Source organism: Denticeps clupeoides, chromosome 15, assembly GCF_900700375.1.
Source record: "Denticeps clupeoides chromosome 15, fDenClu1.1, whole genome shotgun sequence".
NCBI classification, from domain to species: domain Eukaryota; kingdom Metazoa; phylum Chordata; class Actinopteri; order Clupeiformes; family Denticipitidae; genus Denticeps; species Denticeps clupeoides.
In genome coordinates, this window is record NC_041721.1 from 15053380 (window position 1) to 15125468 (window position 72089).

The following is a 72089-nucleotide window of genomic DNA, read 5'->3' on the forward strand; positions in this document are numbered from 1 at the left end:
GTTTTTTTTTGGTCCTGATTCTTTTGGACCACCTCCCTGGCATCGTAGTAAATGCATGTGTTTTCTGGAAAGCCTGGTGCTTCTTGGAAATTAATCCCATTTTAATCCCAGAACTCTGGAAATAAAGGAAGTCACCTGGGACATGGATGTCTTGTGTAGACAGCTTTATCTCTGCAGATTTTCAGAATGCTGCTGATAAAGATACTTAATGATAGAGAGGTTCTGTGTTTTTTAACCTTCTGTGCACTTGTGATTTTAATGTCTTGGACATTGATCAAGGTAGCGATAATTTAAATGGAGAATGGAGATGGGTGGGTTTGCCTGGCTGAACTGTGAAAAAAAATGAGTCAGTTACATAAAGGGCAGAGACAGCTTCTCTGGGCTCCGTCCCCCAGCATCCATATATTTTATTTAAGTAATGGCTTCCAGACTGCCTCAACAACCAAGGTCTGTGAGAGAAAAATGCAAGTGGGAGAAAAAGAACTTGAAATGCCTTTTCCTCACTCAAGCCTGAATATTTTTCATCAGTGTCCCATAATCATTTTATGATCATCAGTGATTTAAAAAAATTGATGCATTAACATACACTGACTGCATGACTTCTGCTTCATTAAAAGTTGGTTATTAATATCTGCAATTTGGTGGTATGCATAATTATTATAATAATTAACTATATAATTAACTATATCACTTCATTTTTCATCAGCCCTTTGTATAAATTTGTGAAATAAAATGCCTCATTTGACAACTGTCCAGTGCAGGCCAATATAAAACAAGTTATTTGATACATTCTCTATTAGTAATCATCCATTAGCTCTAATCAATTGACAATTGTTTGCCATTGGTAGGGAATACAAGGTTGAGTGACAAATAATCTGATTTTATGTGATTTTGTGACAATAAATTGACAGGAAAATGTAGAAAGTTAAATGTATCTTAAATATGCACTGTATTGTATATATATAGTATATTGTGGTATTGCAGCACGTGATTCACTGTCTGAGCTGCTCCGTACCCAACCCCCCTGTGTAGATGCCTGCTGATATGTCCTAGCATTCCTCAACTTATCCCCAGGCTTCTGACATGACTGCTGCACGGACATGGAGCTTGTCAGTCGAAATTGCAACAAAGTTCACATCAGAGGCTTTACTTGTCAGCTTTCGACAGTCAAGTTTTTTTTTTTTTTGTCATTCTGTCATCATGTTTCATAATTGTGGATATATTTGTTTTAAGCATTAACTATTGAGATCGGTTTTCTCTTCATGATATGTGAACCTCCTTGTACTCTGTCGCTACAGTTTTAATGTAAAGGTCAAGGTTTATTTAATGCCAGAGTAGTGCTTATTTTGCAAAGCCAACTGCCCAATGAGGGGACAACATGGAAATATATGTTTAAACCAGAAATGATAATGAATGACATTAAATGACATATTAAAAAAAAAAACATTATTGTGAAAAAGACATGTATTGCCATTTTTATCAATGTTAAGCATTTAATAATGTTACATACAGACTGGTGAGTTGCTGAAATGTCTAGGGTTGTGATAACATCTCTTTTTTTTAAACACAGTGAGTAGAGGTCTTGTCAAAATTCCAAGGGTACAATTTCACTTGACTTCACACAAAAATGTGATCCTGGTGACCTCCAGCATAACCTCTGATCCTGGGATGACAAGTGATCTCACCTGAAAAATCAACAGGTAATGGATGTCGGGCCCTTGGATTAAGTCGATTTCTTAAAACCAAGCCCTGTGCAACTCATTTAGAAGTAAGGCCAGTGTTTAGGAATTCATAGGAAATTCAATATAAAAAAAAACTTGGAATAAAGTCTGAATCTAGCGAATATAAAATGTTTTTGGAAAGGCATTCTCCCTGAGGCCTTCTCCTTATCCTCATCTTATCTACAGGCAAACAAAAGAAATCAGTTAATTGATACTAACCAAACCCATATGTGACTCAGTGTGTTGGTGTTCAGCCTCAGGCGGGTCCTTGCAAGTTCTCTCATCATCTCTGCCTCATTCCAGATCTCCCTGGAGACCTACGATGGCCGGGACAGCGCAGTCTGCAATGGGTGATGTTAAAAGGAGTTCAGTGTTCCGATTTGAACAGAATACTGCCTAGGATGGAACTATAGGAGGCCTGGAGGCTCTTGTACATTTGCTATGAGACCCTAATCGACAAAGGAGCATTTTTTTGTTCCAGAAAATGATCTGAAGCCAGGTCGTTCCAGGAGAACCGGTGAAAGATAGCAAGGTCAAGAATCACTGCAACTATCCGATGGATTAGCGAGCAATGCTGGGATACGAACCCAGGCCTGCAGAAGCCATGGCCAGATGTAGGCTCTGATTTACGGACAGACAGAGGGAACATTCTTGTGGAAGCGCACTGGAGATGATGAGTCACTGGCTGACTTGAGCGCCGCGAAGAGTGATACAGGCAGCAGCCTCCGAGTGAAAAACGACTGTGCTAGCAGGGGAGTGCAAAGTGAATTTCAGTCTGGCCATCGTTTTAGGAGCACATCATTTTACAGGCATCACATCATCATCAGGAAGATCATATAAGGGGACATGCATATACATTATTTCATGAAACAACAACCTATTTTATTGTTGAAATATCGGTTCCTTTCATATTCAGTTGCAAACGTCACAAGTTAGCCCTAGCACAGGGAATTTACAACTTTTTAGAACTTTTCGAACACATTATTAAGTGAAAACAGGGTAAAGTTAAATTGATTGCAAATATCAATCTATGGTTTTCCTGGAACATGGATTTTGGAGCGAGATTGTAACTGTGGGGAACTTGCAGGACAAGGACAGTCTTTATGGAGCTCAGCTTCTTTGACCATCAGCCAGACCTTTAGTGAGAAACAGAGAGGAACATGGAAAAAAGGAATGTAATGGAGAGAGAAGGAGATGAGATGAGACAGAAAGTGGTGTCAGGAGAGGCCAGGAGAAGAAGATCTTAAAACATCACCTCATTTTTTGCCCCCAGGTTTAAGCACCTGTGCCAGCAACTCCACGCTTTTACTTAACCGGAGAGACCTGGGTACCGTGAGACTCCAAGAACCTAAAGAACCACAGTTGGAACAGGAGACAGACCAGGCAGAACATGGAATAAAGTTTAAGAGCCAACCATAAATGCTGTAGTTGTCGCTGTTGTTGTTTTTTTGCAAATTAATACAGACAGACAAACACACAAACCTTCTGAATACGTTAGACCCTTCATATATACACACATTTGCTCTGGGTTTTGGGAAATGGAATAATTGGTAGGGAACAAAGGAAAACAGACTTTTGTTCCGGCACCTATGTGACACTTTTTCATCAACAAATACAATAGTCTACTTTAAATACAAGACAATTGACAAACTCATTTCATAATGAAAAGAAACACAATCACTGTTTTAGTGAATATTATACACTGGTTATAAATATGTTACAAAAGGTTTGATTCCATTAAATTCCATTAAAATTGCTGTAATGAATCAGACAGGCAGTATAGATAGAGTTTTCTTCCAGCGCTCTCTGGAATCTGACTGGACCAGACTTCTGCCACTGTTTTCCAGCCACTGCTGGCTTCTCACATCTCTCAGTTTACTGTGTCCTGTTCCGCTAAAGGAGCCATGGACAACTTTTCTTGCCAGCAGTATGGCCCAAATTAAAGGATTGTGAAACAGTGGCTCCTATTTTTGTTAGCAAGATACCGCTGGGATGTTCCACTGCCGGTGGATAGGACTGAGGCCCATGCTCTCTGGACAGATAGATAGAAGGGAGTAATCCCAGTCAGATCAATCTCCATCAGCTTTTAACACAAACAAGGACCAGTCCAAACATGAGTTTTTCAACCATCGTTAGAGCCATAGAGCATTCGTTATACGTTTGCCAAATATGATGTTATGAGAAACTGAGAGTACACAAGACATGTCAGTAAAACTGATACTTAATACAGAAAATGTTAAAAGGGCAGTCTTAATGTGATCCAATGTAAAACAAAGGCCAGAGACTTGACATGTCCAGCCATCATGACAGCACTATTTAACATATAAAATATATAATATATATTACTATATATTTATGTATATAATAAAGCTTTATTATATAATAAGCTAATTGCTCTATGTACATTTTACAGCCCTGTACAATTTACTCCACATAATGATGTATGTGATAAATAAAGACTTTCAAATCTTAAAATGTGTATTCACTAGTATGCAAATCTGCAAGTCTTGATGTGCTTATAATCATGTTTGCTTTGTTAGCGGATGCAGTCCCAAGATGATTATAACAGGACCATCAGTGAAGGGTAGTACAGACCAAAAAAAAAAGGGAGAACTCAGGATCTTGTGCACAGTGTTGCCAGACTGGACAGATTTTAATTTTATATTTTGGTAAAAACTTCCTTGTTCAGAATAAGCATAGTAACCTAATTTTCGTTTAAGTATATTTGTCAGGGGTTTTGCCCTTGGAGGGTGACCTGGTCTTTGTTTCAAGTAAATCCCCCTCTTTTGAAAGTTGTCCATTTCCTGTTCATCCTCTTCGTCCTCTTCCTGTCTGCACCGATCATCTGTTCCTGACAGAATGACCCAACCAAGTTTGGACACAGCTGACCTGCTCCCACCGCCACCTTCTTGTCCGATTCCAGCGAAGCACCTCAGGTGATTGCCAGTTCCATGCTATGGGCCATGCTACGTACCTGGTTTTCCACTGGTGTGACAGAACCTTGATGGCCCATGCAAGCTACCGTGAGGTCGAGGAGCTCTGTCACAGGTGATTCCTGATGCAAGGAGTACTGGCAGACTCGTGCGGCAGGACCTCAATGGCCTGCGTAAAGCTACCATGAGGTTGGGGAGATATGTTGCACGGTCCTGGTGTTCCCAGCGATACCCAAGATGAGGAGATGCAGACTGCCAAGCAGGAGAAGTTGGACTTGTGTTTAGTCCTTGTTGGGTCATTGAACGTTTGTCCTTGTATTCCATGGTCCTGCATGATTAGCACAGACTTTATGTATAATATAAACTTTCACTGTACAAATAAGCAAATAAATAGTCCTAGAACAGCAAAATAAAACAGTGAATGTGAGTTGTAAAAAATATATACAATAAAGATATATTTGGGTTGTGCCACAGCCGGGGCGGGGTGCGAGGGGACATAACAGGAAAGAGGGACTGATCCATAGGAACCGAAGACTGATGCATAGGGACCACCTGACGGACCACTGGTAGTCCACTTGTCCATCCCGGACAGCAGATTGCAGTTGCAAGGGCAGGATGGTTCTTGTAGGCCATGCAGGTGGGGCAGGTGACCACTGCAGGAGGGTATGGGGGTCCCCCGGGGGTGGCGGCTAAGTCAGGTGCCCCTGGAGGACATCTTTGCACAGCATCCACCAGACCGGCGCCAGGATGCAGGGCTCCTGCACATGGGATCCGCGACACCAGTGTAGGATCATAGTCCAAAGACATGTGACACCGATGCTAGTTAAACTAGTTGGTTAACCACCTGACTGGCTAAAAAATGCTTTTGCTGCATTGTCTATTTTTATCTAGTATGACCTTAGGATGGTCAAATTAGCATAAACTGGTTGAGCTAATTTTTTGCACAATTTGCAGTTCATGAATGACAAACTCCAGCTGCAATTCCTTCACAATTAATTTTGAATTAAAGAGCCGAAGAAAAGTCTCCCACCAGACACATTGTCTAGACTCTCCTCCCCCTAGCACACTCCTTCGACCAACAAACTGCTCTCCAATAAAACATGGGATCCACAAACAAAGCCACTATGGCATCGCAAATTAACCGTCCTTCCTGCTCTGCATTATGCATTTACACAGGAACTTTGCCAAGTCCATAGACCTGCCAGTTACTAATGTATTTGTTCCACCAACTGAATGCTGAATGAGCTATAGCCAAGTTCAATGTTGATTTTATGAAATTTTTTGTAAAAGTCTTGCCCTTTAAATTGATTGGCTTGGTATCTGAGGATAGGTTCCCAACACCAATGTGCTATTGTGCGATTTGGCTACTGTTTATACAGCACTGTCATCCATTCAGACCATGTGTCAGAATGTACTGTTTGGACAGAATCATCTTTCCTATGAGAAGGAAACAGCAGTCTTGTTAAAACACAAGACTCAAATGAGGTTTAAAACGTTTACCCCTGAGCCCCTTGCAGCCTGCACTGTATGTAAGAGTGAATCCATTTGATATAAATTTAATTCACCTTCATGAAGCATGTTTACTTTCTGGCAATATGTGATTGTATAATCGTATGAAATTGCATTATTGTTTGATTTAGATGAACATGGGTTGGGTTGCATAGTACTGTATTCAGACCATGGCAAAATTGAATGATTTTTCATTACAACTGTTTATTTATTGGCAAAAGTTGCACTATAGACTTTTAGCATTCCGTTTTCTGATTTGCCTTGTTTACTTTAAGTTTGATCACCAATCTGTGAAGCTCACTGAGTCTATTACTTTCAGCAAAGTTTGAGAAATTGTAATATTGCCCACAATTAGCTAGATCTCAAATAAAATCTAAAATAAATAATGATAATACATTTTGTTTAAAGCACCTTTAAATATTGCCAAGGACACTGCACAACCACCGTCCCCACACACTGCTCTCCGGGTGCCTGTCATGGCTGCCCACTGCTCACCAAGGATGATGGTTAAAAGCAGAGGACACATTTCATTGTGTCACTGTGTGCTGTGCTGCAGTGTGTTACAATGACAATCACTTCACATCCACTTCACTTTCATTTACGTAATCATTAAAGCAAGAATAAATACTAAATTAATGCTCTGTACACTTCAGTCAGAGACATGCATGACCCATATGATGAATCAGATAGTGGATGCAATTAAAAGGCATAAGAGAGGGCTAATCTGTGGCATATGTGGAGAGAAGGGTGTGGGTTGATTGGTGGGGGGTCACAGACTAGATAAGAAGGAGTCAGGTCATTTAGGGATTTAAAAAAACAAGCAACTATATGAATTGAAGCCCTTAATAAACCCTTAAATTGTGGCTATCCATATCAACAACTTCATTATTATGGCTGGCAGGGTTTTTTCGTCTGTGAAAGACCGCACAAGCAACCAGCATTGACTCAGCAAGGGGAAACTTATACATTCTGGCTTCCTGGAACAAATGAGACTAAAATGTGACCCAACTCTACAAAGCATTAATTATGCTGCTCCCCGGTGACACATATATTCATTGCCTGACAATAGTTAATGAACAAGTACACAAGCATAAGAGTAAAAGCTGCATAGGATTTTTAAAATGCAAACCTAACTTTTGGATGCACTGCAGACCAGTCAATTGAAGGTCTGTTTAAATAATCAGTATTTAACTCCTGCAAGATGACAATTTTATTTTGACAGTGTGGGCCTGCAGTCTAGGTTGTGAACAAAGAGTTTCATTTTTGCAAGGCAACTCTTGTTCCATACCACCTTCAGCTTCCTCACGATGACTCATGGATCTCATTTTAAGCCTGGTATAGAGGAAAGACCCATTAATGAGAAGGGTCAATCACAAAAAAACTCTTAACTGGCTCCCGCTCCAAAAGCTGGGTGATTTCCTTTGGACCTATTGGTTAGTTTCCCAGCAATAAGAAGATGTCCTCAGGACCGTTCCCCTCTTTTCCTTTAATGGGTTTTCAAGATGCCCAGCTACCTTTGCTCCACATGAGGTTTCTTGCATGTTCTCCTTTTAGAAGGACAAATGGAACATGATTTAACTCCTCATCACCTTGCCCACACTGTTTGCTCACAGCATGGGCACTCAAGCCTTCCATGAATTTCTTAAATTCATGCACAGTTGAATGTTTTCACATAAATCTCTCAGAGACTATAAAAAACTATCATTAGTGCAATAATTTTTTCATCCTGCTATCAGGCATGAAAATATATCATTACTTTCAAAGACAAACTAAAATCTTTCTTTCAATGACATCAAATACCTGAGCAAATCAAGCCCATGCGGAATGATGGAGAAGTTGACTGTAGATTTGTATACATGTTAGGTTGTCACATTTAATGTTGCACTCATTGGCATTGTGGGTAAAAATGTAGAAGCAAAACTAAACTGAAGCAATTAAAACCAATGCATCCTGTGGAATGAATGTTGTTTAAAAGTCTTATGTTCAGCAGTTTTCTGGCAGTAGATCCGGCGGAAGGGTAAAAGTAGCCCACAGAGGAACACAACGTAGACTACAGTCAGGTAATTGATTTAACATTCCGCCTGAAGCGAGCTCCCAGATGAGCATTCTCAACATCGAAGGATTCAGGTATTCAAAACCGACAAGTTACCATGACTCAGAAGGGTGATTTAGATTCTCCACTCAGTACCAAGGAATAAAACTGAGCCGTGTCACTTTCTTTTTTTAATTTTCACAGTCTGTGGAAACTGATGATGAAGTACCTTTCATAAACTGTTGCCAGCCCTTGCAATAGCCCATGGCTTTCAAGCATAAGTTTTTTAGTGGCAGACACAGGCAAATAGTAGTCCATTTTGCTTAACTTTAACTTTTTTTTTTTTCCAAAAGTACCCTAAATTGTAGTGTATTTTCTTACTGGGTATTTCAAAACGGCACGCATAAAAAAAACATCATGTTAATGTTGTGGTACGGGCACTGAATCTCATTCTCCTCCATAAGAGAGCGTCTGAAGACCTCTTAGAGGTCAGAAATTTTTTACATTTTTGTGCCACTACTTTACAAAGCATAGGGCCCCTCTGCCCAACTATATGAATGTTATAATTATGTGTGGGAAAATCTAAATTATAGTCTAAAAAGACAGATGCTGGAAATGTGAAGTGGAAATCTTGCAACACTGCCATTTGTTGCAGCTGGATTTGAAAAAAGATAGAAAAAGTTGAAACATTGAATTTGTACAATTACGTTTGACTGGTTCTCATAAAACTTTAGCATCTGTCAGACCAGGACTAAATTGTGAAAGTGTCTGTGACTGTCCTGCTTGACTGAGTGCACTAATGATACTGCTAATATGGCGATATTGTATTTTCCATTCAACTTGAGCTGATAGACAGGGAGGATAAGGAAAGTTTCCTTTTTTTCTGGCAGAAGAACTTCAACTTAGACTCCAGGAACGTTTGTCTGGGACACTGCACCTATGTTTTCATCTTCCTGTGAGGGATAAGCATAAGTGAAGTCATTGCTACGGGACCAGGTTGTGCCAGATGTTTTCAGCGCCACCAGAGGAAGCCAAAGCTTCAAGCTGTTGGCAAGCAAAACTGTTGCCTGTTCAACACCATCACCATCAACTCCCAAAGACATCAGGAGGCGCCTGACAAAGCTATGGGCAGAGACCACATATTCAAATCTCATGTGTTCCCTACCACCATTAGAAAAATGGCAGAATGGTGATATAATACGAACACAAAGTAAGAATTTTCCTGCTTTTCATTACTGTCATGGTTATAAAAAAAATAGTGGCTAATAAACAGATATAATAAGTACTTACTGAACAACAGCCTGATCTCCAGCTGCCTATTTGGAGCCAATCCACAGATCTACAGAAAGTTTTATACAAATTGTGCAACGGCTCCCTAAAGCAGATCCATGAAACTCCATTTAAAATCTTTAAAATAACCTTATGAGATAAGGCTCATCTTATGTCATGACTAGTTCAGTGGATACAAGTTTTTTTCTCTCATCTCTACCTCCTGTGGAGGCTGAGGAAAGTCAATCTCCGACCACCCATTCTCATCACCTATAGAGGGACTATTGAGAGCATTCTGACCAACTGCATCACTGTCTGGTTTGGGAACTTCACAAGACTCTTCAGCCTATAGTGAGGACAGTTTAGAATATAATCGGAGTCTCTCTTCCCTCCATAACGGACATGCTGCATCAGGTAAGCCACCAGCATTGTGAAGGACTCTATACACCCCTCACATACACTCTTCACCCTCCTACCATCCAGAAAAAGGTACCAAACTTTCGGGTTCTCACTGCCAGATTATGCAACAGTCTCATCTCACAGGTCATCAAACAGCTAAACACTAAGAGACTTTCCACTCTGAACTGATAAAGACATTCTATCTCATATGTTCAGAACATATCTGAACATTACATTTATTATCACGTTTCTATTACAACATTATTTGCATATCACAACAGCAGCATTTGCACATTGTTACTCTGCACCTTCATAACTTTCACTGGTTTTTAGCACAGTCTGTATTATTATTCTGTTATTCTTGTACTGCTTGTCTTGCACTGCCTGTGTCCCATGTTTGCACTTTATGTAGCCGGTTTGTCTGTCGCACACATGCACTTTATGTCAGTATGTAACTTTATTTAAATGTTACAAGTAGCACCAGGTTCCGGTGAAACATTGTTTCATTTCACTATGTACAAACATGTCTAACATGTAACTTAAACTTGAAAAAGAAATAAATAAAATTGTGATTAGTTATTTCTACCAAACACAACCTCCATGCAAGGCACATTTCATGTGTGGTTAACATTAACAGAACCTAGGGGATTGCACAATCTCTCATCTCTGTAAAAAGATATGCTCAGTAAAGGACAGATCCATTTGGACAGCTAACTGTAAAGATGTAACTCCAAAGCTCTAGTTAACTTCCCAGTCAGTGTCATGGCACCAGTACAGGACCCGAATGTGAGCATATGTGGGAAGAAACGATGAACCTCTGTGTGATTGAATGCAAGGAGGCATGTAAGTATCCTCCAGTTTAATATGCGGATGAGAGCCGCAACACCCCACAGATGTTGATGTTTGCAGAGGAAAGAGATGAGACATGAGGAGACACACAGGATAAGTCTTACTTTGGTTTGTGTAATTGTTGCTGTGTAGGTTGGCAAAAAAGCAATCAATGACTGAGTGGTTGGCAGTGGCCATTTTGCCAATTTATGGGAGTCACGTTACCTCATCTCCATGTTGCTCCCGGTCACGTGGATGGAATTCACTTGCTTGAATTCATTCTGTTTACACTTGATTTTCTGGTGACAAATATTTTTGCATCATTCAGTCAAATTGAGGCATGTATTTTTTAACTGAAACATGGCTGTCACAGCAACATGGTGGACACATTCCCATGACTTGTCACAAACAGGGGCTTCAATACATGGAACACAAATACACACCAATACTGGACATATATATTAAGCACCAGACATGGACGTGGTACAAAAGGCAAACATTTATTCCCAGGGATGTTTCCCCTGTCCTGTTCACCATGTATTAACCCCTGTTTTGTCCTGTCATGCTGGTTTGACAGTCCTTTGTCCTCGCCATGTCCAGCCATCATTACAGATCTCCTTCCTCGCCATGTCAAACAAGCATAACAGTTGGTGCTAGAATTAATTTTATTTCTGGAAAATAGCAAACATATATTTTTGTGTTGCATGTAATTATTTAGGATACATTACTCTGGAACAATGTTACAACAAATTGTTTTAATGTACATTTTCTTGGATTTTAAAACCCTCCAATGGGCATAACCTGCCTTCTATTCTTTTGTTCTCTTGCGTTCACAGGCATATGTAATACTATTTGGACTCTGCAACATTTGAAGATGAAAACAACATATATTGCTCTCATTCATCGATGCAGTGTAACATATGACATTGAAAGGAGAAATGGGAAAATCTCTGGGAAAGAAAGAGCACTGCGTGAGTAATCTGCCATCTGCACCGCATTCATATGAAACCAGATGAAACGTCCCTGCAGGTGTTTTCCATCCCTCTGTTTGTGCATAGTCCCACCCTGGTGCAAAGCTACAGAGGCGGATCTTATTATTTCTAAAATGCTTGTCTGCATTTGTTTGCCTTATTTCATGTTGAATCATTGTTGGTTTCTCAAAAGCAATGTGTAGAACTTTGGCACCAGACTGATGTTCTCTCTGTCCTGTGATGTTGATGTTGGCGCTGGCTACAGTGCTTTTTGAAACTGAGTCAAGTTTAGTTAATGCTGTTAGCCTCAAACCAACCATGGAACAACTGGAGCAGCTGTAGGAACTGGCATTGGACAATGATCACAGCGGTGTGCGTATGGAGCCCTGCAATCCATTTCCTAAACATACTTACAGGTCAGTGTAAAGCAAGGAAAACCAGGGGATCCAGACAAGAAACATGAGGACCCTGCAGAACAACATACAGGCTGGGAATCTCCTAGGTCTCCAGGTCTCCTAGTCATGCTGTTCCATTCTACAGGCATAATTTATGACATTATGTGAAAATGTTGAATGTCAACGCCCTCATTAGGTAATCAAATATAATAGACAAACCACTTGAAAGTATGAAAGTAGAACAGAAAGAAAGTAAATATGCAATCGGGGCAGTGGTGGCCTAGCGGTTAAGGAAGGTTGCCGGCTCAAATCCTCATCTGCCGAGGTGCCACTGAGGTGCCACTGAGCACCGTTCCCACACACTGTTCCCCAGGCGCCAGTCATGACTGCCCACTGCTTACCAAGGGTGATGGTTAAAAGCAGAGGACACATTTGGTTGTGTCACCTTGTGCTGTGCTGCAGTGTTTCACAATGACAATCACTTTCACTTTCATTTAAGTTATCTAAATAACTAAATATTTAAGAACTTATTGATAATGTGAAGACAGTTCTGATATCATGATAAGTAGCACTTGTACCACAAGCACTGAATAGCACTGAATAGCTGCACCACAAGCACTGAAAAATTCATTTTTGACGGTCCCTCATTGATGGTGATGATGCATGTATTGACTATTGATGCATGTATTGGCAGATAATCTTATCCAGAATGACATGTGTAACAATTTGGAGTCTCTAAAATAAGGCATGCAGATATATTTAGATGTATAGTATAGACTGACAGTGCCAATCCAAATACTTTTCATTTCTTCATTCAACAATAATGTTTGTATCAGCTTAAAGGAATACTGCTTTTCTTTCACTTTTTTGCATTTTGCCACCTTTTCATATTAGATTTTCTGCACCTGATACATGAAGCTGATAAAACCATCATCAACTTGTTGCTTGTGATGTTAAGCAGTTTCTACTGACCAAATAGCTGCTAGAACACCAATAATAAGTGTAAAGACGTTGTTCGACACTCTTTCAACCCTACCCAAGTGTGTTCTGGACTCTGGTGAGCAAGGGGATCTGCTGCAGGACATTAATGAAGAATTTGCTTAATTTGCTTAATGGCTTAATCCCTTCCACACTTTCCATGTGTCATGATGCTTATGCTTGCAGGCTTGTTAAAAGGTGTTAAACGAGTTAGAACTATTGCTTTTTAAGCGAACACATATAGGGGCATTCTGGTGAAAGCCTGGTGCTTATCTTCTCAATAGTAAGGTTTGAGGACAAATTACCGTAGATTATGTATACTGTGAATACTGAGAAATGACGTAAAGAAAGTGCACTTTAAGGGTTTAAAAGGCTTTGTAACGGCGGGGTGTAATTAGACGATAACCACAGCAGCACAAGAGGTCGCAATCAAAAGCCCCCAGTCAAGGGGAAAAAGCGAACAGACTTTTATTAGCTGTAATAAAATACCTGTCTACCATGCTGCCAAGTGGCACATTTTGCACTAAACGCATATCGTGTGTGTTTCCATGAGGATGTCAGGCTTCCAGGAGGCACTGCAGTTGATCATGAGGAAAATTCTTTGCTTTGTTTATTTCACATCGTTCCAGGGATCCAGGAAAGGTGAAAAGGGAAATGAACAAATGGAAACACTCTTAAGATGCTGGGGAGGGCATTATGCTGAAAGTTAAAAAAAATATTAAGAAATTGGCAAACAAACATGAAACCGGTAAGTGGGGGCTTTTGCAAGGGGAGGGTGTGAGAGTGAATTCGAGGAAAGCCGCAGGGAGGTGGTCTGCTCAGGTCAGCCTGGATCTTGCTGCGCCTCACCAGCCTTTTCCTATCGGGTTCAGCTCAGGACTCAGTGCCAGGGTGATGGATGGAGCTGCAGTCCTTCATCCACGCTGTCTACAACGTCACCAGGCCCGGTTTATGTTGTAGCAACAGATTTGTTTGACATGGGAACATTTGCTTTAAAAAAAAGAGAGAGAGAGAGATTTGCCCCAAATAATTTATTACCCTCACAAGTTTTTCCTTTAATACCCTCCATCTTTTGAAGGAAAAACTTGCTTATGAACTCTGGCATGGAATTTTAGGAGGTACAGAATTATTAATGGATTGTTCCATATGTCTTTATATAAGATGATATTTTTGTTTCTAATTACAATATGGACCTTATGGTTATTGTATTAAGATCTGAAGGGTGATTTTGCCGCAAGATCGATGACAGTGACTGTGAAGTTCCTCTTCTTCCACTTTGCCTAAATGATTATTCAGAACCCAGCAAATGGTTTCTACAGATGCTTTGATGGACGTTGTGTTTTAAATTTTTTACTTTGACATAACTGGGCTGAGTTATTTGTGAAATGACTCACAATCCACCTTTTGTGCCAAATATTACCATGAATGTGCATGGCTGTGTCACCACTGCTACCATTTACCTGTCACTAATCACAAATCAACCATCAACCTAATAATTTTAACCTTCTTTAACAGTTGCTTCAGAAGTTACGTTTCGAGCCCTACTTTGAAAGAGCCATAAAATACATGGTGCTTGGTACATGATGGTTTCATTATGGCTACAGAAATAAACAGATATTGTCTCCCTTTTTGGACTTCTATCACCCTGAAGGTAAATCATTATTTTTAAGTTTAAAATGAGAGGAGCCAAAAGATCCGGTCACCAACCCACCACAGGGCACACACACACACTCGTTCCCTCACACACCAACACAGACAGTGATATAGAGTTGCAAATCCACCTAGTGCACATGCCTTTGTACAACATAAGGAAACCGGTGAACCCAGAGAAAATCTGCACCAGGACCGCAAACTCCACACACACACACACACACACACACAGTCCGAGTCGGGATTCGAAATCATGACCTTGTGAGGCCACGTTGCCAAATGCTGAGCCACTCCACGGCTCTGTAACATTACAGTATCTTTTGGGACTTCTTCCTCAGTGTCCTAATGATCTACCTCCCAATGAAACCTCTTTCAAATAGTTTATATTGACGTGGATACAATATCACCTCAGTGAAGAAATGAAAGATTAAATTCATATTAAATGAATCCTATTTCCACATATTTGCAGAATGCAGACGTTTCTGACTGACTTAACAAAAGAAGATGTGTTGGGGTGTGCTCTTATTCTACACATTACTTCTAAAGAATCCATGATGTTTTTTTTGTAGACACTGATGCTCTACCACAGCTGAAAAGTTTCTTTCTGAAGAGTTATTTTCTGTATGCTCACCGGCGGCCTGTAGTATTTCTTCACCAAAGCCATCGGTCACCACGACCTGAGCTGCCTGGTGAATCCGCTGTGAATTTAGGGTCCTGTGGAGAAGTTGTGCCGCGTTACGTAACATCGAGGACCCCTGTGTGTTGCACGGTCGTGGAAAAACTTAGCAAGGTCTGATATCTGTTTTCCACACGGTACGCTGCCAAGCCTAGTGCCTCACATTACCCCACAAATGAGCATACCTCATCAAACCAAGTAGAAAATGATCTCCAGAGGAAACTACAGGCATTGCAGTGAAACTTTATGTGTATTATCATTACGATAAGAAATAAGCACAATATGAACATAGCATGGAGTTAATTTATACATTGACATCACGTGACAGTCAATGTTAAAATCTAAGGTGAGTATGGCCTTGATTAGCTAAATCTGACACATTTTCTCCTTACTGGGTGCTTATTAGAGTGCTTATTTGCTGTGACTGTTGGCTTGGGCTTCTTGTCCTTGCTGTGATTTTGGAAAACAGACAGCCATCAAATTAGCTCTAAATGTCACAGCATGGAACCAACATGCAGCAGCACACTGCCCTGTGTGTTTTTTTTTTTCTTTTTTTTGCGTGATTCCATGATTAAGAGCGTTATAAAAGCTCTAACCCAACTGAACCAGGTCCAGTAAAAACTTCCTGGGAGTCCCAGCAAACACTCAAAAGGAAGCCTTCTCACTTTTTCACACTTAGGTCACCATGTTCAATGAGCGTTTGCCAAGCTGCTCCTCGCACCTCTCTAACAACAGTCCTCTGGGTCTGGCCAGGTCTGAAATGTGGCAAGTTACGTGGCAGTAATTTCAGGAGCAGTCATTAATGATCAGACATGATTAATGGCATGAAACGAAGCACCACTGCAGTGAGGATAGGAGCGGAATACGACGGTGACCGATTCTGAAATTTAAAATCATATGTCATTTTTCTGTTGCGTTTGTGACAGTTTGTGCAGTGCCCCAGAAGACACAGGAATTTCCCCCTTTTCCACATGGAAAAGCAAGGTCATGAAAGACGATATACCGGTGGAACATGTCTCATTAACTCTGCCGCCGTTTTCATGGGCCATGTGGCATTGGTATGGATGAGTTTTTTTTTTTTTGTTCGTTTTTTTTTTTGCTTTGAAAGGCCAGAGGTTAGAAAACAACTTCAGACCCGTTCTTATCACTGGTGTCTACTGCTGTAGGTTTAAACAACTCACAGGTTTAAAGAATTCACATGGATACATAATTATAGAAAGTGTAAAAGGATATAATAATCTGAATATCATCCTAATTTCAAATTAGACAAAATTCTGTTTGTTATATTGCATGAGTTGCATATAGAGCATTCCATCCATTTTCCAGTTTACATGGATAGACTTCTGTAAGATACCATAAATTCCTTTAAATCCAACTATCAAGAAAGAACTATTAGATAAGACTGACGTTATGAAGTCCACCACATGTCTGTTCTTATGCTTCCCCCTTGTGGAAAGTGCTGTGAACCTCTGCAACTCAAATCTGGAATAAAACCTGTTCGAAACACACCTACAAATAGTGCAAGACTGGCAGTTTATTTTATATGATACCGATCAGACATGCAAAGGTCAAAGGCACTTCATTATATGAAATATCATAAACTTTCAACAACAAAGACAAAGTCTTGCACTGTCTTGAAGAGGATGAGCAGTAGCCTTTTCAGGCGTTGCGTTGTAAACTGTGACATGCACCCATCCACAGAGCCTTCTTTCAATTCTGGGTTGCAGGGTCGCATTTGAGGAGTTCTGGTTGTGGCTGACAAAATATTCTAAATGATATAATATTATTACTTTTTGGTAGTAACTGGTCCTTCTAGTCCAGTCAGAGTATGAACTGTCCACAAAATGTTGGAGTAAGAATCCCGGGCATTATGAAGGGAAGAAGCATGAAGTGCACGGTCGAACAGCTTACAGGTCACATGGTCCAAAGTCACAGCTAATAACACAACAATACTATGCGACTAAAAGCCAAGGGCTTTTATCTGCTTCTGGGCTTGGAGGTACTAAACTCTCTGCAATCAGCATTGCGGAAAAAAAATACTTTGCAATACGATTAGTAAAAGTTGCTACCCGCTATGGATAAGAACCCCCTTCATGAGATGATGCAGCTATTCCTAGGAACGCCAGGATAACAAAACCTGTGATCCAGCAAATCTCCTTTACCTAGAATTAAACGGCTGTTCTATTCTTATAGCTGGTTGGTTTGCAATTGAACAGGTCAGGTCTTTGGCTGATGCGATATTTGGTTGGCAATCCGTGCCAAAAAATATATATATGGGTAAATGAATGGAAAAGATAATTATTCAGCTTTGAACCAAAGCTATGAGCATAAGTATCCAGTGAATGTGCGTCTCACTAGATCAAAACCAGAGTAGTGCACTGGGTCAGAGCACAAGGATGTTATCAAATTGGATTTGCCTTCATCTTGTTAGTTTCACTGCCAAGTCGAACAAGACTTCCTTAAAACCCTTAAAGTCACTGGTAGGAATATGTCAAAATCAATTGCACTGACAATAACCGTTTCAAAAACAAGTTCGAGAATAAATATTCCAAATAACAAATAGTCTTTAGCTAGATGGCTTTTTGTTATGTTTTAGAAACTTCAAGCCAAGAAGCTTGATCGACCGCAGGCTTCTGCTGTCTGCGGATGCAGTGGCACTCAGGCACCGCTAGAGGCGCCCCTGCGGTTCGCCCCTGGTGGTGGAGTCGGCGCGGACCGCTCCAACATGCGGGTGTCATTACTGTGGTTATGTCGGTTGAATGAAATATAACGCGTATGACTGTGGGGGTCATTTCGGAGACAGAAAAGAGAGAGAGAGAGAGAGGGGGGAAAAGAAGGGAGACGTCGGAAGAAGTCACCGGATTCCCGTTACCGACTCGCGACGGTGAATAACAGACTCTGACTCATACGATTCGGCTGAGGAAGAAGTTCGGTCGAAGTGCGAGAGAAGGAGAGAGACAAGACCGGGCGTTTTTTTTTTTTGTTTGTTGTTATTTTTTTTAACACTTTGTAAATTATAATATGAAAAAGGACCAGACCGAGACACTGGGTTTTGCTCCTCAAAAAGACATCGTCTACAACAAACTCCTTCCCTACGCAGACAGACTAGACGGCGAGTCCAATGACATCTTGGCGAAAATAAAATGCAACTTGGGTCGGGCAGTCCAGCTCAGGGAGCTGTGGCCCGGGGTCTTGTTCTGGACGAGGAAACTCTCCACGTAAGTACGGCGCCGCCGCCGCGGAGCGTTCGTGCCGTCTCGTCGGGGAGAAGTATTCTAGCGGGCCAAGTTTACGTCGGAGGCTACGGCTAAAGCACCAGGCCCCCATTCCCGGACTAGCCGGGGGAACCGAGCCTCGGCCGTTCCTTCCGGCCTTAAAAATGTCATGCCGACCAGCCAACGCGCCGGCTAACCGGACCGGTGAAGACGGGAATGTTGTTAGCAAAGCCGCTTCTGCCGACTAGCTGGCTAACTAGCCGGCTAGCCGGGACCGCAAGGCCGTGGTCCGGTCTGCGGCTGGCTGGCTGGCTGGCTAGTTACGTCGCGTTAGCGTCGTTTAACTCAACCGTCAATTAAGGCAAAAGATGTTCATTTAGACCGTCATGCTTTTAACCGGCGGCCGTTCCGGTGTTCACCGGGCAAAATAAAACGTGCTCTGCGTGTCCCTTACGGAACGTTAATTTATTCCGCAGGACTCGTGTTTACCTGCCCTGCCTGACAAGTTCATTTCTTTATTATTTACGTGCGTTTTTCGGTTTTGACAAGGACCTCAACATTTCAAAATAAAAGTCACGGGGATTGCTTCTTTTTTTTTTTTTTTTTAACTATAAATAGTTCAAATGTGACCTGCAATAAGTCCACCTTGAGTTCACATCTATAAAATGGCATGGAAAATTTTCGCTTTTCATTTCTATATATTTCATTATGTCATCTGTTTTTTTTTTTTTCACATGAGGGGGTTTGATACCATTATTATAAATAACAGTAATATATTTTAATTGTGTGCCTTTACTCCACAACTAAAGCAATGGGAAATGTTTTAAATACACACTAACCAATATTACTTTGTAATATTGTAGCTGTAGTAGCACGAAAGAGTATTTATATAAAAATGTTATTTGTTCAAATGTAATTTTTTTTCATCACAGATACCTTCGTCTGTATGGAAGGAAATTCAGCAAAGAGGATCATGTACTCTTTATCAAGCTTTTGTACGAGCTGGTTACCATGCCACACTTGGAGATCAGCATGATGCAAGGTTTCGCACGGCTTCTCGTCAACCTCCTTAAGTACGCCATCTAAACACTCAGCAGAACCACACCAGCTACATTTCTCTACACCTACATTTCTCTGATTGCTTTCTTATAATTCCTTCTTCTCATAATACAGGAAGAAGGAGTTACTGTCTCGGGATGACTTGGAGTTGCCATGGCGACCTTTGTATGACCTCTATGAGAAGATCCTTTACTCCAAAACTGAGCACTTGGGTCTCAACTGGTTTCCGAAGTACGTCAACATATGTGGCACCCATTCCGCTTGTGGCGGTTATCAGGTTATATGGACCTGCAGATTACGGTCACCGATCAACTTATTTTTTCTGTGCCTTGTCATTACGATATGCCATGTCACATCAGCGTCCAGCTAATGTGGCCAAAGGATCATTAACACCCCAGAGACAGTCAAAAATTGTCAAATTGTTGTGTGCAACGTGTGCTGTGCTGCAGTGTGTCACAATGACAATCACTTCACTTCTGTGAAGTCCCATTGTTTCTCCTGTTGCATATTTTGTCTTTTAATTATAAAGTACATGTCAGTTAATTTGTTGCCCACAGTCATCTGCGTGTTGGTTTATGCTTCTTTCCTTCTCTCATGCTTAGTTGTCGCGCTGAAGCCACCACTAAACAAAAAATGATAAATTATATGAGAAAGCGGTAAGCACAGCAAGTGTTTTTTTTCCTGTTGTGCTTTAAGAAGCAAGTTTCGGTGTTAATTGCATGTGTTCTAAATGGGGGGCAATGAAAACAGCCAATTAGTTAAAAACCCAAATCTTCCATGAATTATGCTTTTATACTTCTTCATAAGTGGCATACATCTTCTTTGTCAAACACGATTCCTGGTGGCTCAGGGCTTAATTTAAATAATGTGCAGATTTTCCTAAGGATGGGTTTGTGACCAAAGTATTTAGCTTAAATGGAAATTATGTAATACGTTCTGATGCAAAATACACCTCCAGGAATGGCATTTTGACTGCTCTGGTGTGACGTCGGCTTGCTAATCTTTCTCCACTCACAGCTTCTCTTTCTTATCTCATATTTCCTCGTTGGTGTTTTAGTACAGAGCTGTGTGGGCACAGCATCCCTTCTTGAACTTGGTTATCAAAGCAAACATATAGCCTTTTGTTGAGCGTAAAGTAATCTGACAAGCGTAGGCTCTGCCCTGATCTGAAACCTTGGTTTAAATGCTCCTTTAATGCCACTTAAGGGAGCTTGGGTCACGTGGTCTGTCCTGGGTTGTTTCCTAGTTTAAAAGCTAAAGGTCGCTGAGTGTGTGCCAGATTTCCCATTGGTGTCTGATGTCAGCAAGCTTTCTATTTAAATCCAGGTTCTCGGCCATGCAGGCAACGGTTGATTTGTGTAGGTAAAAGTCATCTTCAATGTGGCAACGATATCAAAATAATAATCAGTGATTCTTTATGCAGTAGGTCTCTTTTTTTTAATTAATTTTTTTATAATAACTTCAAGGAAAAAGTTATTTTTCCAGAAACAATGGAGAAGTAGGGTTTTTTTTTGTAGTTCATGGCAAAAAGGTTTTATTTATTCGTATTGCCCATGTAGACTCACAGTGGTTTTGTATTCTGACTCCTACTGAAGTGAAGAATCCACTGTTGTAGAGTCACAATGCAGTCATGAAGACATTATAACACGTTGATTACATTACTACTGATCATTTTTCATCTCAGCTTTTTGAAGGTATTAATCAAATATTTTTAAGATTATCAGAAGTTGAAAGGCCAGTTTTGGTTTTAGGATCACCCTATTAAGTCATTTTTATTAATTAATAGACGTTGAGAGTTTTTATGGTACGTTGGATAACTTGGCATGCTGCCCCACTATTGTCTCTACTGAAATGTTAGAAATTTCGAAAAATCGCTTTAGTTTGGTCTGTGGGATTTTCTTTTTCTTTTCCTGCTTTGCACATGGTCTAATTGCATCCCATCTCCCCCACACTGCTGGGCGCATTCTCACCAAACACATTTCACACTGATGAACACATGGAGATCTGAATAACAGATTTTGCTTACCCTCATTTAATTTCCTCTTTCCTTCATGTTTCAGCTCTGTGGAGAACGTCTTGAAGACCTTAATTAAAAGCTGCCGACCGTAAGTATTTTTTTCTCCACAGTTTTTCTAGAGGACGTTAAGCAGTTGCATTTTTAAATATATGTATTCAAATATATATAGCTTGAATTTCAAGCTATATTTAGCCACGTCAGGAAAGGATTCCCACATGAGGTGAATCAGATTTTCTTCTGGTAAACAAGAGAGCCATGCAATTGGGCCATTGTCAAGTGGAAAGCACAAGCATTTTGAGCTGAATAAGCAATGCTTTGTCTCCAGACTACATTCACACTGCCTGTAGGCCAAACGTTTTTGGATGACCAGCAAAAAAAATATATATATATATATATGTGTGTGTGTGTGTGTGTGTGTGTGTGTGTGTGTGTGTGTGTGTTTACAGGTATTTCCCGGTTTCAGCCACCCAGGAGATGCTGGATGAATGGCGGCCTTTGCTCTGTCCATTTGATGTCACCATGCAGAAGGCCATTAGCTATTTCGAGTTGTTTTTACCCACCATTATGCCCCCAGAAGAACACGGCCAGGGCTTTATGTAAGTTTGCTGTAACATTTTTGTTACAACATTTAGTTACAATAATTACACAGTACAGTCCCTGATAAAAGTCGTGTTGCTTGTGTACAAATTGACGCTGAAATATATTTCTAATCAAGATTTTTTTTTTATACAAGAAAATGGCTCATTTTATTCCCAACAGCTTTTGTAATAATGTTCCAGTGCAAAACGAAACTGTCAAAAAGTATTCTAATATTCAAAGCTTGGTAAAGCCCATTGAGTCCAATTTTGACAGAGTGTTGTCGCCTTCATCTGTGACTAATTATGGATCAATTAGGTGTCAGGTGTATAAAAAGAAGCCTAGTACACTAGACCTTCACATCAACTGCAACTAGACCTCTGCAAACATGCCTGAGATTCACCCTGAGACTAAAGTGTTGATTACCAAGAGGCTGAAGACCAGATCCACTGCTGATGTGGCAGACATCAATGTGTCTTAGCGTCAAGTACAGAAGATATTTAAAAATATATATAAAAATATTTGAAGAGACTGGAAACGTTTTTGACAAGACCATGTCAGGCAGACCCTGCAAGACAACTGCTTGAGAGGACCGTTGGTTGGCTCAATAATCCAAGGCCAGCCCATTGTCCACCACAGCAGAGCTCCACGAGACCTGGTCACCTGAAGCCCCTGTGTCAACCAGAACAATTTGTTGGATTCTGTCTCGGAATGGCTTCCATGGTTCAATCAGTGCCCAGAAGCCAGCACTAAACAAAAGACAATTGAAAAACCGTGTGGCATTTGCCAAGGCCCACAGCCTTCTTAAAGGATGGATGCTAGAAAAGTGGCAGAAGGTGGATTTTTCATATGAAACCACAGTCGCCGCAAATATTGTAGGAGACCTACTGGAGCCCACATGGATCCGAGATTCACCCAGAAAACAGTGAAGTTTGGGGGCAGAATAATCATGGTCTGGGGTTACATCCAGTATGGGGGTGTGCGAGAGATCTGTAGGGTGGAAGACAACATCAATCTCAGCTACCTTTTATATTCCCAACCATAAAAGAGGCAAGATTCTGCAGCAGGATGGTGCTCCATCACATACTTCCATCTCCACATCAAAGTTCCTCAAGGCGAAGAAGATCAAGATGCTCCAGAATTGGCCAGCCCAGTCACCAGACATGAACATCATTGAGCATGTGTGGGGTAGGATGAAAGAGGAAGCATGGAAGACGAAACCAAAGAATATTGATGAAATCTGGGAGGCATGCAAGACTGCTTTCTTTGCTATTCCTGATGACATCATCAATAAATTGTATGAATCCTTGCCAAACCACATGGATGCAGTCCTTCAAGCACATGGATGTACTACAAGATATTAAATTTGGATCTCACAGCACCACTACTTAATTTGCTGTCATATTTTTGTATTTACAGTAAATTTGTTCAGTTTCTGTATAGGCGACAACTTTTGTTTTGCCAAAATTTGACCTTTCTACCTGATTAAATGATAAAAAAATGTCATTGAAAATAATTCTTTTCAATGCATTAAACATAATTTGGAAGGGCTATTTCTAACACCAATTGATTTATTAAAGGTCAGGTAAATAGCAGGTGTTTCTACAAAGTAGATAAGCGACAAGACTTTTGTCAGGGACTGTAGTTACACAGAGATAACCCTGGAAGTGAAGTTTAAAATGGTTTGAGTATTTTTGGTATGGTGTGTTTGAAATGAACTGTTAAACCCTGATATATTATTTAGTATTGCTGCACGACCTGGGAAAAAGCCATATTCTGTTTACAGAGATCTGAGAGAGGAGGTGGTGAACTTGGAGAACTTGGCAGATAATATATTGCCAATGTCCACACACACACACACACACACTCTCTCTCTTTTATTTTATATATATATATATATATATATATATATATATATTTAATTGTAATAGTTCTCTACTTCATTTCATTTGTACTAAGACTGATCAGTAGTTATCAGTATCTTGAAGGAAACTTTTTGTAGGTGTTTAATTATTTCTGTCATCCAGAATATGATCTTTAGTGATTGTTTTTATGAACAGCTGTTATAAAATGAGAGGAACCAGCTCTCACATATGCTACTTCCTCATTTGGTATTATTTAAACCCACACCCATCAATTCATCACATGCACAGACATCTTTAAAAGATCCAGTTTTCTTACTTACTTTATCTATGTAAATCTTGAGGATTCCTACATTAGGGAACAAGCCCCACACTTTGATTTTACTTTTTTTTTTTTTTCTTACATTTACGGCATTTATCAGACGCCCTTATCCAGAGTGACTTACAGTCAGTAGTTACAGGGACAGTCCCCCCAGGAGGAACTTAGGGTTAAGTGTCTTGCTCAGGGACACAATGGAAGTAAGTGGGATTTGAACCTGGGTCTTCTGGTTCATAGGTGAGTGTGTTACCCACTAGGCTACTAAGTACCAAGATGTTTCTGTAATAAGAAAACATTTATTCTGTACTTTTCATACTCTGTTTTACAGGCTCTGGTTTGATGAACTAATGGGCCTTTGGGTCTCTGTGCAAAATCTGCCTAGTTGGGAGGGCGTGAGTATAATTTTTATACCTAATTGTAATTGCGTAATGAACTTGTTTTAAATCAACCAGGTTACTCTTTATATGCCTTTTGAAGACCAAGGACATAAAATATATTCGTGGAATTGTATATAGATGAGCTGTATCTTTCCTCCTACAGCACCTTGTTAACCTGTTTGCCCGACTGGCAAATGACAACATTGGCCATGTGGACTGGGATCCTTACATTCCCAAGGTGGGAGTGTTTTAGCATTATGCCATTTTCTGTGGAAGTTATCTGAGGTGTAATCTGTCTTCTGGGCATTTACAGATTTTCACACGGATCCTGCGAAGCTTTAACCTTCCAGTGGGCACCAGGCAAATGGTGGTGTCGCGCTATGTGTCCAACTCCTATGACATAGGCCATGTGGTCGTATGGATCTCCTCAATGCTGGTTGGTCCCACTTTTTTTTTTTTTTTTTAGAATTTGAAACATTTGCACTAGTGGCCTGAAATTCTCTGCTATCATTACGCTGACTGCACCATTCCACTGTTTTTTTGTACGTGGGACCTTTCTGTGTTGGTAGCATGTTGGTTGAATGCTGAATATCAGCAGCAGCATGTTTTGCACGTCAGGGTCACCAGTAGGGAAAGAGTGGTCAACCGCAACAATAACGAATAAAAATCCTATGGCTGGGATGTTGATACTAAAGGTTTAACTTTTTAGTATTTTTTATATTTTTTTCTTTTGTTTTTAGAGAGAAATTGGGGAGCCCTTTAATGGTAAGAATGGCATTTATCGATACTAATCCCAATATTTTTCCGAGACAGGGTGGTCCCAGCAACCGGGCCCAGAAGCAGCTGGATGGGCTGTTCAGCAGCATCGCCTCCTTCTACCACCCCTCTAACAATGGCCGCTGGCTGGTAGGTGGTCTAACCTTCTTGGTAGCAGAGGTCTCCGCCGTATACTCTGGCTAATAGGGCTGAACCATTTATCGAATCTTAACCAAAACCGCAACTTCTGCAGTTATTTTTGCAACCCCATCATTTGAGCGAGAGACTGGTGCCGCGATGATGCCCTGGGTCGTTGGGGAGGCAGGCAGAAAAGGGGTGGTGACTGCAGTGGGGAGACCTGCCATTGCGTACCATGGTGGTTGATAGTAGAGCTGCGTAAATGACAACGTTGCATCACCTGCACGAAACCTACTTGCAGCACGAGCCATTCGTTTTGGGCAAGAGCACAGAGCACACTGCAGATTTTCTGTGGAACTTAAAAAACTTCTAAATTCCAGTTTCCAAAAAACAAGGCCTTAAATATCATTAAAATGACTAGTAATCCTTAAACCTATAGTCTAAAGGTTTTAAAAATACTGCAGACCCAATAAATAAAATATAACAAGCCTTGAATCTTTCAGTAATCTGCAGGTTGCAGCGAACTTCCAGGTTTACGGTGCAGCGGGTCAGTGCCCGATCAGTACCACTGCAGGTGCAGAACCCATTGGGCAAGTCGTACTGATTGTGTACTGACAGGGCACATGTAAATGACCAGGGGCAGTCCTAGCCTGTTTGGTGCCCTGTGCAATAAAAGTCATTATGATTTTAAAAATCACAAAAATAAAATCCTGTAGGGACTGCATGATAAATTAAGATCAAGCATAGTGTTATTTACATATCTCCATCCATTCATATAATTGGATATAATACCCTACCATACCTGGTATTTCACTGGCTTTATGGGTGTGACAGAAAGACTACTTTCAGTAGAATTGCCCAGATAGTTTTATCTGGTATATGGTTATGCTATATGTTGATATACTTGTAAAAAACTTCATGCTGCAGTGCCTTTGCTATAGACACATTACCATTTCAAAAATTAAAATTCACATTAAAATTATAGACCACAATATGTATTATCTATTGTTAAATTTATATCACAACATGAATTTTATGCCATATCGCACAGCCCTAGGTGATGGCACCAAACAGACCGTGGGCACAGCAGTGTACACTAGGAGAGTGGGTTTAGAAAGAGTTTGTACTGTGAATCAGTCCATCCAAGGGGACCTGCAGCATAGAAAACAAAGTTCTGTCCTCTTCACAGTTCTGTGCAGCAGGCATGAGGGCGCATGCAGGTGCCATGACAGTTAATCACATGTAAATCACATGATAGACAGTTATGCTAACCAACTAGATGTCCCAAGTTAAAGCCACGCCCACTTAAACATGAGCAAGGAAACTCAACTTGTGGTTTGCTAGTTTCAGCATTGTTTAGCGCACTTCATATTTGATAAATTCTGTAAAATGTAAATATTTCATTCAAAGGGTATGAGAGTTTTTAATACACATAGTATAGTGAACAGACAATCACAATCGCAATATGTCAAATAACCTCTTGCAATTAATTTGGTGCAGAAATCAGTAGGTGAGAGTTCTTGGCCTAGTTAACCCAGCACAGCATGCCTTTAAAGCTCCCTCTCACTCCATTCCATACATTACTTCTGTCTGCTCTGTCATCTAGGGTTTATATTCGCTTTCTGAATATGGCCCGGCTCAGCTGGGTTTGTTTACGGTGCGCATGGCCCAGTGAAAGGCTGGACAGTTGCCATTCCAGCAGCTCTCTGGCATTTGTTGCGCCGTACCCTCAACGCTCCCTTAAAGGCTCTAATGAAGCACTATGTCCAGCTTTCATATAAACAGGATCAAAACAGTACTGAGGTTGACTCAGCAACTGAATATTATGGCGAAGACCCTGAACCCTTCAATTATTAATTTATTTTGTGCTTAATCAGGGCTCTAGAGTGCGACCAATTTGGTTGCACATGCAGATCTTTTTATTTAATTTACCTCGTTTTAATTTCAGCTCAGTAAAGCACTTTAAGCACCAACGCATTTTCAGTAAGTTACCTTTCTTCTAGAATTGTGCTTCAAATATGAAGAACTTTAAGATAAACAGACCGTTTAATCATTTAAAAGTCAATATTGCCTATATGGACAGTGATTTAAAAAATTTGGTGCACCTATTGGTGCAGCCAGTGCGAAGTGTTGGTCTAGGACCCTGTATATGCATTTCAATGCCCACTGATTTAACTGACCACTGAGCAGTTACTTTTCTGGTTTTGTACAGCTGTACCAAGGTTGAGAGCATGGACCACTCAGTATATTGATGTATTTGGGATGGCATGCTGAATTGACATATGCATTCCTGTTAGTTCATTTGGCAGCCCCATCTTCTTATCGGCAAACCAGCCCTATAGTGTGGTGACTAATTCCAGAAGGCTATCAGTTTTGAAAAGAGGTGCTTTATTGTGAAACACAATGCCAAACCCTGGTTCCCCTTGCGAGAAGCAGCTGGCCAAGACAGATTAAATATCATACAGAAAAATAATTAGCTTTCTAGTCATTTTAATAAGTAGCACATATGGACTGCGTGCCACCTTTGTCACCTTTCTGGGCGTGACCTCCATCTGACACCCTTGATTAGTATGTTCGTGCTGTGTAAGGCAGTAACTTCCACCATTAAGTTTGATCACTGGGCGTAGCTGACACCGGACCCCAATTCCTAAACTGCCTGACCACATGATGCCATCCCACATGCTTGGAAAAAAACCCAGGAATTTAACCAATGAAGGCTTTAGTTATTCTGTTACCTTGCTAGCTGGTACCATTATCTAAATCCAGAGACTCTCTTACACATCTGCACAAAGTGGACCCGTCACCCTGTGCCACTTTTCTGTAAACAGGGACATTTTTTTCTGAAAAACAGTGTTCCTATCTGGTTTTTAATCTACTAATTAAAACATAGAGTGTGTTATTTGTACCGTAGTACAGACCCTAGGTTAAGTTACAGGTGTTACGTCTTACATGTGGCCTGTACTGGGATAATGTTTAATATTCAATTGTTATAACACAATGTTTTTGTGTGTGTGAAAATAGGATCTAGGCACCATCTGGTTTTCCCCTCAGATCTTTTCAACCAATCCTCTACTCTCCTCAGTACATAATACACATGCATGTGACTGATCAGTATCACACCTCTCATATGGACCTGTATATAATCAAGTGCACTATTCATATGACTGGTAAATAAAACAGTTATAGAAGTCAGTCATGTTCCGCAATAGGTACCCTGTGCTCACCGGATGTCTCTGCACGTTAGCAACTTTAACTGTAACCCCGCTTCTGTAACCCCTCCGCTACATTGAGTTGTTTGTGTTTGAACTCATCTGCCACTCATTTTCCTCTCTGTGTTCTGAAAGCTTCTGTTTGGCCATTTAACCGTGTTTGACGCTTCTTTCTGATCTGTTTTGGTGTCTGTCTGGCTGTATGATTTTTGTCTGTGATTTTTACTAGGCTGTTTAAGTGTGGTCTGCCAGTCTCATCAGGCTGTCTCTCTGTGTGTCTGAGCGGTCTTGTCTCCTGTGTGTATCTGTCTGCCTGGTCCAGATGAAGCTAATGAAGCTGCTGCAGCGTCTGCCTGCAAGCGTGGTGCGGCGTCTGCACCGCGAGCGCTACAAGAAGCCGTGCTGGATCACTCCGGTGCCTGCCAGCCACCGCCTGTCTGACCAAGATGTGACTGACTTTGTGGAGAGCATGAAGCAACCTGTCCTCTTGGCCATGTTCAGCAAGACCGGAAGCATGGATGCTGCGCAGGCGCTGCAGAATCTTGCCCTCATGAGACCCGAACTGGTCATACCACCCGTACTTGAGAGGTGAAATCTGAAACTAAGCTGCAGGATAATAAACGCATTTTACGTTCTTGAAATAGATAATCTATACATTTAAACGTTTTTGGCTCCCCATACAGGACATACCCTGCCATGGAAACTTTAACTGAACCCCACCAGCTCACAGCGACCCTCAGCTGCATGATTGGCGTGGCACGTAGCCTGCTCAGTGGGGGTCGCCACTACCCAGAAGGCCCTGCTCATGTTCTGCCGCTACTAATGAGGGCACTGCCTGGTGTGGACCCTAATGACTTTAGCAAGTGCATGGTGGGTAGCCTCAATCCGCTCTAATGAGCATAATTCACAACTTTATGGAATGTTATGTGTATTAAATTAATCTAAAATATGAAGTCAATAATTGAATATTGTACTTTAATAAACATTCTTCTAGATAACATTCCAGTTCATTGCTACATTTACCACCCTTGTGCCTTTGGTGGACTGCTCCTCTGCTCTTCATGAGAGAGAGGATCTGACTGAGGTGAGCCAACTTGCTCAGAGTATAGAATGATTATCCTCCATTTTTACTAGTCTTCTGGTTTACTGATTTCCTGGCTTGCATTTATTTCCTAACCATTCTCAGATGGAGAGGGAGCTGTGCTCAGCCTCTGCAGAGTTTGAGGACTTTGTGCTGCAATTTATGGATCGGTATGTTACAACCAGAGCAGAAACACACATACACAAGTGAATATTGCGATTGCCCCAAAATAGGATTTTTTAAGCGAAATGTCTGTATAAATAATACATTTGGACAATTATTGCATAAAATGACATCAATATAATGAATGTACAGAAAGTCAAAATTTTTGCTTTAAAGTTAGAACGTTTTTCGTTCACCTCTCTCCAAATTAATGTCTCTGAAATCGTGTGGCCTTTCACTTCTTGCCATGGATTAGTTTCTTGCTGCTATTAAGCCGGTTGCAGATCAAACACAGCAAGTGCTGCTTGATTTTTTTGGCGTGCGTGCCTGAAGCGTGATCTTTTGCTGTGTTCAGCAAACTTCTGTGATCACAGTTGAATTTCTGTGCGTTGTGACTCATTGATGCGCAACCAATAGAAACAAAGCATCGAAGTGGCCCTCAAACCAAGATAGAGCGGAGGTTGATTATAGCAGTTGTTTACAGACATTTAACTGAGAACTTTAAAAGTTATTGTTTAACAACAACATTAGAATTCATACTCAATTTGGAACTAGCCGTGATACCGTTATGAAGTATATTTGATATATCGCCCACCCCTAACTATCTGCAATCGGACAAGCCGGGATATATATTAATCGACTTATCGGATAAAAAAAACAAGAGAAGCATTCATTTCCAACCCTTTATTCAAAAACAGAACTAAAATCTTCAGAAGGTGCACAAACATGTTGCTCCTTGAGCTGTTATAATAACATAAAAATTAACTAACCCAAAAACACACACACACGTATGCTTTCAAATATAGACTTTTTTTTTTTTTTAAATAAAGTGCCAACTGAGCTGCCAGAAAAAATATATATAAAAACTATACAAATTAGAAAATTTTACAGGATTTGTTTGAATTTCATAAGTTCTCTACACTAAACTGTAGACACACACACACACTTAATCTCTCTCACTCCCTTTGTTCAGACACGTTGCATTGAAATGAAAAATTGTGAGCATGTTTAGGCTCGCTGTGCATGTGCAAAAAAGCACGCATAACACGTGTTGTGTTGAGCATGTTCACAGGTGAAGGTGAATTATGGCTCATATGACCCTGTTTCTTTGCTCTACCTCCACTTTTTTTGTTTTGTTTTGGCCTGTCTATGAAGCACTGAATTCTGCAGGCATCAGTGCACAAGACAGACAAAGTATGTTTGCTGCACTCCGCGCTCAACTAAAGTGTTTTTTTTTTTTGTTTTTTTTAAATAATTAAATGTCTCTGCGTCGCACAAACCAATGAATCGATTATGATTTTTTTTTTGGTAACTCTTTTAGTAATCAGTTTTTATCTATTGTTAATCAATGCGTTGTTGCAGCCCTATATTCAATATATCGTCCACCCGTAACTATCTGAAATTGAACAAGTTGCGATACATTGAGTATATTTAATATATATCGCTGAACTCTAACTATCTGCAGTCGAACAAGTGTCTTCGATATATCGCATTTTTTTGCTTTTGGCAGGTGTTTTGCACTTATTGACAGCAGCACTCTAGAGCAGACGAGGGAGGAGACCGAAACAGAGAAGATGACTCACTTGGAAAGCCTGGTGGAGCTGGGCCTTTCCTCCACGTTCAGTACAATCCTGACACAGTGCTCTCCAGAGATCTTCAAGGTCTGTCACGGCCACATCCACACCCCTATTGAAGGCGGACACAACTTTAATGGTGTCCAAGACAACACTTTCACCTGTAACTTCTACTGAAGAATGTGGGATGTTAAAGGGTGACAGTTTGAACCTGGGCTTTGTAGACTTGGGGCTCATCGCTGCCATCTTTAAATTATGTGTGACTGAATTCTTCTGGTAACTTCCTCAGGGGATATCAGCAATTATATTTTGATTATTCTCTAAGGGCTGTGATGTACTGTGTTATGCAGGGCATTCTTACACTGCACAAGGATTGATAAATAAGTCAGCGCATGTTTTTTTTTGTATTTATTTTTATGCAGGTAGCTCTAGAGAAGGTCTTCAACTTTGCAACCACCAACATATTCGAGACTCGCGTGGCAGGAAGAATGGTGGCCGACATGTGCAGAGCTGCCTCTAAGGTACTGATCTATTAATTGCTGCTAGCACATTAAGATAATCCACCAAAAACCATGTATTTACTGCTGTTTTACCATTACAGTGATGCACTTGCAATGTGTCGTTACGGGTAGTCACAGGATGAATGAGCTAATGTCTCAACTTTAACTCTCCTACATGCAAATATATGAGGAAAGAGAGCATCAGGTCTGAAGAAATTCTGTCATTTCTTTTTCTTTATTTCTTTCTCTTAGTGTCATCCTGCTGAGTCTCTCAAGCTCTTTGTGCCGCACTGTTGTACTGCCATCACCCACATCACTGCCAGTATGTATCGCACGTTTGTGTGCAACTTGGTCCCCTCCATTGTATAATGGCAGCATCACACTCCCTCAATTACAGCCCCATTCATCAGAATGTTAGTGGAAGTCTGTAAATTAGTCCATCTCTGTGCTTTCCCTAGATGAAGATGTGCTAAATGAGGAGGAATTGGACAAAGAGCTGCTGTGGAATCTCCAGTTGTTGTCTGAGGTGGGCTGATGTCTTTGATATGACAGTTACAATGAACTGTTTATTTATGGTTATAGAAAGTGGTCATAATTGGCCTTTATTGTCTTGAACAGAGCTTTATTTTTTTTCTATTCCCTCCTACTCCTATTTGCCCTGCTCTCCTCCTCAGGTGACACGTGTTGATGGAGAGAAGCTGCTCCCTTACAGCTCACAACTGGTGCAGATCCTACAGCTAACTCTTCGCCTGCGCTGCAAGCAGGGTTACAGTCTGGCCTGCAATCTGCTGCACCACGTCCTGCGATCCACCGCTCTCACCTACCCTACTGACTACTGTAGCATCCCCGGTGGCTTCCACAGACCCCTTAAGGAGTACTTGCCAATCAAGGTGCTTAATTATTTGTAGAGAACTTTGATCTACATAATAGGATAATAAAAGCAAAATGTTAGAATATTATGCAGTTTTGACTGTCTTGTCATATCGTCTTCCAAGGACTGGGGTCGTGCTGGAGATCTGTGGGACCTGCAAATCCAGTGGCACGTGCCCAGTGCAGAAGAGACAGCTTTTGTGTTCTACGTGCTGGACCTTCTCTTGCAGCCGGAGCTGCAGCGTCTGCAAAGATACGCTCAGGGCCAGCTGGAACTGAGCCGGTAGGAGTTCTGTTCATAGTGGACTTCAAACTCTTGTTTCTCTGAATGCTTCTTTACCCCCTGCCCCCATCTCATTGTTCCAGAGATGATGTTCTGCAGAGCCTCTCTATTGTGCAGCATTGCTTACTGGGAGCTGGGAGCATGCTACCTCCTCTGGATGGACCATTGGTTCCTGGCCTGTTAGTAGCTGCATGCGCACACACACACACACACACACACACACACACACACACACACAGGTTCTTCAGTATCTGAACTTGTATCTGCGTCTTGATCTGTCAACAGAGTTCAGAGCAAGGTTTGTCTGGATGAGACCTGCCTTTACATCGGGGTCGAGTATGGTAGGTTGCACCCTCACATGACTTCACGGCTTTAATCGAATGTAATATTTTAATGGCAAGCCATGTCATTTAATGGTGGTCTCATTACTCTGTTACTTTTATATGATCAGCATTCAAATCTTTATTTTAATACTTATAGTTGATTCAATTTGTGGGCAGTAACGCTGTAATTTGCTCTGTTCCTTTTAAAAGCAACCAAGGACATTGCAGAAAACTTGCCATATTTAGACTTTTAAATTCATGGATTAATTTCTGAGTAAACACACCCAGTGTATTACTGGTTGCAGTCACCACTGCAATTATATTATTCATAATGTACAGATGGCAGGCAGATTTGCAGGTTGCTAGACCTTCAATATGCCTTTTGCCGTATTGCATGACCCTGAATTGTGCAGGGTCTGTTTGTTTCATTACCTTTGACACCAATAAGTCGAGGAATGGAGTGTAAAGTCAGCTACAGACATTGTGTAAAAGCTTAAAAAAGTTTGTCACTGGCAGTGTCCAAAGTATCCATGGGATTTGGCTCAGGCCTTTCATGGTCTTGTATAAATATTTTCCTCAGTTTTAATTAGATGCCTGGTCCTATTAAGCAACTCTGTGAATATTTTTTCAAATGTTCACTGCATTTGGTCACAGCCCAAGGATTTTTTAAAAATATATTTTATCATTTATTTATATATTATTGCCTTGAAATATATTTGTTCTTGTTCAAACTTAATAATAAAAAAAAAAAATCCAAATAAAACGGTCAAATATATATATGTGTGTGTGTGTGTGTGTGTGTGTGTGTGTGTGTGTGTGTGTGTGTGTGTGTGTGTGTGTGTGTGTGTGTGTGTGTGTGTGTGTGTGTGTGTGTGTGTGTGTGTGTGTGTGTCAGTTTGCATGTGTACAGCCTAACGGCACTAATCGCTCTAAAGGTTGCCTGTTGTACTTCATTTGGGGGATAATACAGAATAATGACTGTGAGGAAGCTGAACTTTTGGATTGACTCATATTGTGTTCCTGCTGACAGATGAGTCTAGAGAGAACTACAGAGACGCCATCTGCAGAGTGATGAGACAGCTGCTGCGTGAGTGTCCTCATTCCGTCACCTGCATCACCCATAATTCACCTGGGCAATTCCCCTATCCTCTGTAATTCACTCATTTAGTCTGTTGCTGCTCACCCTCCCTTCTTCTGCTGCCAACAGATTACATTCTGGAACATTCTGAAGACGACACAAAGTCTCTCTTTGCCGTCATCAAGGTGAGTGTAGACATTTGTTGTAGAAGACTCTAAAACTTTGCTTCTTTTTGTACACTTTCTGAGAACATGTATGTCTTTATTGTGTGTGTCTTTTAGATCATCAGTGATCTGATGCATTTCAAAGGCTCCCATAAGAATGAGTTTGACTCACGCTGGAAGAGTTTCACTCTGGTGAAGAAGTCTATGGAGAACAGAGTGAGTTAATCACCATCATTTTCATGACCCCACCATGTGTTGAGTGGCCTGAAGGTGCTGATGGTTTTTATTATTTATTTATTTATTTATTTATTTATTTATTTTGGTTGCAGCTTCATGGGAAGAAGCAGCACATCCGGGCTCTGCTCATCGACCGGGTCCTGCTGCAGCATGAAGTATGTAGGAGAAACCCTGAGAGAATTCATAATTTACTTAACGAGAAATAATTAACATGAGTTGCGGTGTTAACACCCTTGTGAATTTGGAAGGGACCAGCTGTGAAGAACTATTTCTTGAACGATTTGCTGGCTGGGCCTGGTCAGATATGGCCAGTTTAATACGGATTTTTCTGCCCATGAATCATTTTCAATTTACATCATGAATGCCCTTGTGACTTGTGGTTTGCAGCACAAATATCTATCCCTTAAGGCAGGGAAGCAATAAGACGCCACTGTCGCAGTGTTTTACAGTAGCAAATCTGAAATTATCAGTGGAAAATCCTCCAAGTTTGTTAATAGTTCACTTTTGCTTTTAAGTGTGTTTTCAAGAGGGCCAAATGAGTTTACTTGTGCACATGAGTAACTTCATTGTTTTTTTTTCTCCACACAGATGCGTAAACTGTTGGTGGAGGGGTGTGAGTATAAAATGGTTCACCAGGACCTGCTTAATGACCTGCTGCGTCTCTCCACCAGCACCTACAGCCAGGTGAGCACCCTTATAATAAATCTACCTGCTAAAACTACATATGGTAACTTGTGTCTCTTGTCTTTTAGGTGCGAAGCAAGGCCCAGAATGTTCTGTTTACAGCCCTGGGAACGTACAACTTCTGCTGTCGAGACATCACCCCCAGAGTCCTGGAGCTGCTGGAGCCGGGCCGCGAAGACATCACACAGCAGCAGTTCAAGGCACGTTCAGTTTTACTCTCACTCGTTCATTAACACACACACCTTTCCTTTTGTGTTCTAAATCAACCCATTGTTGGGTCATTTCTTGTCTCAACTCCTGCTGTTTCTATTTCCAACCTCATATTAATAAGTATAATGACTAGGCAATGACTTCACTTTTTAGGCTATGCATATTTACATGCAATTATATTTGAATGTATTATTATTTTCACCATTATGTTGAGAATACAGATTTGTTTGAATGATTACACAGGTTAGGATGCATTTAATTGATGTGCCTGTGACTAAAATCATGAGTTCTTAGACATTGTTTTAGTTTAATTTACATCTTCTGCTCCTATAGGGAGCCCTGTACTGCTTGCTCGGTAACCATGGTGGGGTTTGTCTTGCCAACCTGCATGACTGGGAGTGCATTGCTCTGACGTGGCCGGCCATCGTGCGCTCGGGCCTTAGTCCTTCGATGTCTCTGGAGAAGCCCTCGATCGTGCGCCTTTTTGATGACCTTGCAGACAAGGTCCACCGACAGTATGAGACCATTGGCATCGACTTCACAGTAAGCTTTTGGACATAGGATCCAATTTTTCCGATACAAAGAAACACCAGGGATTTTATTCGTTGGTTTGTTTCTCAAACCTGACTGGTGTCTTTATGTATTCAGGTACCTGATCGTATAGTGCAGTTGGGAAACCACTTAACGGAGTCCAGACACCCTTGTCTGTCCAACACAACCCCCACTGACCAAGAGCTGCAGGAAGGTTTCCTCACACAGCAAACCAAAAACATGGAATCCGTCCAGTGAGTTGCCACAACATATGGATCTTATGCTATAAATATGGTTGTGGAAGCATAATGCATTTTGTGGTTTATTCATTCTTTAATTGACCATTTGATTAAAGTAAAATAAATAAGTAAATAATGTAACAATTTTTTTTTTTTTTTTTTTTTTTTTTTAGAAGAGTTAACTATTGACATCAGCCATGGTCTTCTTTTTACTCGTAGGAGATATGAGAAGCTGGTGACGGACCTGTTGGAGTGTCTGGATAACAGGGACCTGTGAGTGTTCAGAACCTGCTAAATTTGTACATGGACTCCTGCCTCTGGTGTCAGTTTGTACTTATTCTCATTTATTTGTACATTTGCATAAATTTGCTTTATTTGTCTGGTTCTGTCACAAGACCTTGGAAATTTGAGCACATAGCCATTGGCTTCCTGTCGCTGCTGCTGAGAGACGATCATCCTCTCCCCTCAGTGGCTGTTCTCTTCTTCATTAAGACTCTCAACCATGATGCTCTCATTGTGCGAAAGGTGTGGTTGTGTTTTTCTTCCTAGATGGTATAATGCCACAAAACCCTTTCATTTACTGGATCCAGAAAGTTGTCCCATGCAACACTGATCAGTTGATTTATCTAAGCACAATTTTTTTTATTCTGCTTTAAAGAATCAAACATTTTAAAGAGTTTATTCAGTGAATCATATTTACTCGTTTTTCCCAAAGGTCCACATGCTTACAAAATTTAAGCATTTCAAAGCCCATAATTGTGACTCACTTCTATTTGATAAATTCAGTCATAATTGCTTGAATGACTGTAAATGTACTTTGACTCTCAACAGGAAATAACATTTATTAAGATGCATGAAACAGTCTTCAGGACAGACAAGTGTATCAATATAAACATTTAATCAACACAACATTTTAATGCATTAGTGTTTTCTCAGGGTACAATGATTATATCGCCCTTTCTTTTTATATAAAGGTATTTTGTGATGAAAGTGTGTGTGTTTCTCCCCTTCTCTCCACTAGGTGGCGATATCAGCTGTGGCAGGCATACTGAAGCAGCTAAAGAGGCCCCGCAACAAAACTGCTGTGCATCCAAGTGACATGAGTGAGAGAAGACATTATATTAGACACACACAGATGTGACACTCAAGAACCATTCAGAGAGCAGCGAGCTTTACAGCAAGAGATGTGTGTTTGTCAGGTGGTGCAGAAGAGCCTGCTGGGCTGGTGGCTGGGGACCGACCTGGGAATCTCTGGCTCCAGTACAATCAGAGCAGACTGCCCAATTCCGAGCAGGACTGGGACAACATGCACTTTGTGGAGAAGACCCACTGGGGCTACTACTGCTGGCCAAAGTCAGTTTTCTATGTTCCTGGTTTTAGAACCTAAATAGTCCTACTTGCACATGCTATATTATGACTGCGATGACTTTGTCTTGCAGGAAGCTGATGCTCTATTCACCTTCGAAAGAGCAGCCGCCAGACCTCGTACCAGAGGAAATGAACGAGGTACACACATGTGCATTGGTTTTAATTTGATCAACAATATGTAATGGTGTGTACCTCCATTTTTTTTCTTAGTCCATGTGAATCGAACTCAAGTTCAGTTCCCCCCTTGGTGCAGTTTGTTTGGTCCGGTGAGAATGCAGTAATCGCCCCCCAAAAAGGTGGTCTCAGTCCAAATCAAAACTGTAGTCATGTTGTTTTTACACTCAACGTCCTATAAGATGAATCACGGACAGAGGCAGAGCCTCATAGACATTTGGTCTGATTACTACATACGTGCAATTTTACAAACATGACCAATAACCAGAGAAAATTCATACGTGATTTGAAGCGATGCATTTTGGATTTTTCCCAGTGTGAAAGGAAACCAAACCAAGTGGAAAATGATACAATGTTACAAACGTGCAAACAGAAATGGACCAAAGCAAACATACTAGAAGTGCACAAGAAGCCAACAAGTGCTTTGCATGGGAACTCAGAGCGGATGAGAAAAGGACAAGCATGTCAAATGCTGAAAAAGTTGGATGCCTTGAAGATTCTGATTTTATGAAATGAAACATTTAGCTTTATTTTTTTTATTTGCTCCGTAAGGCCTGCTGGGTTCACCATTTACTGCATAACCTCACATGTATGATGTCATTGTTGTGTGACTTTTGTTACTGTTCCAGTTGTTTGTGTAGTGGAGAATCCACAGAATCACAAAAGGCATTTCTTTGTCCCGTCACAGAGAGAACGCATCATTTACAACTACTTTTCCAACCCTGACTTCATTAACCAACTCATCAAGTTCCTGTCCTTGGAAGATCGCAAGGGCAAAGACAAGTTCAACCCACGCCGGTTCTGCCTCTTCAAGGTTTTGACTCTGACTGGTCTTCCCATCATAATGAGTTCAAACAGAGCAAAGTAAAAGTAAAATGTTACTATTTTTCCTAATGTCACTCGCAGGGGCTTTTCCGTAACTATAGCGACACCTTCCTGCCCGTGCTCATGCCACACATGGAGCGTCTGGCGGCCGACTCGCACGAGAGCACGCAGCGCTGTGTGGCTGAGATCATTGCTGGCCTGGTGAGGGGCAGCAAACATTGGAGCTTCAAGAAGGTGATTCCAACTTTACCTTCATTTCCAAAATATGCTCAGCCCTGAATATTTTTTATTATTATTTATTTTTGCATTGGAATATATTAGTCTGCATCTGTTTTGTAGGCGGAAGCTCTGTGGAACTTCCTGATTCCGCTTATGCGCACAGCGCTCTCCCACATCACCGTGGAAACCTATACAGACTGGGGCACCTGCGTTGCCACAGCGTGTGTAAGTAACCCCGGCATCCTCCATACTGCTGATTTAGGCCTGCCTTTTTTTTCCCTGTAACTAGTAACCTTGTTCATTGTCATTGTCACATGACCCCCAGAAATGTTGTTGGGTAATTGAAACAATTTAAATATGTCTTAAACAGGTCCAAAATTTCTAGCTAACTGCTACCACCATATAATGGGGTTGCCATTCAGATATTATCATGTTTCTAGAGTAGAATCATGCAGCCCTTATTGTAATTTGGGATTATTTTATGTGTAATAGGAGAGGTATTATTAATCAGTACCAATTTACGTTGTTATTTTCTTCTAGTGCTCTATTGTCTGTGTGATTATCTCACACGACCCATGATCCCCATACAAACTTGTTTGACCCTGCAGGAGAGCAGAGATCCAAGAAAGTTGCATTGGCTTTTTGAGATGCTGATGGAGTCGCCTCTCAGTGGAGAAGGGGGGTCATTTGTAGATGCTTGGTGGGTGCATTATTTTCCTGTGGTTTATTTATTTATCCATTGTATGGTTTCATTGGGTCCTTTAAAAGGATCCTCCAAGGATTTTTCAAAATTAAGGCCTTAAGTATCATATCGCCCATAAAAAAAAAAAAAAAAAAAAACAAAACAGCACTTGAAATATTGGTAGTCGCCTCCTAGTAGCTCGCTGCAGTACAGGTAATATTAGTCTAACATTGACAAATACTAAAAAAAAAAAAAACAATTTGGAGGGAATATTTAATATATCAAATACTAATATTTTACTTAAGATAAAACACTATTGCTATTGTATTTTGAAGAGTATCTGACCTTCACAGTGTCTGCTGAGGTTAAAGGTTCACAGACCAAACGTATCCAGCATGGCATTGCTCTTTTCTACTGGATGCGCAACATGCAAAGCACGAATGACATGGCAAAGCAAAAGCACGGCAAACCGAGCCTTTGCAGACTCCACGGACAAAGTGTTGAACTTTGACCTCTGCACGTTGTGATAAATTAACGTGCAACCAATAGAAAGAAAGTATTGAAGTGCTGCCCAAACCAGGATTGAGAGGATGAAGATATAGCAATGATTTAAAAGTTAATTAGCGATTTAATTAAACCACATGCACGACAGCAAGTTGGTCTACTGGAGAAAAATGTGGGAGGGTGTAGGTCTGTCAGGTGTGTTTTGACCGTGAACCCTGCTTGATGTTGGCAGTGGAGAAATATCACAATACATATAGGCCTGCTTTTCAGTTTGTTTACTGAAGTTACGAGGTATAGTTATAAAAAGGCATTATGTGGTGGGATCGTGGGGGTGCCGTTAACCATGCCTACTTTTTGAGCCCGCAGCATGGAGCAAAAAAATCAAATAAAATCCAGTCCGATTATTTTAATCCCTGTGTATTGATCTTATTTCTCTCTGTGGCCCAGTCATCTGTACGTGCTACAGGGGGCTTTGGCCCAGCAGGAATGGCGAGTTCCTGAGCTGCTGCACAGGCTGCTGGAGTACCTGGAGCCCAAGCTGACCCAGGTGTACAAGAACGTGCGTGAGCGCATCGGCAGGTGAGGTGTCACCGAGGGACCAAGGCACCAAATCTTGCCCTCATCACTTCACTTATTCTTCAGCCGGGTCTTTGCTTGTTAATTCCAATTGTATAAATCATATAATTGATGCAGATGTGATAAGTCTTGTTGCTTGTGTAGAAATTGACCTCAAGTGCCGCTGAAATATATTTCTCAAGATTTATTTATTTATTATTATTTTTTACAAGAAATGGCTCATTTTATTCCCAACAGCTTTTGTAATAATGTTCCAGTGCAAAATGAAACTGTCAAAACGTATTCTAATATTCAAAACTTGGTAAAGCCCATTGAGTCAGTTTTTTGCAAAGACATAAGTGTTGTCGCCTTGTCATATGAGCTTCATCTGTGACTAATTATGGATCAATTAGGTGTCAGGTGTATAAAAAGAAGCCCAGTACACTAGACCTTCACATCAACTGCAACTAGACCTCTGCAAACATGCCTGAGATTCACCCTGAGACTAAAGTGTTGATTATCAAGAGGCTGAAGACCAGATCCACTGCTGATGTGGCAGACACCATCAATGTGTCTCAGTGTCAAGTACAGAGGATAAAAAAAATATTTGAAGAGACTGGAGATGTTTTTGACAAGACCAGGTCAGGCAGACCCTGCAAGACAACTGCTCGAGAGGACCATTTGTTGAAAATCCAAGGCCAGCCCATTTTCTACTGCAGCAGAGCTCCACGAGACCTGGTCACCTGAAGTCCCTGTGTCAACCAGAACAGTTTGTCGGATTCTGTCTAGAAATGGCCTCCATGCTCAAATCAGTGCCCAGAAGCCAGCAATAAACAAAAGAAAAACCGTGTGGCATTTGCCAAGGCCCACAGCCTGCTAAAAAGATGGATGCTGGAAAAGTGGCAGAAGGTGAATTTTTCATATGAAACCACAGTCACCGCAAATATTGTAGGAGACCTACTGGAGCCCACATGGATCCGAGATTCACCCAGAAAACAGTGAAGTTTGGTGGCGGAAAAAAATCATGGTCTGGGGTTACATCCAGTATGGGGGTGTGCGAGAGATCTGCAGGGTGGAAGGCAACATCAATAGTCTGAAATCTTAGCTACCTTTTATATTCCCAGCCATCAAAGATGCCAAATTCTACAGAGGATGGTGCTCCATCACATACTTCCATCTCTATATCAAAGTTCCTCAAGGCGAAGAAGGTCAAGATGCTCCTGGATTGGCCAGCCCAGTCACCAGACATGAACATCATTGAGCATGTGTGGGGTAGGATGAAAGAGGAAGCATGGAAGACGGAACCAAAGAATACAGATTAACCTCTTTGTTATTCCTGATGACTTCATCGATAAATTGTGTGAATCCTTGCCAAACCGCATGGATGCAGTCCAGTGTAGCCCGTGCTGCGTTTGGTCTGAAAGCGGCTTTAGATTTTCTCCAATGAGCAGAAAAACGGTCTGTGTTCAGTCCACGCTTACCTGAAGTCTGAACCAGGCATTTCTCTGCCGTGTGTGGCTTCATCCCTGGTGAAGCATGCAGAGAAAGGCGTGCATTTAAAGAACTGCCAGTATATACGACTGTTACGAGGTGAGCGTGAACTTAACGCGAGTTTTTCTGCTCATTGTAGCACCTCAGTGGTCAATTAACCCCAAAATGTGGCTAGACTACTTATTTTAGAGGTTTAGTAATATATTAAATGAATCAGAGAAATATACACAAACAGTACAACGTAGGCTGAACCACACATTAATTCTTCATGGAATTTATAAGGGAAATGTTGCCATTATTCTAGCATTTTGATTGGTTTTCATTTCCAACATTTTCTTTAGTGTTCTGACTTACATCTTCATGATCGACGTGACTCTTCCACACACCCTGCCCACACGATCCCCTCACATCAGCCAGTTCACCGAGCGGGTCTTGACCCAGTTAAAGCCCCTGATGGAGGGAGACGAAGAAATCCAGAACCACGTGCTGGAGGAGAATGGAATTGAGGAGCAGGATGAGAGAACGCAAGCAATCAAGCTCCTGAAGACTGGTAAGCGGGTGGGAATCAGCTAGTAGTTCAGATGCTTTTTGCGGTTTTGTGTGTGTGTGTGTCTCTGTGTGTGTGTGTGGTTAATGTTTTTTTTGTATGTTCAGTGCTCAAGTGGTTGATGGCCAGCGCTGGACGCTCCTTTTCTACACCAGTACCCCAGCAGCTCCAGCTCCTGCCTCTGCTGTTTAAGGTGCAACTTCCCTTCATGTCATGTTTCAGAGAAACAACATATGATTTTCTTTTTTCAGTTCTCTTTATTAAATAAATATTTCTTGTAAACTCCCGCTTTTCAGATCGCTCCTGTGGAGAATGACGACAGCTACGACGAGCTGAAGAGGGACGCCAAAACGTGTCTGTCCCTGATGTCACAGGGGCTGCTGTACCAAGATCAGATCCCTCTGGTGCTGCAAACACTGAATGAGGTGAGAACTAACAGCGCCAGGCTGGTCCTTGAACAGGTTCCTCTTCTGTACTTTATAATGGCGTGTGATGTACTGTTTTGGTAACGGAGCGTGTGTGCGTGCAGATTTCAGGCAGCAGCTCCTGGCACGCCCGTTTCTCCGTGCTCACCTACCTACAGATCATGGTGTTCTACAACCTCTTCACGTTGCTGGACATTGAGGAGGCGGTACAAGATGTCAGAGCCCTCGTCATCAAGCTGCTGGAGGACGAGCAGTTGGAGGTATGGACACACACACACACACGGAAATTTCTGGACATTTTATTCATGGTTCCTCTTTCTCAGGTCAGGGAGATGGCAGCGACCACCCTGAGTGGCTTCCTGCAGTGTAACTTCCTCTCCATGGACTCCTCCATGCAGACACATTTTGAGACCCTCTGCAAGACACGACTCCCTAAAAAGAGGAAGAGAGACCTTGGCGCAGTCGTGGACACAATCCCTTCTGTTGGTACGAAGACGCGCTGTTTCAGCTCTCTGCGTCGGTCGCTGTGCATTACGTGTCGTCATGCTTGTCATATGAAGTATGAATTGAGAATGTCGGTCTGTGTGCTGGTAGATCTGGTGCGGAGACATGCTGGTGTGCTGGGTCTCGGTGCCTGCATCCTTTCCAGCCCGTATGACGTCCCCACATGGATGCCTCAGCTCCTCATGGACCTCAGTGCGCACCTTAATGACACCCAGCCCATAGAGGTGAGTACTTAAAATAGAATGAAATAAGCATTACACAACTCTTAATATAAAAGACTAACATTGGGCTAGTATGGTAATTAATGAATGGAAAATGCTACATTTATTGTAAAATAAATACTGCAATAAGCGTATTACATTTCATGAGGAGGGTTTGAGGACATTTTTTGAGGAGTCCAACTTGGCAACTCTAAGGTCCCTTCCACATGAGAACATTTTTCCTTAAAAGGGGAAAATTTCTATCCGATCTGGAACTGCGTTTCAGCAACCCAGAACGGTTATTTTTGAAAAATCGGGTTCCAGATCAGATCCTGTATATCCGTGTGGACTGCAAAGCGGCTTTTTTATGGAAACGATGATTTATTAGCCCAACCCCAAACGTGTCATACCTACAACAATGGTTGGTAACAACTACACAAAATCCTCTCTACGGTGCATTTCTAATGGAAAGACCAGGCTGGAGAACAACGGCATGTTTAACTCACCGCGGAGGAGAGCGAGGAGTTACCGCGCCACCTATGTGGAGGGTTTTTTGGAGAAAAGCGTTCTCCTGTGGACGGGGCCTAGATTGTCTGTCTGTAGGTGCGTGTACGTGTGTAAGATTGTTCATGCGCCCGCACGCTGTTGTAGATGACCGTGAAGAAGACTCTGTCTAATTTTCGCCGCACCCACCATGACAACTGGCTGGAGCACAAACAGCAGTTCACCGATGACCAGCTGCTGGTGCTCACTGACCTGTTGGTGTCGCCGTGCTACTACGCCTAAACAGGTACGTTCCACTGGCCCTCCCGCGTTTCCAGACAGGAGATGGAATACAGACCCCTTATGCAATATATGTTTTTTTTTTTTTTTTTTTTTGGTCTTCCACTAGTTGTCGTAGTTATTCATGACAAGGGTATAATTTGTGGCATGATATTAATACATCTTTTGTTGTTGTTGTTTTGTTCTCCAATAGGTGGCAGACCACACTCTCTAGTGCTGCATTTTTATTTTTTAAATTATTTTTTTGATTTTATATATAAACATTAAACACAATATGCAGAACTAAGGACGGTGTGGTGGTTCTCTCACAGCTCAAGCTCTTCTCCCACTGGGAATCCGGAAACCTATGGGGTCAGGGGGGCGCCGGGAGTGAAACGGCTGAGGAGATTTACTGTATGCCTACTGCTCTGCTTGTTGTTCGTTCTTTGCTTTTAAAACAATTTTTAAATAGTTTAGTATGAGATTTTTTTGCGATTGAATGGGAAAAAAACTAGAGGTTCTGAGGATCTCCCCGTCACCACCCCACACAGGTAGTAGAACCATTGTCACCAGTCTCACACACTGAGTGTCTTTGTTTTTCTAGCAAGCTGTGTGAATGTTCACTTTTTTTTTTTTTAAAGTTTACAGTTGACCCGAACAGAATACATTGAACTTAGAACATGCCTGTCCACCTTTTAAACACACACAGTCAATTTCTAGCCTTTAATTATTATTCACAAACATGTGAAATCAAGTGCAATAGTACCTGATTATCCTGCCACCCTAACAGCGTGTTTGTCGTACGGTTCTATGTGTACTATGTACTGTACATACACACCTATCTATGCATAAACATAGTACATGCATTATTTATCATTAAATATTTTCAGGTCCACTTCTGCCAAAAGAAATCGTCTCCAGTTTTGGCCAGTTCTTTGCATTGTGTGTGTGTGTGTGTGTGTGTGTGTGTGTGTGTGTGTGTAAGAGAGTGAGGTGCATGTGCTTGTTAATCTGTGCATGCTTGTGCATTTGGGCTGGCCAACACTGAGTCGTGCTGCAGAGTTACAGTCGTTTATTAATTTTTTGGCACGAACACATACACACACTCACTCCCCCTTCCACATCTGTTTTTTTCTTCAATGGAGCATCGGAAGCACATGCAAAACACACACCGTAATCATGTGGCACCAAATGGAGCAAAACCACTGGTTTAGTTCTGTTCTGCACTACAGAATGTACTCAACAGAACCACTATGTAGCTTAGTGCCAAATCTACAGTGATTTTTATTCTTTTTCTGCGTCTCCTCTGTATTTTTTTTTTTTTTAGACCTTCATTGCTCGTTTTAATTTAAATAAATGGGTGGTTTTTACAAAAGAGACTGTGTTATTTGTGCAGCTTCAGTGGAATTGCTGTTAAGTCTTGTAGGATCTGTATTGGTGGATGATGTAGGGTTCGGTTCTCCTAGACTTTCTGAGTAAAAGATCTTATATTTGCAATAAAATCCACACGTATGACTTTTGTTCGTTTTGGGTGAGATGTCATTGTGCCCTATCCAGCTCAACAAAATTGAGAAACGCATCGATTTAAACGAATAAACCAGTCACAAAAACAAAAAGTACAATCATTTACTCAACTTTGATAACAATTGAGAACTATTACACGTATTAACATGTTAATCTGTGATCTGATGTAAATCAGTGATACTTTAGTTTCTGTAAAGTATTAAAGAATCCTACATTTTAGGCTCATTCCGTCAAAGCAGCCATAGGACATAAAAAAAAAAAATGTTCCAACAAAGAAAACGTGGTTTTATGGGGTACCATTGTAAAATATGGGTTCAATAGAAAAATTATTACACTTAACTGAGGTATACGCCTTTTCTTTTATTATTCGGTTAGAATTAGGACGAGTTTTAAAAGTAACCTGAGTGAAGGCGTCCATGAATGTTCATGGAGACGCAAGTAGAATAAATAAAATGGCCTGACTGTTAAAACGTAAGCGCGGGTTGTTCCCCGGCCTCCCGCAGCAGCTCCCGGACCATCCGCTCCAGCGAGAACAGGTGCTCGTCTGGATCTTCGGGCACCAGGTGACGGACGGCGTCGGCCAGCTTGAAGAGGTATTCGGTGTTGCGCCCACTCGGGCCCTCGGACCTCCAGATCTGGCGGGCGATCTTATCGAGGGGAGCCGGGCCCAGGAAGTTGGGGTTGTCGCTGGAGCCGATGTACAGCAGCGTGTCCCACGCGGGGTCCCCCACTTCCTTCGGATGGAAGGGAACCGTGATCACCTGGTAGCCGCCTTTCTCGCGGTGGTCCAGGTATTCCTTCACCTCCTGCTCCCGGCCCGAGGGCAGCTTGTAGGCGACGCCCCAGACACAGCCCTGGACACCCAGTGATAAAACGTGTTGTGACATAGGTTACACGAATAAACAAGATACAGATAATGAATGTGACCTCTGACCTTTGGGTCGTCGGTCAGTGTCACCACGCGTCCAGGCTGGAAACAAGACGAGCGTTGACAGTTACGTACGAAGACGGGATGGTTCAACATTCACATATTCACATCGTTCATGGCTGCGGGAGATGGATTTACCTTTCCCGGGATGCCCCGGTGGTCGGTGCTGCCCTGCCAGAATCTGCGGCTGAATCCCCGGATGAAACCCACGCATTTTTGCTCGTATGGAAAGTCGACCTTCCAGATCAAAGACCCGTAACCGAAAACCCACATTTCGTTCTTGAAGACCGGGCGGTCGCGTTTCTTAAACGTTATAAATGCCTTCGTCTACACACCGGCGGCGTCATTGTTTCAATAACGTAACGTTAACACGCCAAATTTAGCAATTTACACTCGACGAAGTTCACCTTTATCAGACAGTGAACGCTTTGCACATGCGCACACGTTTAAATACGCCTTACCCGTCCAATGACGTGATAAAAAGATTCTGTTTAGTCAGAGGGACAAGCTATGAGGAAAATGCAACTACTTAACAAATCAACTAATGAATGATCGATGCCGAAATATGCTGATTAATCTGGATCACCTATTTCTAAAATCGGGAGGGGGGACTTTTATTTTGAAATGGCTGTTTCTTTTCAGTGGCTTTCCCGGAAGTCAACACTAAAACATCGCAAATCGTTCCGATTCACATGTTTGTTCGTAGTAATGAACGTTAACGTTTGACAACCCTCTACGTTGATGAGCAGTTTAGTTGCGACAGTCCGGGTTAAGCACGCAAGACAGCGCCGCCCTCTCCCGTGGATGGAGAACGATGGACTTCGCAGAGTGCTACCAGGATACGTGCTCAGCGCTGGCTCTGGCCGCGAGGCAGGGGGACGCCAGACAAGTCCAGCGGCTGCTGAAGCTCGGCTACAGCGGGGACGTGAAGGACAACCGAGGCTGGAACGCGCTGCACGAGGCTGCGGCCTCGGCTTCCTCCGAGTGTGCGCGCCTTCTTCTCAACGCTGCTGGTGGGTCTGGTTCTTGGTCCTGGTCTAGGTCTGGTTCTTGGTCCGGGTCTTTTCCTTGGTCCAGGTCTGGGTCTTGGTCCGATTCTTTTTCTTAGTCCGGGTCCAGGTCTTTTATCGGGTCTGGGTCTTGGTCCTGGTCTGGGTCTTGGTCCGTGTCTTTTTCCGGGTCCAGGTCTTGGTCCAGGTCTTGGTCCAGGTCTTGGTGGGGGTTTTGATCCGGGTCCAGGTCTTGGTCTGGCTCTTGGTCATATAAAATACAAAGCTTACAGATGTATGTAAACCTCATAATGCTGAGAATACAGATGTACTTAAAGTGCAATTGTGGAACAGTAACAGTTTAGTTGTTGAAAAGGGTGACGATGAGAGGGGGTCTGTGTAAAAGTGTGAAAGTGAAGTGATTGTCATTGTGAAACACTGCAGCACAGTGCACACAACAAAATATGTCCTCTGCTTTTAACCATCGCCCTTTGTGAGCAGTGGGCAGCCATGACAGGCGCCCGGGGAACAGCGTGTGGGGACGGTGCTTTGCTCAGTGGCACCTTTGCGGTTCAGGATTCGAACCGGCAACCTTCTGATAACGGGGCCGCCTCAACCACCACTGCCCTGGCTGGTCCTGGTCTGCAGGCTTATATATCCTCTGGCAGAGGGCTGCAGATCCAAAAGTCTGTGTCCAGGGTTTGAGGGATGTGTGATGATCTTGAGAGGGGCGGGTCCTGGATGGAGGACAGGGGGACACCGAGGATCTTTTCCGCCGTGCGCACGGTCTATGTACGCAATATCGAGATGGAATATCATTAGAGAGGAACTTTAGCGACAATAAGTATTCCAGTGGAATGCTGTGTTCATTAACCTAAGTCTGTCATGTTAAACGTATCTGTTTATTAGAAATTCACACTTATACAGTATCTAGTGCATCAACAGGGGCAGTGGTGGCCTAGCGGTTAAGGAAGCGACCCCGTAATCAGAAGGTTGCCGGTTCGAATCCCGATCCGCCAAGGTACCACTGAGGTGCCACTGAGCGCCGGTCATGGCTGCCCACTGCTCACTCAGGGTGATGGGTTAAATGCAGAGGATAAATTTCACTGTGCAACGTGTGCTGTGCTGCTGTGTATCACATGTGACAATCACTTCACTTTACTTAACAGACGTGGGTTTTATATAAAAAAAAAAAGCAGAATATTCATAATTATTCTTTTTAAATGTTTTTTTTGTATTTGGTATGAAAGGTTCTAAATGTTGTGTTTTGTAGTTATTTTTAATAATAATGATGATGATTATGGTTACTTGGTTCTCGTTGTAAGTAAATGAGTTTTAAGGGCATAGTGATAAAGGCAAAAACCTCAGTAACCCCTTTCATTCTTCTGATCATCTTCAGGTAGACACTCGTGGACTTCTCAAGACTATGTGAATGCGTTAACACACAACGGTGAAACTGCCATCTACCTCGCGGCGAAGAACGGGCGCACGCGCTCGGTCCGGTGGCTCGTCAAGGCCGGCGCCGACGCCAGCCTGAAAACCAGCGACCTCTCCTGTCCCCTCTTTGCAGGCACGTGATCTTCTACCGGAAGATTTGTCGCAGGCTGCGCTCGTCCACCTGACCCCTGTGTCTGTTGTTTTCTTCTAGCGGTGGACGGTTGCCATGTGGACGTGGTCAAGCTGCTCATCAAACATGGAGCGGAGGCCAACGGGGAGCGTTCCGCCTCGGGGTGGTCCTGCCTGCATCAGGCCTCATTTAAGGTAATCGCTCACTCTCACCGTCTTTCACCTTGGGCCAAACGAGGAATTTCAGTGAAAGCCGTGAAACACCGCAGCACGGCACACGGTGACACAACGAAATGTGACCTCTGCGTTTAACCATCACCCTTGGTGAGCAGTGGGCAGCCGTGACAGGCGCCCGGGGAGCAGTGACGGTACCTCAGTGGCACCTTGATTGATTGAAACCCTTAATTCCAACAAACCAGGTCAAAAGTGCAAGTACTACTGAAACTTGGCCATCAACCCGACCATCAACACAGCACAGTACGGTGGGGGTGGGGGGTGGGACAGGTCAGGAAGATGGGGGAAAATGTCAGAAACAAAAGCAGGGTACACATTAGGATAGAGGATTGTACTCCAATGGAGGGTACATTGTGGGAACACCTCAACAGCATAAGCACATAAACTCACAACGCATAAACAGTCAGTCGTGGGGAGGGGAGGGGAAAAGGGCGGTGGGTGAAATCACTGGCAGTTCGAACCGGCAACCAACCTGCCCAACCACGTCTCTTCTGATGTATGCCGATCCAGGGCCACGCCGAGATCGTACAGGTCCTGGCAGGAGTGTCAAACCTGGAGGCCACGGACGACTACGGCATCACACCCTTATTCGTTGCTGCGCAGTACGGCCACAGCCAGTGTGTTGAGATACTCGCCGAAGCTGGTACGTTGTACGTCCTCGATATTTTTCCCCCGACGGCTCTTGCAACAATAGCTTGTTATTTCGATGCTACAGAAGGCCGTCCAGGAGCAGCAGAGCATGCAGATGAGGCTTTTAACTGTGTGTGTGTGTGCGCTGTAATTTCCTTCATTAGGTGCCAGTGTGAACTGCCAGGCCACAGACCTGGCAACGCCGCTGCTCATAGCTGCGCAAGAGGGTCACCTGTCCTGCGTGGAGGCGCTGCTGCACCACGGTGCCAATCCAGACCTGTTCTGCAATCAGGAGCAGTGGCAACTTCCCATCCACGCCGCCGCGCAGTTTGGCCAGATCAGGTAGCGAACGAGGCACTACCGTCTCATTTTAGTTCGATTGTCGTGCAGCGCTGCACACACGTGATTAAATGCATTACAGAGAGAGCAGGGGGGAGGGGGGGCATTTTTATGTTCGCTGGAAGGTTCCAGCTCGGAACGTTCTGATTGAACACAGCTTGTTGTTGGCGGACGTCCACCTCGGATCGCTTCGTCTGGCTTCCAACAGTGGACGATTAATAAAACCAATGACTGTCAGGTTACTAATATCATGGTGATACTGTCAACAATCTTTGGCTTCAATTCAGGATTGTTACGGTTATTTAAACACCTGAAAAAGTCATGGAATTTGAAAATAGTTTTCCAGATTTTGAAAAGTTTTGGAAAAGTCATTGGATTGACACATGAATGTGTAATGAAGTATAATTTATAATGAACGTAGTTTCCGTAAGACTGCAACTACAACGTTTAAAACTAGCACAGGTCTGTAGTATCTCTGCTGGCTTTACGTAGTGAACCACGTCACGTTGCGCTCCGTGCGTTTCTTCCGTATTCCAGCACCTCCACAGCCGTGTGTCTCCTTTTAAAAGTCATGTAAATTACAGCTGATTATCTATGCCGGAACACGATGGTGCCCATTTTACTCGGGCTCAGGCTGCACCAACTGGGTGGAAGTTAAATTAAGCTTTTCAGGGTTGTCAAATTTATTTGATTAATATTTTGTAAAATTTTACTTTTTGTGATTTTTTTTTTTTTTTTTTTTTTTTTTTTTTTTCCGTCTCATTTGCACAGAAATTTCAGAGAACATATGGCCAGTAATGGAAAAACATTTTGTAAAAATGTGAAAGAACTGTATCAATTGTAGATAGTACTACAGGCCAGAAATTTGGGCCAACCATCCCAGGGAATATGTATGTATATATATGTGTGTGTGTGTGTGGGGAGCAGTGGGCACACACACACACACACACACACACACACACACACGAAATGCTGTTCTTTCATAATGTTATAATAAGGAAGCATTAAAAATACTTCAAATAAATGTTTTTTTGTTTTTGCACGAAATGAACAAATATTATGTTTTTAATATTACATTTTTTCAAATTTTTATACTTATATGCGCATGCTGAGCTGTATGAAAGGGTTGTGTTTTTTTTTTTTTTTTTGAGGTACGGTATATGGTCACACATACAGTTACGAAAGTGTCCATGTCATTTTCATTTCATTTTGAATGAATCGCCAATCCCCCTAGCCTGTCGTTGAGGGTGGACCCAACCTCTGCCCTGTACTGTGTGCAGGTTTATATGTGATAAATCTTTTTATCTGTTAATTACATTTCCGATACACTAATTTCAGGATTCTGCAGCGTCTGGTGGACGTCACATGCCGGGACTGTGATCGGGCTGAGGGGAAGGTGAGCCCTGTTTACTTGGCCGTCCTTGGCGAGAAAGCGGCGAGTCTGCGCCCGCTGCTCCAGGCAGGCTACAGCGCGGACGCACAGCCCTGCCCTCAGTTCGGCTACGGCTGTCCTCTGGAATTGGCCATGGAGAGGTAATTCTGCAACTTTAAAGCCTTCCTCCACACAAACTTTCCACTTATATATTGAAGTATGAATCTACAATGATGTTTGTCAATTCTCACGATAGGCTTCTTGATTTTAAATGTATTTAAAAAAAACTGGTTAGGTGGTTGATGTTCACTCATCATGCATCCTATCTGGGAGAATTTGCTGTTTCTTAAAACCATAGAGGTCATAACATTATTTATGCAGTGCGTTAAAATGAAAGTTCAGAGTGTCATACTGGAGTACCGTAGTAAAGTACTGAACTCAATCCTGACTGCCTGTCAGCTAGTGGACCGGCTTTAAAATCTGTGATGAGCAGGGTTCATGTGACCCGGAGTGACCTTCCCTCCCTGTCCCCCAGTCAGGACATTACTCGGAGGAAGGAGATCGTGCGGTCTCTGCTGGCTGCAGGAGCCCAGGCCAGTGAAAGGGCCTACGTTTGTGCCCTTCGGCACTCAGAGGTGCTGCCGTTGATCTTGGATTACCGCGGCTTACCCGGGGGTGAGGACGGGGCGAAGCTGGCCAAGCGAGCCCTGTTGGAAATGTGGAATGCGGCTCACTGGCTCCCCCTTCTGCTTAAAGCTGGGATGGACCCCTCGCTCTTCTTGAACTGCAAGATGTAAGCAGGAAGCAGCACATTAGCTCTGCACCTTTACCTACCCGTTCTCCACCATCTGCGAACCGGTTCAATTCCAAATCAGCCAAAAAGGCTCTGTTCAATTTGGTAAAAACATACTTTATTGATCCCAGAGGTAAATTTTGGAAGATGCCGGGAAAGTCTGTAGACTCCGGAACAGTAACGGTTGTGTCAGTGCAAACGGGCTGATCGTTGTACAAATGGCTATGGTGGCCTGTCTGCTAAGGAAGTGGACTTATCACTTGAAAGGTTGTGGGTTCAAATCCCAAACTGCCAAGGTGTCACTGAGGTCCCCTTGATCAAGGTTACCCACCCCACACACTGCACCCCGGGCGCCTGTCATGGCTGCCCACTGCTCACCAAGGGTGATGGTTAAAAGCAGAGGACACATTTTGTTGTTTTTGTCATTGTAACACACAATCACTTTCACATAACAGAATCTCATTTCGCATAGTTTCTGGTCCCTTTTCAATTTGCTGATTGTATTGCTTTGTTTTCACAGGTTCGAGGAGACTCACATCAATGTCCTCTGTTTCTTTTTGGAATTCCTGAACTGGAGCACGCTGCCTGCTGAGCTGCAAACGACCCTGACTCGCCGTCTAGCAGAAATGCCTCCGTGCTCTCAAAGAGTGCGTCTGGGTATGTGCCGGCAAATATGTCTAATATTGATCTAATATTTCTCATTATAACAAAGAAATGGCATTCCTGTTTAAATTCATATCACATTACAGTCACTGAACTAATACCAATTTTGCTACCTTATATTTTGATGTCTGCCTTTTGTCTCATGAAAGCACTCGCAGCTTTGAGGGAAATAAAAAAATAAATTAGAGAGCACTTTGAAAAATTGCCTTTCTATTTCTATGGCTGCCGTTTCATGTCCATATTCCTTGAATTTCAACACCGACATGATGTGAGCTAGACGATCAGATCAACCAAATCTCAAGAATTGAGAGAACTTTTGAGAGCCACTGCTGTGGACGTAACCCTCCTTCAAGAGTCCTTCAAGCGTTGCTGTTATATTATTTTTATGGTGGTTCTTTTGTTTTGATATGAATAGATAAAGAAATAGTTTGTGCTTTCAGAACCGTATTTACCAAGCAGAATGTGTAGAGTTGAGGGATATGAGTGCGAAGGTGGTAATACTCCACAATCTAAAAAAAAAAATCTACACATTATTATCATGATTACTTCCACTCCGCCCACTCACATACTTGGGTAAACAGTAAATTGTATGAAAGAGCTGTAATAGAGCATAACGAGGTCTTCAATGGACAGCCTATGCATCGTGGGAAGCAATTTTGTGCCTGGCCGTCGCAGCTCTTCATGCTTTAGTTGTTAGCAGTGATTTCTGTGTGTGTTGAGCAACTCTGGGCGACAGAGTTTAATTATCCCAATCATCGTCCTTGTTCAAAGGCTGATCATGTAGAACGGATACGAGGTCTTCAGTTTCCCCTCTCAACAAGTAATTAAAATGGACATTGAGGGACTGAATTGAATCTTTATCGTCCTTAAATAAGTTGACAAGGCTTTTTTGTACATGTATGGGTAATCATAGCGGCTCATTACTGCTTGCATTCTTGTCTGGGCTGTGATGTCAAAGTTTACTTTTCGTAACGGTACCAAAATCGTATGAAGAGCAGAATTGACACCTTGTTCTGCATAGAAGTTAACATTGGCAATAAGCAGTAGAAAACTGCAGCTACATTGTTTTGAATAAATGACATGTATGACTGTAAAAATGAATAAATTAATAAATAAATAAACAATTACACTAATGACTTAAAAGTGATATGCTAGATAAAAAAAAAAAACAAGAGCAACACGAGTAAAACATACTCATCCTTCTTCTGTATAGGGAGTAGCAAAAAAAAGCCTCATAGATTAATGTCCTAGTATCAGAGTAGCTGGTCAAATAAAATGTGAAAGGCGATTTTCATTTAGCAATAATAAATCCAGTTGACCCTCTGAAATTGCCGCTTAGCAGTTTGTTGGTCTTCTCTTTCAGCATCTGTCCCAGCGCTGGCTCACTTGTGCAGACTGGCTCTGAGGGACGCTGCGGGCAGCGACCGGCTGGCCAAGAAGTCATTTGTCCAGCGTCTTCCCATCCCTTCCATCCTTCATGACTACCTGCAGTTCAGTAGTGTATTCCGTGCCTACAGGAACACTTTCTCCAGCCCCAGCAATTCCTAGATCGATGTGGCGCCTCACTCTACTGTACATATTGTACACATATTAATAAATGTTTTTTTTTTTAATTACCTGTTCTTCTAGATGTCATATGATTTCATTTCATTTCAAAATGTTACATTACATTTTTGATTCCTTAGCTGAGAAAGTGCCTTGGCCAGTGACCCTGCCACTCTTTAGCTTGGCGTCCTTTTATCTTTTCCATGGCATTTTTCAAGGTTGCAGTCACTAAAACTGCAGACCCATCTTGATTGTTAATTACTGAATGAAGCGCTGGTCTGCACTGATTGAGGCTCTATCACAGGACTTCTTTTCCAACCCTAGTTTGAGTTTTCAAGGAGTCTGCTTGTGAATGTCATAGATAACAGAGGAAACTGCTTTTTTTTTATTCTTTTTCTTTTAGAGCACACCTTCTTTTCAGGACCGCTTTCATCAAGACTGCGAAATGAACTTGATAACGCTTACATTGGGGGGAAAAAATTAGGTCGGCGACACTTTATCACACATATCTCTCATATTCAATAGAGAAGCCTTTTCAATTCCATCTGTTTCCAGTAGGGGGAGAAAACGCACAAGCCTTGAGATGATGTGGTGGAGTTTAAGGGTAAAAGTGGTCCGTTAAATAAAAAAAGGCAGCCATTTCATCGCCTTGAAGCTGTGAATTGGTGCCGGTGTTTGGAGATGGCAAAGCCCAGTGTCAGGCCCCATCTCGAGGACCTTGTTCCAGACAATCAGCTGGGCCTCTGCAGGGGATATATGCCGAGGCATAAAGTAATCACGGGCATTAAGGTCCCCTTGTGTTTTCCGGTGAACTCTGGCCTAATAGCAAAGGCCCTGATTAGCAATCAGGCTTTTAGAATTGCAGGGACGGGTGTGAATCTGACGGCCTGAGTGGACTTTCTTCTCTTTTTCATCTTCTTTTGTGTGCGGGAAGGCTGCTAGGCCCTTTTTTTTTTTTTTTTTTTGGAGGACTGTTGCAGTATTCCCCCCTTTTTTCTATTGTACATATATATATATTAAACATCAGATTTAATTCATCCTACATTTAGTAGCAATGCAGGAGACCTCATGACTGCAACTGCAGTCCTTCAACCTAACGAATGCATTTGAATCAAGGTCCTCTAGTGACCTGTTGCGCATCCGGCTGGTGTAAACAACCTGAATTAAAATATCATTTTTGTTATTTTAATTTCAGGAGAGCAAATTGCAGGCCTTTTAAAGTCCTTGGAGGCAACTTCCACACATTTATTTATAACTTTTTTTTAATCAGTTGACATTTGGAAAAAAAAAAAAAAGAACGAGTCATTAGTTTGGAAAATTTCACCCACAAAGGTTGCAGTCTAGATCTGTACGTCATCTCAGCATATTTCTATTTCAGGAGTATTTATTATATTACAACTTTTAGAATGTGGCCTTTTTTTGGACATTTTTCTAAAAGTGAAATGTGATTTGAAACTCATGTCAAGCGGCTGAATTCTATATCATAAAATAATAAAACCGAGTGATCATTATGCACACCAAACTAAAGGTGATCCATTATCACTTTCACAGCTCTGCAGAAATTCATTTTTAGAACAATTCTTATACGTTGCCTCAATAGCCTGAAGAGGAAATGAAAGATTACTTTTTATGCAGTAAGTGGAACTATTCTTGTGTAAATTTCAGTTTTTTTTTTTTTTTTTTTTCTTTTTATTAATCTTGATTTAATTATTAACCAAGACATCTGGGATAGTGCTAACTGCTTACACAACTTTGTCACCACATCTGCTGTGAGTGTGTGTGAATGGCTGGGCCTTCACTGGTGTGCAGTGCGATGTCTGCTGCCTGTTTACACGTGTACCTTTCAGGCTGACGCTGACACTCTGTTAGTATCTACAAGAAATCTGTCCACTTCTGCGTCGTCGTGCATATTTCTATGGTCTGAAAAGCAAGGCTGTTATTGCAGTTCTCTATCTCAGGATTAATTTATGTCTAACACGATTTGTAAGCAAGAAATAGCCAATATAGATGTCTCTAGTTTATTTAGATTTTGTTTGTTACTCTTGTCAAGACAGCTTCAATATTCTGATGCTGGGTATGGGTACAATGACAACATTTTCATATATTCATACAAGATAAAAATGGGTCACATGGCTAGATAGAGCAATAAATGTTTGATGTCAGATGTTTGCATGATATTTGAACTGAAGGAAAAATTCTGTTCTTTCAAATGCAGTCATGAAATTTTACACCAGAACAACTATGAGACACATGAAATGACATGGCATTATGAATATTTTTTAATAAAACCACTGGGTTAAATAGAGCCAATGGCTAGCCTATTTGACACAGCAGAGGTGAGTAATCTATGTTCAACTTCAAAAGCCAGACCTTTAAACTACATTTGCAGAATAAAATATATTTATATCTCCAGCTTCCTTTTGTCGGATGCCTGACAGTACATGTTTTTTTTTTTTTTTTTTTAATGACGCACCTACAAACAGTAACATGGGGCAGGGGTTGCGGACCCGTAATCGGGAGGTTGCCAGTTTGAATCACACTGAGGTGCCACCGAATCCCCACACACGGCTCCCCGGGTGCCTGTCATGGCTGCCCACTACTCACCAAGAGTGATGGTTAAAAGCAGAGGACACATTTCGTTGTGTAACCGTATGCTGCAGTGTTTCACAATGACAATCACTTCAATTTCACTTCATGCTCTTTGGGTCAAATTTAAAAAAATCTAGCCAGGAACAGTCATCAGAGCTAGAAATATTGGCAAAAAAAATTGACCAACACCAATGTTTGCCTAATATATTGCCACATCTTTTGTTAAGGGTACCATATTATACGTAGTTTCCACAAGTTAACACAATGGCGTAATCTACTAATGAGGGCTGTTATAGTCAAAATACAGTGAGGATCATGCCTCAACATGCTGTTATTGCCATCCCTGGTTACTTGTGTAGAACAGTAACTTTGCACACTCTCCGAAGGCCTCATACATTCACTGGTTTAACGTAGCAAGTGAATTACTTAGTCAACCGACGTACTGGTAGCATTACTGCTAAAGTCAACCATGCAACAGTTACTTCTATCTAACCTCAGATGTTAGCCTTAGATAGACATTTCTAGCTTACTGGCCAAAAAAATATATTTTTAAACTGTGCTTGTCTGCAGTTGTCTGCCACGGACAACTTTTATGGAAAAATGTGCTATTTTGTACTGACCCAGATTGGAAAGACAATCTGAAGCTAAGCAGCTAGCCCACGTGTGCGTGTGTTTGTTAAATGTAGCCGTGCGTGCACGTCTTCTACTTCAAATTTATCATCTGGAACGGACAAAACAGTGGCTGATTTTTTACTAAATTCTACTCAGTCGGACGGGGAGATTTGGAACAATTTTGCCCCTTCCCCAGGTATCAGAGTTAACATTAGCTCTTTGCTTACACAAGAACGCATTATCTGAAATAATTGGTTTGGGTCGAGCCTCGCCTCTCCTGGGGACACCAGACGCTGACCGTGTGAAGAATCTGCTGACGGAGGGGGAAACGTGAAACGCCCAAGCGGGGTAAACATTCCTCCACGTAGCCTAATGACTGCAGTCAATCACCCGCGTGCCGCGCTCATCGGTGAAAGTCGCCGCCGTTCTACCGGGCCTCCATCGCCCGGGAAGAGCTGTGGCCACGCACAGTTGCTGCTGATATCACAGTATGTTATTATGTGGGCTGGTTATTTCTTACTTGCCATCGTTACGATACCATACTATACCCATAGGACTAGAACAAAACTCCTCATTAACCTTTATTGAAAGAAAGGCCGTTCTTACTAATGAGTTCCCAGAATGATAAAAAAAAAAAACAAAAAGGAAATATCCGAACTATCTGCTCATCCGTATGTTTAACAGGCCTTTTGCGATAAAACGGACCCCCTTTTTGCGACAGAACTAATGTTCATTGACTGGATGCTCGCTCTGACCCATATTTTATGTGCCCTTTAGACTTGGGGAAAAGCCATTCCCTTTTCCAGAAATGGCATGAACAAGGCACTGGAGCTTCTGAGAGGGCTTACCCTCATATCTGATGCCAGAATAGGTCTTCCTTTTGAGCCCTTCCCTCACAGCCCTACCATGAAGATGACCCTGGAACAGGCTCTAAAAGCCTGTCTGGGGCGACTCTGTTCAGGGCCTTAAAATCAGCGAAAGCTGATGCTCTCCATAATATGAAAGGCTTCAGTCACTGTTGCAGAAAAAGCGAGTGAGATTGTTTAAATGCTAATTATCCATTTTCAATCCCTCATAAAGTTTAACTGCAAGCCTTTGAGATAGCAACTAAAATAACATCTTGAGGAAGGAAGCTCCTCTGGGAGATGAAATGCCTTTTTTAAGCAATGAAAAGGGAAACAGGAAAAAATTTGATTCTCAAGAGGAGTTAAAAAGCCTCACATGTGAAACACACACAAAAAAAAACTCCAGGGGAGAGATTCAGTACACTCCTTATCAAAGACACACACATTACATATGTGTTTTCATTTCAGTTTATATTTAGGGTACATTAATTCTTACATGAAAATCAATGAATTCACACACAAACTGCAACATGAGTTACTACTTTTATTCATTAAGTAATCAGGTACCATGTATGCTTTAATGAGGAAATCATACAAACATGGAAATAATGTTCAAACATCATCAAGTCTCATGAGTTATTAATTGTGTTAATGTTGAATAAATGGCTAGTTAAAATATCCACACATTAAATAGCAAGACTGGAATATTCCACATTACTTCACTAGTTCCCAGGTAAGCCCAAGTAAATGAAACTACATTAAAGATTTTTTTTTCAGTATTACTTTACCATGACGTCTTCATTCATTGTTGTTTGTGGTCACATATAATGCTTTGTTGATGATTAAATAATTGGCCCAAGCTGTTTTGTAAAAAAAATACTTTTTATTTATCCCAGGTAGGTACTACTAGTAAAATACAAGTAAAAGAAGTACACTGAAGAAATACTGAAGAAAAAAGGGTATACACCCGTAGTCTCCAGAAAGACAGAATATTTATTTAATCATTCTGATGAAAACACACTGACAACAGAACTGAGCAAAAGTCTAACTACAGTAAACCATGAAGAACACAAACTTACTGCAAATTGAATCTGAGCTTCATGGAACTCAGGTAGTCAATTTGTCAGTATGTCAGCTTTTGTAGAGCTACTTAAAAAAAACAAATCGTAGATGAAGACCAACAAAAACCCATTTTGATACTTGCAAAGAGGAGATCTCACCAACATTTAATTGTACTTTGAATAAAGTAAGGCTGGGTGATGTGGCCTAAAAAAATACTGTGATATATCATGATACACAATCTTTATACCTTGAAATTTTTCCTCAAGTGCTAAATTACATTTTTTCATCTGTATAATTGTACCAATTTGTGTGTGGATTCCTGCAGAGTACAGCTGCTATTTCTTTTAACTCTTCACTCAAAAAAATGATTTGTTGGGTTGACTTAATTCAATTATGACACATATTTCCACACATTTGAATTATGCTATTTGAAATAAAAAGGTCCTATTTGCCTGCTTTAGCTTCAAATAGCATAATTCAAATGTGTGGAAATAGGTGTCATAATTGAATTAAGTTAACCCAAAAATGTTTTTTTTTGTGTAATACCTACCTGTGGTAAATAAAAATTTCTTCATAATTGCAGTACAGGCTGCGGCCACTCCTGAATCCCCACACCCGTTCCCCAGTCTGCCTGCACCAGTGTTCCTGTAGTGTTGCTGCACAGTAGTGTGGACAGCTGTGTCTGTCATTGTCTGTGTTTCCCTTCCAGGCTGCAGCCGGGTGTCTGGCTTCCCTACTCCACGTGTCCAAGTTCACCATTCCCAAAGTACTGACCTTGCATGTCGTATGTCTGCTGGAAACACCTGTGTCTAGATCGTAACTCCTATTTGTCCTTTTGTGTAACCATGTAATGACAATCAGGAACACAGTATTGCACGTCTCCACATCATGGTTAAGTAGATATGTAGATTGTAGATATTTTAATTTTTTGACCATTTTTTCAACATGAAAATTATTAATAATTCATGAGACTTGATGTTTGAGCATACATTCTTCCATGATTTCTTTTTTGTGTGATTTTCTTCATTAAAGCATGCATGACACCTGATAACTTTCTGCAATTACATATGATGCAGTTCATGTGTGAATGAACTGATTTTCATACATGAATAAAGTGGGAATCAATGCCATTTCATGTACCCTACGGAAGTAATAATTAAAAACTGAAAAGCCTTTTTGGTATTTCCTTTTGGCATGCACTTTTCAGCCCGCATCTGGTTGGGTACCACCAGCTGGTTCCCATCTCCCAATGTTCAGGAGTACACTGTGTTCCTGCAAATATCTATGCCGGCACAGCAAAATGCAAGTGGTAAAATATGGTTGCACGGCTCATTTTGCTGGCGTGCTTTATTTTTAGAGTTTAACTGACGGAATGCACTCCAGAGGGAGTACAGCAGTATCCGTTAAGACCGTGCCAGTGTTCTCTCAATGCTGTTATGTCAAGTAGGACCCATACGTTCAAATTAAAACCATGGCTCTAGAAATGCACACCTGAATATCAAAGTGATTTACCAAAAACAAACTTTAAGTGTTTCCACAGTTTAGTCGAGCTATGCTATTTCGTCTTCTGCCTAGTATGCATGCACAGGAGGGGAACCTATTCATTTTCTGGTGCATGGCCAACTTAAAATACACAAAGTGAAGTGATTGTCTTTGTGATACACAGCAGCACAGCACACGGTGCACACAGTGAAATGTGTCCTCTGCATTTAACCCATCACCCTTGGTGAGCAGTGGGCAGCCATGACAGGCGCTCGGGGTGGAAGTGTGGGGGGACGCCGAACCGGGGATTCGAACCGGCAACCTTCTGATTGAGGGGCCGATTCCTTAACTGCTAGGCCACCACCCCCACATGCCCACTTTGCTATGACATTTGGCAATTTGCTTGTCAGTACTGTGCTTTTTTTTTTTCGATTATACTGTATTTTCTATACAAATAATTCAGCAGGTGGCGAATGGATGTTGATTAGTGAACGAGACAGTTTTACAGCTCTGCACATGTCATACTTATTTTGCAAATGGCATGCATATTATTTCTTTTCATAATGCCCAAGGCAGATGGTAATGCTTGAACAAAACATCAAGTCAAGTCAAGTCCGGTCTGGGTCCAAATGAAAGTATACATGCAGGAGTAGCTTGGCCACATTATCATGGTGTTGGACTCTGAGATGTTCAATTCTGTTTGATGTCAGTCATGCAGGTTAAAGGTCAGGTTCTAGTGAGATTAGCACAATAATTTGGGTGAAATTCATTCCAAGTGAATACTCAATTCTGATTGGCTGTTTGCTGTTAAAAATACAATTAACAATAAGTAATAAGATACTAGTCAGGTACAATCACCATTTGCAAGTGAATTTCTAAATTTCTTTTTACGGGTGGTACTTTCTTTGAAATAATTCATGTCAAAATATTTCCAATATCATTACAATTCAATGCACACGTCACATACCCACAACTGCAAAATTGATTATTCCCAACTTTTTATTTCAATGTGCCTCTCTTTTAGAATTTAGGGATATCTATATAGAACAGGCCAACATGCTGCTACCTTGAAATATTGGGCTTGGTTAAAAAAAACATTTCTTAAAGTATAGAACACACTTTGGATAGTTTTGTAGCTGCCTTGTCATGTGATTAATGAAGTGGACTCTTATCATTGTTATTAGTTTTGTTTTTCTTTTCATTTCTAAAAATTGAAGGATTTAAAAAAAAAGCCTCTGGCAGAGTACCCACTCTCATTCCTTTATTCCTCCTCTCATATACATCACTCTGTGGGATAACAAGAAAACATCAATTGAAATGAGTTCCCTAAAGGAAAACACTGATCCATGTCCTTTCCCAGACAGCTGGTGAAAATAACACTGCAACACAATCCTGTAGATTTCTGGTCCTGCAGACAAGAGAAGCTGGCATTTTCATTTTGCTTTTGTGTGAGGTGGCACCTGGACCTGTATAATAATCTCAAAAAATCCTGTAGGAATACCAAACTGCATTGGTGTTTTAGCATTGGATAAAGTATAACTGGCAGACTGTAATTCATTTTTGACACTACAGAAAGGTAAGGAATCAAATGCACTTGAAAATTGTGAGATCAGAGTAGCCATTTGATCCAATATATTTAATACATAAACCATTTTTTGTGTTTGATTGCCTATAGGTTTCAGTGCAATCAGCAATTTACGTTCATATGTTGGACAGACTGCCTCAAATCTGCAAACACTTCTTCCTGTGTCCCTCATATTGAAATTCCTATTTCTTCCTATTCTAATTGTTGGACCAGTGCACCAAACTTATGGACCAGTGATACCTGCAATTTAGGCCACTTTTATTATTATTTTTTTTTTGTATTTAAGATTGTATTTGATTCATTAAAATAATGCTTCATTAATAATGCTAGAAAAATTCTTAGTTTCTATTTCCTCAGCAGCCATCATTCCATTCCGAGAATTTTTCTTCACACGATCAGCTAAAGAAAACACCAAGCTAGTAGGCAAAAAACTCTGTAGATGAAACATATGTAGTATACACACTAGTATAAAAACAGGATGGAAATCAGACCTCCAGGACCTCCAGGACCAGGACATTTTACTGGCTGAATTTTATTATTTACATAAATGCATACCAGTTAACTGAGACATGTTCCTGTAGTATTGCTGTGTGTATTCATGCATGTTTACCATTATGATGGTAAGTGTACCATCAAGGAAACGCGACATGCTGAATCTGAAAGCATAAACAGGAGAGATGAGCATTACCTTACCAACTCTTATGTCAGACGAACTGTTTCCATAGTAACAACTTCCCAATATTCACCAGAGCTGCTTTCCACAAGTCTCCCTCTCTCTGGCCTGCACTCTCTCGCTCAAGTTTCGGCCTTCGTCTCCCTCTGTCTCTCAGTGTGGGTGCCCTTCACCACTAGGGCTATATTTGCTCATTTGGAAATAAAACCATGGGCCAGCAAATGACGTTCATGCAGATGCACACAGTTAGCCACTGAGCTGTGTGTACTAATGCCGGGGCCGTGAGTTGAGAGCGCCGTGCTGAATCTGGCTCTACAGGTCTATCCCTCCACCATCCAGCTGTTCTGTAAAGATCAAGAATGACACTCTTTGATTCGATAGGCTCTGGCATACTGCTCACCATTTGCATATTTTCAGAGGAGCCATGAAGATATCAAATGTCAGATAAATGTCAAAAAGCAATGAAATATTCAGCCTTTACATAATTTATGTGCTGCTGAATCAGAATCTGCAGGTCCTCTGGCTGAATTTTTGTAATGTAATAACACGAAGTGTAATATATTCAGAATTATTTTTAAGCAGTTCAAACAGTCAGCGTAGTACTAATGGCAAAATTGTAAAAGCCATAATAGTGGTAATTCCAAGAGAAATAATAGCGGTGACATAAAGAACATTTTTCAAAAATGCTCCTACAATTTCCATTGTGTTAAATCATATTCTAACGGGAGGGCCAGAGTATAGTGAAGAACCTTAAGAAACCTTCAGGTGAAAAAAACAGTCATTCCCTTTCATGTGAATGTCATTGAATCTCATTTCGACTGAGAAGTCACCATGTGGCAGATCCCATATGGAGAGGGTTTTTTTCTTAAAAATGGGATCCGGGTTTCAAGCTGGTCAACTTAGAGCTGCCACTGCAGGTGCACATGAAATAAATTGAGTCAACCAGGTCCTCCCCTTTTACTCAATCTTTGCAATGAGTGAAAAGAAAAAAAAAGTCATTCACGATGGCTTAATATGTAATGCTGACAGTTGAAAAAGATATAAAAGGATTAAGTCATACAAAGAAGAGTCTTAATCAAAATTGCTTTGTCTACTCAAAACCGATTTTGTTTAAAAATGTTGACTTGCTGGCTCATTTGGGCTAATTTTACATACGAAAATCGACCAGCGCCATCCAGATATTAGTTTATGTCATTCATTCAGGGTTTCTGACCCTCCAACAAGAAGAAGAATTTCCAGTGGTTCTGTGGCATTCTGAATGAATATGAATTGAGCCAATGATCAGTGAGCAACAGGTAAGCAAGACGCCACTTTCTAATGCCATAGTTGTTGCTTTTATTTGTGTTTACTTGTGCTTTCTTTAGAGCTCCAAGGCTCCCCACTTCATATTAACCCCGGTCCAGACCTGCATTCCAGATCTTTGTTCCAGGTTGTCACAGCGTTTATAAAATGTAGCAACAAATCCAAGGTGTCAAGGGTGCTGATTCCTGCAGCATTAGCCGGTTAACCTTTCAAGCCCTGGGGACCAGCGCCACAGCCAGCGTTCCTGCCGTCGCTCAGAGGTCACATTTACATGGAATAAATAAACCTGGGTGTTTTTAAAAAAGAAATATTCATCTAAAATGTTATGTTCTGCATAAGATTTCAAATGCAAACAACAATCACCCCACCCTCACCTCCCCTCCATGGGCAATTTAACCAAATTCATTGTGAGAAGGACCAACATACTGATGAACAATCAAGTCTGTTTTTAAAGGAATTTCAGGTCCAAAGATTCAACATTGTGCAACATTGTCCCCTGCAGAGAAGACGTCAGATGGCTTTAAAATGTTTCAAGATCTGATCATTTGCTTTTTACTCTCTAGAAATGTTGTGGAGGTTAAATAGACTGCTGTCAGCCTTCTGCTGCATGGGCGGACATGTCGGTGCTCAGTGTGTAACGTGATACATGGTGATGACTGTCTATCTAAAGACAGGAGAAGTGATTTTAATAAGCTCTTTCCACAGGGTCCATCGTCTTTCATTTTTAGACCTTGAGCATTGCTCTGCAGGCCTTACTCCAACTTCTAGCACGTGCCTCACAAAAGCGCTTCATCTTCTCATAGCATGAAAAGAGCAGAGAAATCACTGTTGTGGACAATCTCTCACACATACCTTTATGGGATTATGTGATGGTGTCAGACGCCATTGCCTTTTATTTTAAGATCCATAGCCTTGGAAATTCTATCAAGAATGAGGTTTGTTCAGGACCATGATGGCCACAATGCACAGCATCAAAGGTGGGTTTAAAAAAAAGCAGGTCAGGGTTCAAAATGGTCCCACTCTGGCAGGATGAAAGTGATTGCTTCAAAGGTACTTGTGCAGAGGGAGATGTGGGGACTTCTGGAGGGAAAAGAAAGGGGGAAAAAATAATAAGACAACACTGTCACCATGGCAACAAGCCAAAGATGATGACATTTTGCAATTGGGAGGAAACCCAGAATGCTGTAGACAAACAGCACATGCAATTATCTTGATACTGTGCATCACAGGGGGACCCAAGCTGATGGGTTCCTTCTGAATAAATGATTGGAAAGGTGTGAGCCACAAGTCACAACCATAAGATCAGGCTGTCGGTCCATGGTTCTTTGGAGAATCCCGTTCTCCATCATGTGCCAAGAGTTTCCAATCCATCTTTGCTTTTTAGAAGACCTTGAGCCGACTTCAGTCACACTCTCACCAAGGCCTGGCTCCAGGGGCTCGCCTGAATTGGAAAGAAATGCTGAATGGAGTCCCCCAGAACATCGCTATGAATTGCCATGCCTCCTAAAGGACTGGGGCTTTGAGAAGTGGCAGTAACAGAAAGTCATGTTGTCCTTCCAGACGCTACAAATTTTCATGTGTGTCTTTTGTGCCTCTTCAGCCAGACATTACTGAGACCCCTCAGGCCCATGAGTCTGTAGCAATGCTGCTGTCATGCAGACTAAATTTTTGGTCAAGGGACTTTGTTCTCAGTTTTGCAATTAATATATGTTGGCAGGATGTAAGACAAGGGTTCTTGGTAAGCCCCACTAATGCCAGTGCTGCCCCTCAGAAGCACTCACAACCGATGGGGAAAATAAAAATCTATTAACAAATGTTGGTGGAGAAATTGTGGTACACATTAATAAAGAGCTCACAATTCTCAGTTTCTTCAGGACCGTTACATTTTGGTTAGAAGGTGCATCAGAGCGGTGGTACAGGACCGTGAATTATCTTCATCCATGCATTTTAACCCCTGTAGCAGCATTTGACATTTGACCGAGGTTTCACTAGTTTTGTGTCCCTTTTGCGCTTTAGGATGCGGTGACTGTAATGATTAAACTTTGAATCATGGAACACTAGCTGCAGTTTTGAGAAATGCACTCTAGACCTGTGAGCTTTTTTCTTCAATGTGCTGGACCTGTGTAAATAGGGTGAAATGAGACTTGTCCATAGTTTTATACATGCCTTTATTTTTACGAGGAGATTTTTTTTCAATTATTTGAAGGTAAATGGATGTTTAGGGCTGGCTGCCTCCCTTCATGTTGTGACCGCACACCAACACTAACAGCTTTTATCTGTCAGGGGAAGTCATTAGCTTCCCCTTTGTTCAGGTTCAGATTCACAGCCTTCGATCCCTGTAAGCCTTTCCCAGGCCACTCCAAAGGACATGACGCGAAAGTGTCTTTTTCATCCAGTCAGTGTGTAGATTGCCTGGTCATTTCTTTCTGTTTTCTGAAAGGTTGAAAAAGGGATAGATTTATTTTGTAAAAACAATAACATATAATCTGCTAAATATAGTTTTGAGGCACATTTTGTTTTCGTGTAAAAGCAGATCTAACCAATTGAGACATGAATTCCACAAGACCTCTGAAGATGCCCTGGGGTATCTGGCACCAGATGTTAGCAGCAGACTCTTTTCATGTCATGTAAGTTGTGATGTCGATATGGATCTGACTTTTGTTTTTTTTAGAATACATATTTGATCAGACTGAGCTCTGGGGAATTTAGAGGCCAAATCAACACTTTATATTTTACTGTACAGTAGAAAAAAAGGTGCAATGAAGTGGTGTATGTGGTCTGCAACAGTATTTTTAGGTAGGTGGTACATCCACATAGGACCCAGTGCCCAACATTTCCCAGCAGCACATAGTAGCAAGGGGCAGTGGTGGCCTAGCGGTTAAGGAAGCGGCCCCGTAATCAGAAGGTTGCCGGTTCGAATCACTTCACTTTACTTTAGTAAGGGCACAACCATGTCTCTGCCATGTTCTAACAAAAGAGCATCCTGTCTCTTCCTGATTGAACAGTCCAGTGAGGTGGTACAGCCATTTTCTGCTATTTGTGCTAAAGTATCTCATCTGTGGGATCAAAACAATCATCAACCATTTGCTCCCCATACACATCAGTGAGCCTTGGGTGTCCATAACCTTCTGGTCATTCTTGAAATATTTAACGCACTAACCATTGTATCAGGAACAAACTACAAAACACCTCCTGTTTTGCAGATGATCAGTCATCTAGTGTCATAATTTGGTCCTTGTCAAACCCTGTCAGATCCTTACAATTGCCAAATATTTTATATATCCTGCCCAACATATTAGCTTTTTAACCGCTCCCTTGATTTCTAATCTATCCATCCCCTTGCCATTGTAACCAGGTTGTCATGACACGTAACACAGATAATCAATATATAATAACCTGTCAGTGAGTTGGATAGCGTGGCTGATTGAGATCTAATTATATAGATTTTCTGTCACATATTTTGTAATATTGAATATAATATCAATTTGGTGCATGAAAATTAAAATTTTCCATGACCAAATGCTACACATTTGACAAATGTCACGTCCGCGAGCTGACGGGAGAATGAAGCGCAGAGGTGGGATATATTGGGAATGGCATTTTATTAGTAATAACACAACAAAGGAAAACGTTGCCAGGGCCAGAAACGGTGGAAACAAAGGGGAGAACAAAAACTAACCCGCACGCATGTGGCGATTGCCAGGAACCCAAAACAGACACAAGGTAAGTAACAGGGTCCACATAAAATGTCGCACCCTCGATGGGTTGCTCAACCAGTTCTGTATAACTGCCCTGTTGTCATGCAGATTGGTGCCAGGTGCGTCTCCAGGTGCACCAAATCGTGACAACAATGGCATGTCCTTGCCATGTGCTTTTGCTATATGGTCTGATTAACATTTTTCATCAATGGTTATGTATTACATGATTACATTTAAACAGCATATACGCTTCAAAAAACCATATGACTTGTTGTAGACATTTCATTGCATTAGTTGCCAAGCGGTTAAGGAAGCAAACTCATAACTGGAAGGTTGCAGGTTCTAATCCCGAACCGCCAAGGTGCCACTGAAGTCCCCTTGATCAAGGCACCATCCCCAGTAGGGGTGTTGAAATTAATTGTATAAGCAGACATGAACTATTCCTCATCAATGCAGTGCAGAACATAATCAATTATATCATAATGACGTTGCTTGGCAGTTTCTGGCAATGGCATGAGAAAAAATCAATAAAAAGAAGTGTTAGTGATTGAGGTAGTGACTGTGGTAGCCTAATCGGAGTATACTGCCACTCCAGGTAGGTAGGTAGTTTAGGTGCTTTTAGAGCAAATGCGGCACGTGCTGTGCTACGCTGTGAAACCCATTATTTTTTATGCCGTCTTGTGTGCTCACCGCTGTCAACGTTGAAATTTGCTGAACTTTGTCCGCTGCACGCTGTGATGCATTGTCGCAAAGCAGCAAAGCGGGCAGTGTCCAGTCTTCCCCTTCAAAACACAGACAGAAAGTGAAAACTGGAAGAAAATCTGATCTTATCAGTCTCTGAGTTCCCAGAGGTCTACAACACAACGTTATTGTCTTACATGGAGTTTAGAAAACCCCGCCTGTTTTTTGCACTGAGACCCGTGGTGCAACTTCAGACCGGCAACTTGCTGTTTTTTGCAAGGAACCACAAGCCTTGCAGTGAGTTTGGTCTGAAGCAGCTTTTCGCACAGCGCACTGCGTCACTCAGCGCTGGCCACTGCCCTTAAAGGGAAGTTAAACTGTTCAAAGAACAGTGCCCACCTCACTTGCCAGGGGTTGAGTTGTTTGAATTGGCGGATGGTAATCAGGTTCTGGCGGTTGGTCCACACCAGAAACTGGATTTCGCTGCTGTGTGACCAGTATTGTCACTCTGCTGAGTTGGGGTGAACTTAGGGGACAAGTAACAACATGGATGACATTTCTGATCTGGACCTCATTGTTGCAGGAGGGCACCAGCGCCCACGTCTGATGTGTCCCAGCAACATGGTGGAGTGCTGGCTTTCCAACTTACAGTACAAGCAAATGGTTCAGCACCGCTCTCACAAGCTGAGGTGGCAGCCGAGCAGCCTTCGTGGGGCTGAAGACTGCCGCCAGGTTTTGTGTAGCATGGAGGCACAGCTTGAAGTGACGGTGACGGTGGCTGAGGCTGAAGACAACTGTCAGTGACAATGAGGGTCCCACTACATCACAAAACCAGCTGACCAGGAGAGATGGGGTTCATGGATGGCAAGCCATGGATAGCCCAGGATGACCGGTAAAGTGATGATGGGGTGATGAAGAATGTGATGGTCTCAGTGTGGCTGTCCATCACAGTGTCAGGGGTTTGGTCTAGTGAGAGATTGGTCCAGAACCTACCGGCTGGCCATAAATGGCAGTAATGTGGACTGGGCAGTGTTTTGTGGCAAAGTGGATGTCCATGAAGTTTCCGGCTTCCCCCAAATCAACAAAGGTTCTGGTTTTGCTCTTTTGTGTACCCCCTCCAGGACAGCAGGGAGAAGTTGGATGCGATGGAAAAACCCAATTGCGGAGGTAGTGCAAATAGGCAAGTGAATCTCCACGTGTTTGATTTGTGAACGCGAGTCAGCCGTAGCCCGCAAAACCCAGACAGACACAGACGAGAGGAAGGAACAGGGCAGGACAGGAAGAGACAACAAGGTAAGGATCAGTCTTACTGGTTTTCCGGGTGAGCAGAGTCAAGGGCTGGTTGCAGGTCTGCAATTTCCAAACAGTGACAGAGCACCGACCACAGGTGCACTGCTGACTATGGCCTGTTGGATGATGGATTGTTCCTGGAGCACATGAGCGGCGGCACATGTGACAGTCATGCAAAATTCAACCTTGTGTCTAAAAAAAATAGAGCACGGAAATGCTTCCAAATGTAAATTCAGTATACAAAAAAAGTGTAACGTGAATATAAAACAAATGAATAATAAATGTTTGGCCAATTCGGGATGGCAGATGCCTTTAAATACTTTGATTTTCTGTGTCCTTTGAAAAGCATACTTTGAAAAGCCCACATTTCAAATTCAACTGGCAACAAATTGATCCCCTGTAAAAAGGCCACAGAGGACTTCTACGCTGGTCTACATAAATACGCAAATAAACCGGCAGCTGAATTTATATTCCAGTCAGCCTTAATTGCTTGTGCAAATTAAATCATAAACTCCCACACATGCTTCCCTCATTCCCCTGATTTTCCTCTGATTCCTTTGCCTGGCAGGAGGTGGTACAAGCCTCCTCATCTGACTCATGCTATGT

The 72089-nt window shown here is 41.8% G+C and overlaps 3 protein-coding genes across 4 annotated transcripts; 2 read left to right on the forward strand and 1 right to left on the reverse strand.

The window, feature by feature from the left end:
• The first annotated feature begins 18382 nt into the window (after positions 1-18382).
• Positions 18383-45105, forward strand: psme4b (proteasome activator subunit 4b). Of its 2 annotated transcripts, XM_028954145.1 has the most exons (47): positions 18383-18579; positions 19509-19649; positions 19750-19866; positions 20238-20291; positions 21696-21740; positions 22099-22248; positions 24738-24801; positions 24950-25024; positions 25100-25222; positions 25600-25692; positions 29212-29477; positions 29573-29759; positions 29884-29973; positions 30076-30140; positions 31643-31793; positions 32129-32227; positions 32459-32528; positions 32665-32732; positions 32881-33096; positions 33202-33359; positions 33443-33538; positions 33645-33700; positions 34713-34769; positions 34890-34945; positions 35042-35140; positions 35254-35316; positions 35750-35845; positions 35914-36045; positions 36389-36598; positions 36704-36840; positions 37045-37098; positions 37221-37350; positions 37847-37928; positions 38025-38178; positions 38265-38331; positions 39056-39181; positions 39274-39426; positions 39532-39636; positions 40020-40111; positions 41045-41176; positions 42985-43193; positions 43298-43383; positions 43487-43615; positions 43720-43875; positions 43939-44101; positions 44210-44343; positions 44971-45105. In XM_028954145.1, exons 1-47 carry the CDS (start codon positions 18383-18385, stop codon positions 45103-45105), a joined length of 5538 nt encoding a protein of 1845 aa, XP_028809978.1. The 2 variants fall into 2 exon arrangements, with proteins under 2 accessions (XP_028809978.1, XP_028809979.1); XM_028954146.1 differs by lacking the exon at positions 20238-20291.
• A 1588-nt stretch (positions 45106-46693) lies between these two features.
• On the reverse strand, positions 46694-48215 carry chac2 (ChaC, cation transport regulator homolog 2 (E. coli)). Its single transcript, XM_028954149.1, has 3 exons — positions 47672-48215; positions 47540-47575; positions 46694-47459 (listed from the first exon to the last, which is right to left on the reverse strand). The coding sequence occupies exons 1-3, from the start codon at positions 47804-47806 to the stop codon at positions 47070-47072; spliced, it is 561 nt and encodes a 186-aa protein (XP_028809982.1). The 5' UTR covers positions 47807-48215; the 3' UTR covers positions 46694-47069.
• Positions 47570-55732, forward strand: asb3 (ankyrin repeat and SOCS box containing 3). The gene is made up of 9 exons (XM_028954147.1): positions 47570-48546; positions 49922-50092; positions 50171-50283; positions 50833-50965; positions 51117-51294; positions 52630-52824; positions 53199-53456; positions 53977-54113; positions 55483-55732. The coding sequence occupies exons 1-9, from the start codon at positions 48348-48350 to the stop codon at positions 55665-55667; spliced, it is 1569 nt and encodes a 522-aa protein (XP_028809980.1). The 5' UTR covers positions 47570-48347; the 3' UTR covers positions 55668-55732.
• Positions 55733-72089: the final 16357 nt, after the last annotated feature.

Bases quoted from the DNA above. Each gene is read 5' to 3' on its own strand.
- psme4b (XM_028954145.1), top strand. From the start codon at position 18,383: ATGAAAAAGGACCAGACCGAGACACTGGGTTTTGCTCCTCAAAAAGAC. The intron at 18,580-19,508 runs GTAAGTACGGCG...TTTTCATCACAG, and splicing joins TGGACGAGGAAACTCTCCAC to ATACCTTCGTCTGTATGGAA. The intron at 40,112-41,044 runs GTGGGTGCATTA...TCTGTGGCCCAG, and splicing joins GGGTCATTTGTAGATGCTTG to TCATCTGTACGTGCTACAGG.
- chac2 (XM_028954149.1), bottom strand. From the start codon at position 47,806: ATGTGGGTTTTCGGTTACGGGTCTTTGATCTGGAAGGTCGACTTTCCA. The intron at 47,576-47,671 runs GTAAATCCATCT...TCTTGTTTCCAG, and splicing joins ACCGGGGCATCCCGGGAAAG to CCTGGACGCGTGGTGACACT. The intron at 47,460-47,539 runs GTCAGAGGTCAC...CTGGGTGTCCAG, and splicing joins CACTGACCGACGACCCAAAG to GGCTGTGTCTGGGGCGTCGC.
- asb3 (XM_028954147.1), top strand. From the start codon at position 48,348: ATGGACTTCGCAGAGTGCTACCAGGATACGTGCTCAGCGCTGGCTCTG. The intron at 51,295-52,629 runs GTAGCGAACGAG...CACTAATTTCAG, and splicing joins GCGCAGTTTGGCCAGATCAG to GATTCTGCAGCGTCTGGTGG. The intron at 54,114-55,482 runs GTATGTGCCGGC...CTTCTCTTTCAG, and splicing joins CTCTCAAAGAGTGCGTCTGG to CATCTGTCCCAGCGCTGGCT.